A 71,298-nucleotide genomic window follows, 5' to 3' on the forward strand; every position below is an offset into this window, starting at 1 on the left:
GAAAATATCCTGTAGTATCCTGGACAAACCTTAAGAAAATAAGATACATTTTATTGTAGGGTTACCATATGTCCGTATTTTCCTGGACATGTCCGGCTTTTTGATTCTTAAATCACCGTCCAGGAGGAATTTTTAAATATCTAAAAACGTCCAGGATTTTGACATTATTATTTTTCCCCAAAGAAGAGTTGATCGTTCAGGAAAGAGAGTGAATGTTGATCATTCGAGAAAGAAAGTAAATGTTGATTACTTGAGACAGAGCCCGCTTTTTCCCCCTAGCTCCCAGCCCTTGCGCCGCGAAATACCTGTTTCACATGGCTGGGAGGGAGGGGGGAGGAGGGAAAACGTGAGATGCTCAGGGGAGGAGGCGGGGCCAGGGCAGGGATTTGGGGAAGGGGTCCAATGGGGCAGGGAGGGGGCGGAGTTGGGGCGGGAACTTAGGGGAAGGGGTTGGAATGGGGGTGGGGAAAGGGTGGAGTTGAGGTGGGGGCGTGGGGATACGAGCAAATACCCCCCCCCATGGAGTGTCCTCTTTTTTGAATGTTCAACTATGGTAACCCTATTTTATTGATTTACATTAAACTTTATTGAATTAGGATTAATACCTTTTGGGGTATATTGTATTAAAAATACAATTGTATATGTTCTCTAGTAGGGAGGGAGGTGATAATGTACTTCCTCCATTATCAGCCCTTTGAAGCCACATCCCTAGAAAGGTGCACATATACTAGTTCAGACTGGATTCTCCAGGGACCAACAAGCAAAGAAATGGTTTTTGGATACATAGTCTGGTTTTAAACTGTCTCATGGCCTTCTTCCTGATAAATCAAATGGAAATGATTCCTGGTCCCCTGAGGGCCCCAATCCTTACGATAGGGTGGAAGCACTGGGCCTACTGAGGCCTCATAAGACTGTGTGCTTGTTCTGAGCTGAAGCTCTGATGAACTGGTAACTGCAAAGAATCACCTTGGGTTTGGCGTTGAAAGACTACACCTGCCAGAATCCATATTAAGTTGAACTCTGACGAGCTTATTAGCATGCATGTAGGATCTTTAATTGTTTTTAATATGTTTTCTCTGTAATGCTTTTACCTGAAGAATAAAATAGTCATTCAGAGAAAGAACTGTGTGGTGCCTTATACCTGTAGCAATTACACCTGTTAACTGTCTCTGAAGAGAAAGCAAGCAGATGTCCTTGGTAAACCTGCCTGTGTTGGACATGACCCAGTGAAGGCAGGGAACTGTGCAGCTTGGCAATACTCCATTCAGAAGGGAGAGAGACATGGGACTCCTCGCAGAAAAGCAATGGCTGGGAAGCTGGAAGCCTGAAAGTGGTTACCCTTGCTGGAACACTGAAGTAAAATACAGGTGCAGTTGCCCTGAATTGTGACAATATACCCAACTTAAAAGTGGATGTGAAACATTACTATTCTGTTTTGTTAATGCTTTATACCAATTTTGTACTGGTGGGAAGCATACAAGGTGACTATTGTGCTAGTATTTAGCATTGGGGACTGAGAGCAAGGATTCTTGGAGTCTCATCTCAGCTCTGACATTTATATGCTGGGTACTTTTAAGCAAGTCTCTTAGCCTTTTGAGTTAAGTTTTCCCATTTGTAAAATGGTGATAATAATGCCTACCTCAGAAAGTATGGTGAGCCCTGTACAGCACTGTTGAAAAAAGAACTCAAATGCAAAGTATTATTTTTATTCTCATCAGCACAACCACAGAACAGCTGCACATTATGAAAGAGAAGAAGTGGTTTAAAAACAAACATAGCTGCCAAGAAGTGCCTTGCCAGGAAATCACCGGGGCTTTTGGCCTTGTACTGACATCTCATCCAAGGTATGGCAATATCCCAGTATTACACACCCTGTTCTGTCTTATTGCTTAAAGTGCAGTTCTTCTCTTCTAACGGAACAAACAGTACGTTTTTATTCCACACAGCTGCTCCCTTTTTGTATTATGTGTTATAACTGCATACTGTAATTACAAATATAATTGTTCATTGCTGTCTATTCATTTTAGCATTGCAAAGTTAGCACAGCTAGCAGAAAGCGAGCTGAATTCTATTTCATGTTCTGCATCATCAACAAACAAAATGATTTACTAAGGTAATCAGTTACATCTGTGCAAATCCACTGAAGGCAATAGGCTCACTGAAGCACGTTTTGAGCTGCAAAATCTTTATTTTCAGTAACAAGACGAGCAAAGAATCCAGCCTTAGTTTGTAGACAGGTAGAAAATGACATCCTTTTACCATAAATCAGGAACAATATGGAAATAGTTGAGACAACAAACATAGAATCCCACATAATGCTATTTACTTTTTAGAGAAAAAAAATTATTATTATTCTAAAAGTATGTAAACATTCTCTGTTAAGCATGTTAACACCCTGTGCTGCCACATCACTAGCTTGGCTGTCCTGCCTGCTGATGAGCAGTGTCTATATGCCAAGTGCTGCACTGTGTGGAGGGAACGAAAGGAGTACAAAATCCTCCCAAATGCCTCCAAAAGGGAGCAAAGTGCAGCAATGAGTATTGTTCTCCATATCATGATTCTGAGCCAATAAAAGGCCCATTTGAAACAACATCAGTACTGCCAACCCCCAGCATTCAAAAATGAGTTCATGCTTCAAAGAATTATGAGATTGGATTAAAATCATGAAATTGTTTTCTAATCTTTAGGACAGGATCTTTAAGATAGGAGTATTTTTGGATATTCTTCTATTTTTCAAGGTGCACTCAGGTTTTCCAGCTTTTCTCGGCAAACATGAAAGCTAGAAACTTGGAGAAAGCAAGCAAGTGGTGGGGTCACTGGTGGGTGGGATCGAACCTAGGACTGGTGGACCTAAATGCATGAACTTCTACTGCATGAGCTAAAAGCCACATGGCCCTTAGCTAAGGCTGTAGAGCAAAGTCATTAATCTCTCTCTAAGTGGTCTCAGTGCGACTAGATGCACCCAGGAGGTGTGGGGGTTACATACTTCTCCTAGATCATAGAATCATAAAATCATAGAATATCAGGGTTGGAAGGGACCCCAGAAGGTCATCTAGTCCAACCCCCTGCTCGAAGCAGGACCAATTCCCAGTTAAATCATCCCAGCCAGGGTTTTGTCAAGCCTGACCTTAAAAACCTCTAAGGAAGGAGATTCTACCACCTCCCTCGGTAACGCATTCCAGTGTTTCACCACCCTCCTAGTGAAAAAGTTTTTCCTAATATCCAATCTAAACCTCCCCCACTGCAACTTGAACCTCCCCCACTGCAACTTGATGAGGAAGCATATGCCAAGCATCAGAGACTTCTCTGTTGAAATCCCCGACAAGCCCCCATTTTTAACACCAACAGACCCTGGTTGTTGGCAGGTGGGATCGAAGTTGGGATCTCTGGAGGTTAGTGCATGAACATCTACTGCATGAGATAAAAGCCACATGACCCTTCTTAGCTAAGGCTGTAGAGCAGACACATTAATCTCTCTCTAAGTGGTCTCGGTGCTACTAGATGGGACAGAGCACCACACCAAAGAAGTGTGTGGGTTACACAAGCAGACAGTCTTACCAGATACAAGTCATGGAGCTGGGACTTTAAGAAGAACTCTAAAATTGTGAGAGCTTACAAAACTGTTAACATGATTTACCCATAAAGGTGTCCCAGTATTACCAGCTCTCACAAAATGTTATCACTAGACTGATTATGTTTGGTGCTTTTGTAAAGCCCCAGCTCCAAGAGTCTCCTGATTACATAAGATACTCGGTTTTTTAAAAGAAGTAGTTTTCTTGGAAAACATGATCCCTTAAATGCTCAAAAACTAGACAGCAAATAAAAAGAACCCCAAATGTGTATCTTTTTTAAAAAAAAACTCATTTCTTGGCTGTTTAAGGGTTTTGAAGAGGTTAGCAACATCCTCCCCGCAGGCTTCTCCTTTTGCGTGAAGGGGGGGAGGGATAGCTCAGTGGTTTGAGCATTGGCCTACTAAACCCAGGGTTGTGAGTTCAATCCTTGAGGGAGCCATTTAGGGATCTGGGGCAAACACTGGGGACTGGTCCTGCTTTGAGCAGGGGTTGGACTAGATAACCTCCTGAGGTCTCTTCCAACTCTGATATTCTATGAAGGTTGTGCTGTATGGGAAAAGCCTTGCTAATGCGCCGCTACCCTTCCTACAGCCCGTTAGTTGCCTGCTTTAAGCCCCATTTCTCAAGGGCTGAGAACATAGTCATTTGGAACAGCCCTTGTGGGGGAGGGAGGGTATGGTGTACAAGCTGCCAGAGCAATAGCGACAGCTTAGTTTTCGTGTTTCCTGATTCTTTTGTTCTGGGGGAGGTTTAGATTGGATATTAGGAAAAACTTTTTCACTAAGAGGGTGGTGAAACACTGGAATGCGTTGCCTAGGGAGGTGGTGGAATCTCCTTCCTTGGAAGTTTTTAAGGTCAGGCTTGACAAAGCCCTGGCTGGGATGATTTAACTGGGAATTGGTCCTGCTTCGAACAGGGGGTTGGACTAGATGACCTTCAGGGGTCCCTTCCAACCCTGATATTCTATGATTCTACAATTCTCACCCAAGCCCCTTCCGCTTCCAGTCCCGCCCTCTACTCAGGCCCCACCCTGCCTCCCAGCCCCTCCCCCGCCCTGCCCCAGGCCCCGCCCCCGTCTCACTTGCCGAGGGTGCCCAGGCTCCTCCTCCTCCCCTCGCGTCGTCCCTGGTTTCCGTTGCGAAGGAAGCGGCGTCTCCGGTTGCCAAGATGGCTGCGGGGCGGCCGAGCCTCGGGGCCGTGGGCGCCCCCGCCCCGCACTGACCTGCGTGTGAGGGACCGAGCGGGCCGGAGGCAGGAACTGGCATGGGGGCGGCCCGGTGGGGCTGAATGGAGCCCGGCGTGCGGGCCGCGGGGGGCGTCAGCCCCGCACAGCGGGAGCCGGGCTCTGCTGCCCCGGGCGGCCCCGACTGGAAAAGCCTCTTCCGCCCAGAGCCGGACAGCGCCCGCCAGAGTCACGCCGGCACCTTCGCGGGCAGCGCGTGCGCGTGCGCGTATCCTTCGCAGGTCCGGGCCGTGGCCACGGCGGGCTCTGCAGGGGGGAGGGCTGACGGGCCCCGCGGGAGGGCTCCCCCTCCCCCCCCCCGCCCCGGGGGACGTTGGAGGAGGGGGAGACGGGCCCCAGCGACAGGCTTTCTGGGGAAGAAGGGAAGAGGTGCATGGAATGGGCCTCTTGAGGAGGGAGGCTGGGGATGGGAGGACAGGCCCCATGGGGTGACTCACTGGGGATATGCGGGAGAGGCTTGATTCAGCGGTCCCAAGAGGTGGCTGCTTTAGGAATAGGTGGGACAGCCACCCCAGGGATGGGTGGGACTCAGGATTGCTCAACTGCCCTTCTGTTTAGATGTGGGTGGGGTTTGTCGAATGGATGGGCGTATCCTCCCCAGTGGTTTTACAGGAGGGGCCTGCTTACACTATTGTCAGGATACCCAAGGTACCCAGTCCCTGTGGTGCCCCCCAGAGTGGTGGCAATATGTGGTTATTCTTGGATTCTAAAGCTAGAAGGAACCATTTTGATCATCTTGGAGCAATATATTGTGATGTTACAGCAAGATACATGGGCATAAAAAAACAGTTTCTTTTTACATCAAGGAGAATAAAACAGTACCTAAAACCATTTGGTTTTAGTTGGTTTGAACTTTCTGTCTTTCTCTAGTCTTGCATACGGTAGATATCTTGGGGATATCTCACTGCTGCACAATTTGATTCATCTTTACCTGCGATAGAAATGATGGGAGTCCTTGTGTAGACAGGGCACTCATGCTCAGCAGTATTTTTACTACTGGTTTCAGAGTAGCAGCCGTGTTAGTCTGTATTCGCAAAAAGAAAAGGAGTACTTGTGGCACCTTAGAGACTAACAAATTTATTTGAGCGTAAGCTTTTGTGAGCTACAGCTCATCCGATGAAGTGAGCTGTAGCTCACGAAAGCTTATGCTCAAATAAATTTGTTAGTCTCTAAGGTGCCACAAGTACTCCTTTTTATTTTTACTGCTGTGTTAGTGAGACTTGCTCTGATTAGACAACATAGCAATAACAGAGCCTGTGGTCTGTGTGCACTTTTGCTCCCACTATTGCTACCCTTGGTGCTACTGTACCAGTGGTAGTACAGTGGTTGGCAACTACCAGAAATGTCTAGCCTATGTGTTTGTTTCCCTGCTGTCTATATGACCTGTGTGCTAATCACTGTATTTCTACTGCACCCATTGCTGTAATGTCTAAGCATAAGGGCAGTATCTGATTAGATACTATTATTATTTATTTGTTAAGTAGTGACGTGCTTGGTTTTGAATAAGACAAAGAAGAACACTCCGTCTCTGATCCAAACATTTCATGTTCCAAAATACAAAGATTATATTTAAAACTGACAGCTAGGACTTTCAAAGAGGCCTAATGTGGTCAGGCACTCAACTCCCATTGAATTTTAATGGAGGTTGAGTGCTTCAATCCCTTGGGCTGCTTTGAAAATCCCAGGCCTAGGTATTATAACAACAGGCACTTTACAGATTCCTTGAACAGATTATATTAAACATTCATGTGTGTGTATTGGTGCCCCAGGAAAGTAATGGACACAATACTAAGGCAAATATTGGATCCAGAGTGACATTTACTGTATAGATAAGTATTTTAAGCAAGAATATCATATAATTTTCAGTTGGGATTACTCATTAAATTACATCTTAAACAATGACCATTTAGGGATTTTTTTAATGTTATTTTAAGAAATACTTCCCTTTGATAACCTTGCTGTCTGGTAGCTAGTTCAGATAATAAGGATTGATGTATCCTCAACTCTGCATAATAAAGTCGTAATTCCATATGGTAACATCATAAAGCCAGAGTGCAAAGCCTGAGTGGTTTGATATGGTCATAGAAACTAAGTGATGGAGTTACATTCTTAGTGTATATACATTAAGGCAGTACCTTTATTTAAAATTATATATTTGTGATAAGGAGCCATTGTGTAATTAGTTTGAAGAATCATCATCTTTTAGTTAAAAAGAAAAGGAGTACTTGTGGCACCTTAGAGACTAACCAATTTATTTGAGCATAAGGTCACGAAAGCTTATGCTCAAATAAATTGGTTAGTCTCTAAGGTGCCACAAGTACTCCTTTTCTTTTTGCGAATACAGACTAACACGGCTGTTACTCTGAAACCTGTCATCTTTTAGTTGCTCATGGATAAAGTTTACACTTTCTCAAAAAACTACAGGTTTCAGAGTAACAGGAGGGTGAGAAAACCTGGATTTGTGCTGGAAATGGCCCAACTTGATGATCACTTTAGATAAGCTATTACCAGCAGGACAGTGGGGTGGGAGGAGGTATTGTTTCATATTCTCTGTGTGTATATAAAGTCTGCTGCAGTTTCCACGGTATGCATCCAATGAAGTGAGCTGTAGCTCACGAAAGCTCATGCTCAAATAAATTGGTTAGTCTCTAAGGTGCCACAAGTACTCCTTTTCTTTTTTCAAAAAACTACATAAAGCTCCAATCACGCGAAAGAATGCAACAGGCTACTATGCAAACAGGCTACTATGCCCATGAAAAGTCCAATTGTAAATATGTGCCTAACACTACAAACTCTTTTATAATCATTCTAAAACTTAATAAGAATACTGCATAGGAATTTCAAGGATTTCAGATACATTTTCTGTTCTCCTTAACATAATGCCATGGTCAGAACTTTGAAATTTCTTCTTGAAAGAGATTTAGAAGAAGAGCGTGAAGCATTATTAGAGGATCAAAAAATATGTAGGAGTCGGGCACGAAAACATTGTATAGAGACAAACAGAAGAAGAAAGTAAGTAATTATGGGATTTGGTTGTGGGGGGGTTGTTTGTATTTTGTTTTGTGAGGACTTAGTTAAGTTGTTAGATATTTGTTTTATTGATTTGTTTAAAAAAATCTATGGATCTAAATAGTAGCACAGCTCCATTCCAGAGGAATCGAGGATTAGTTTGTTGTTATAAGACACCCAAACTATGAAAAGTGTGAGTCTTCTTCAGAGTTTCTCATTATTATGGAAACTTTTTTCTTTAATTAGCTTTGTTGATCAGAATTACCTTCCTTTAGCAATATTTCTTCATCTGTTGGGCCCCATCTGTATTCCTTGTGTTCTCAAAACTCTGATTGGCTTTGTGGGAGCTGTGAATTTGCAACAAATACAGGATTGAACCCTTTTTATTTTATTTGTAACAGTCATCTTGTGGGTATTTTAAATGGCAACTCTGAATTGTCTACCTCTCTTAATACATGTTGTATGCAAAAACATGACAGTTGGCTAAAAATCATCAAACACAATGTTTTGACTGATGAGCTTTGAAAAGAATAATAAACTAAATCACAATGGCAAGATAAGGTATTTTGCTTAGTTTTGTTACATTACTGTTGTTACTGCTATGCATTTGAGATGTATACTGTACATTAGTTTATTAATCCTGAAATATTATACTCTTAATGTAACAACAGACTCTAGAAGTCTGTATTTATAGTGGACTACTGTCATTAAATGGGTATTCATGTAGATGTTATATGCACTTCCATAAGAGTTCCATTATAATAGTAGCCTTAAGAAATATGCTGTGTTTCTAGATTATGATCGAGGTAAAATTATTAGTTAAATAATGTAGGTATGATGTATATAGAATAAATAATTGTTTATTTGTATGGCACCTGAGATATAATTTATCAGTGGTTGAACTGTAAGTGTGTTGTGAGAGATCTTCTCCTAACAAGTGGAAGATGAAAGGGAAACTACCTGTTTTGTTCTGCTCAGCAGTCTGAAAGTTGTAAAGTTCTCAGCATGAATACATTGTGAAATATACAAAATATAGAAAACTTGAAAATCAAGAGCTACTGTTCCCCTTTGTGGGGAAAATAATGTAGGGACTAGGAAGCTCCTTGAGTTTTAACTTTTCTTTCTTCCTGGCTGTTCCATTGAGAGGGATGTGGTTTACCTCCTCATGAGTGGGTCATTGGGTTAGGCCTGTAAAATTTGGGGAGGTTATGAAATCCATTGGGATTTCAGAACACCTGCAAAGGGCATGAGTAATCATATGAATGTGGCAATCTCTGTGTTGCTATCTGGGCTCCCCCGCTCCCTGGTAGCATACTGGACCGACACTGCCAAGTGGCTGCACCAGAATTCCTCCCTGAGGGGTTTGCATGCATGTAACAGAAATTACTCTTGGTACCACTAGCTATAACTTTACATTTATTTCTGATTTTAAAAAAATAGATCCATGTGGACCTGACAGGAGCATACTGCAGAGCACCCAGCTCTACCTCCTTCCTGCTCCTAATAGCAGTAAGATCCCTGTGCTGTTTGGGCCTACAGAATGTAGCAGAGATGTTGTTCTACCTTCTCTGCCTTTTTGTGTTGTTACGTTCTCTGCAGCAAGGCGAAGTGGAGGGGAACATGTGGCCTAACATTTTACTATCATGTTTTAGCAACACAGTAACTATTACCAGCATACACTTGAAATGCAAATTATATGACATTTTTTGAGCCCCAGTCTGATAGCCCAGTGTACGGAGAACTGTTTTTGAAGGCAGTGAGAATTCCGTATATAGAGGGCTTGCAGGTTTGAGCCTTTTATTTTCAAACTTTTCCACTTTTATTGATTCTGCATAGTATTTCTTAATTTCTGAAAATTCACAGTGAGTTAGAATTTTCTCTTTAAAGTCATATATACAAATAAGCTATCATATAATGTGCTATGTGTGTTCAGTCAAATGATGAAACACAAAAGTATTGAAACACATGCCTGATGTACAGTGTTCAAATTAGGGGTTGGAGTTGGGCTATTGCCTCTAATCTTCTTATGTAGCTGTCTTTATTATTCATAGAAGGGGCCACATTTAGTAAAATTTACAATCAAGTGTCTTACGGCCAATATCTGAACTACTTTGAAATCTAGGTAGGAAATCTGCCTATTGCAATCTGAGTAGTATATGCCCTCTCCAATTCTGTATTCACTTTTTAAACCTATTATTCCATTGAAATTTTTTCAAAGGTAATGTATTGCAGAATACAAACAAGGTCTGTGCCCCCTCTGCTGGCTCTGTAGCATTGTCTGTCTAATAAATGCTGTCCCCCAAGCTGTCAATGTCATTGTTGTTGATACAACATGAAAGACAGTTCAGTTCCAGGGATGTAGGGTTTACAGAGTATAATGCTTTCACATTTTTTAGACATTTTTAAAACTACAAAAAAATTGGGGCTGATTTTTCATTGCTCTGCACCTTATAATAGTCATCTCCAGTAGTGCAAAATGGGTGTAAAATACTAACTTTCTCATCTGTCAGTGTTTTTACATTCACTTTGTAATCACTTTGCATTAGTTTAAATAACTACACAAAGTGCATGGCACTGGAAAATTGGGCCTCAGATGTCTATCTCCAAGAGTATGTCTACACTAGAAATGCTAGAGCACTGCTGCAGCTGTGCAACTGTAGCACTGTTGTGTAGACACTTGCTACAGTGATCGAAAGGGTTCTTCCATTGTTATGGTAAATCCACCTCTCTGAGAGGCGGTAGGTAGAATTCTTCATTGACCTAGTGCTGCCTACACCAGAGCTTACATGAGCTTTACTGTGTTGCACAGGCCATGACATTTTTCACAGCCCTGAGCAATGTACTTAGGTCAACCTAACTTTGTAGCGTAGACCATGCCTAAGATAGTTTGCAAATATCACCCCCTTAAACAAGTTGTTTTCATGCATGTTGCATAAGCAGAGGTAATTGATATAAGTCTTTTTTTACACTTCATACTCAGTCCAAGTAGTAACAAATGTTTAGTCTACATAGGAGGAGTATACCATCCATCATCTGCTTGTATAATTTCATAAAATTAACCAGGAAATATTTCCACCATCTACTCAATCTACTGTTTTTAATATCAATGATACATTTCCATGTAATGTCTGGGCAGTGCATTGTAGGTTAAACCTCTTAAAGCATTGCCTACAGACAGCCCCACAACCTGAAGCAAATACTCACCAACAACCACATACCACACAACAGAACCACTAACCCAGGAACTTATCCTTGCAACAAAGCCCGTTGCCAATTGTGCCCACATATCTATTCAGGGGACACCATCACAGGGCCTAATAACATCAGCCACACTATCAGAGGCTCGTTCACCTGCACATCCACCAATGTGATTTATGCCATCATGTGCCAGCAATGCCCCTCTGCCATGTACATTGGTCAAACTGGACAGTCTCTACGTAAAAGAATAAATGGACACAAATCAGATGTCAAGAATTATAACATTCATAAACCAGTCGGAGAACACTTCAATCTCTCTGGTCATGCAATCACAGACATGAAGGTCGCTATCTTAAAACAAAAAAACTTCAAATCCAGACTCCAGCGAGAAACTGCTGAATTGGAATTCATTTGCAAATTGGATACTATTAATTTAGGCTTAAATAGAGACTGGGAGTGGCTAAGTCATTATGCAAGGTAGCCTATTTCCTCTTGTTTTTTCCACACACCCCCCCCCAGATGTTCTGGTTTAACTTGGATTTAAACTTGGAGAGTGGTCAGTTTGGATGAGCTATTACCAGCAGGAGAGTGAGTTTGTGTGTGTATGGGGGTGGGTTTTTGGAGGGGGGTGAGGGAGTGAGAGAACCTGGATTTGTGCAGGAAATGGCCTAACTTGATTATCATGCACATTGTGTAAAGAGTTGTCACTTTGGATGGGCTATCACCAGCAGGAGAGTGAATTTGTGTGGGGGGGTGGAGGGTGAGAAAACCTGGATTTGTGCTGGAAATGGCCTAACCTGATGATTACTTTAGATAAGCTATTACCAGCAGGACAGTGGGGTGGGAGGAGGTATTGTTTCATATTCCCTGTGTATATATAAAATCTGCTGCAGTTTCCACGGTATGCATCTGATGAAGTGAGCTGTAGCTCACGAAAGCTCATGCTCAAATAAATTGGTTAGTCTCTAAGGTGCCACAAGTACTCCTTTTCTTTTTGCAAATACAGACTAACACGGCTGTTACTCTGAAACCTGTCCTTAAAGCATTAGATTTCAAATTTGCTATAAACACTTTGGCAGCTATTGCGGAAATTGCTTCTTCACTGGGTTGTTTATAGAAGACAGAAAAACTTATGTTAAAACAATAAAAGTATGGAAATTCTTCTGTTTACTCCCACTTTTTCATAAAATCATAGAATTGGAAGGGACCTTGAGAGATCAGCTATTCCAATCCCCTTCATTCATGGCACGACTAAGTATTATGGAGACCATCCGTGACTGGTGTTTGTCTAACCTGCTCTTTAAAATATAGGATGATGGAGATTCCACAACCTCCCTAGGACAGTGGTTCCCAAACTTGTTCCGCCACTTGTGCAGGGAAAGCCCCTGGGGGGCTGGGCCGGTTTGTTTACCTGCTGCGTCTGCAGGTTCAGCCGATCGCGGCTCCCAGTGGCCGTGGTTCGCTGCTCCAGGCCAATGGGAGCTGCTGGAAGTGGCAGCCAGTATGTCCCTCGGCCCGCACCACTTCCAGCAGCTCCCATTGGCCTGGAGCAGTGAACCGCGCCCACTGGGAGGCGTCATCAGCCGAACCTGCAGACGTAGCAAGTAAACAAACCGGCCCAGCTCGCCAGGGGCTTTCCCTGCACAAGCGGCGGAACAAGTTTGGGAACCACTGCCCTAGGCAATTCATTCCAGTGCTTAACTACCCTGATAGGAAGTTTTTTGTAACGTCCAACCTAACCCACCCTTGCTTCAATGTAAGCCCATTTCTTCTTGTCCTATCCTCAGAGGTTAAGAAGAACATTTTACTCCCTCCTCCTTGTAACAACATTTTATGTACTTTAGAACTGTTATCATGTCCCCTCTCGGACTTCTTTCTCCAGACTAAACAAACCCAATTATTTCAGTCTTCGCTCATACATCCAGTTTTTGGACAGGACAGTCCCTGTTTTAAGCCCTGTCGTGGCTGTCCTGACGTTTTTGGCAAAAGTGGGAATTTGTCCTGTTTGCTCTTACCAACTGATGATCATCTTGGCTGTATTTCCCTAGTTTGTTTATGCGAGACAGTATCAAAAGCCTCACTAAAGTCAAGATATTCCACATCTACTACTTCTCCCCATCCACAAGGCTTGTTACCCTGTCAAAGAAAGCTGTTAGGTTGATTTGACATGATTTGTTCTTGACAAATCCATGCTGACTGTTACTTATCACCTTATTATCTTCTAGATGTTTGCAAATTGATTGCTTAATTATTTGCTCCATTATCTTTCCAGGTATTGAAGTTAAGCTGACTGGTCTGTAATTCCCCGGGTTGTCCTTATTTCCCTTTTTATAGGTTGGTACTGTATTTGCCCTTTTCCAGTCCTCTGGAATCTCTCCCATCTTCCATGACTTTTCAAAGATAATTGCTAATGGCTCAGATATCTCTTCCATCAGCTCCTTGAGCTAGGATGTATTGCCTCAGGCCCTGGTGACTTGAAGACATCTAACTTGTCTAAGAAATTTTTAAATTGTTCTTTCCCTATTTTAGCCTCTGATCCTACCTCACTTTTACTGGCATTCTCTATATTAGCTATCCAATCGTTACTAGCCTTTTTGGTAAAAACTGAAACAAAAAAGTCATTTAGCATTTCTGCCATTTCTACATTTTCTGTTATTGTCTTTCTCCTCTCACTGAGAAAGGGACCTACCCAGTCCTTGCTCTTCCTCTGCTTCTAATATATTTGTACAATGTTTTCGTGTTACCCTTTGTGTCTCTAGCTAGTTTAATCTCATTTTATGCCTTAGGCTTTGGCCTTTCTAATTTTGTCCCTACATACTTGTGTTACTTATTTATATTTAGAGACCTACCAAATTCTTGGCTCTAAAGGCAGCAACCGTGGAGCTTCCTGCGGCGCAGGAGGTTCCCGGCGGTGGAGGTGGGTCCGATCTCATGCTTCTGGGAGTGCTCCAGCTGGGGGCTCCCAGCTGCCAGTCCCAGCCGGGCTGGAGAGGACAGGACTTGGTCTTCCCCTGCACGGCTGCTCTCGGAGGTGGGGCTGAACTATTTTTGTATAAATTGCCATTCTAAAATTCATAAATTCTCCAGCAGTAGCAGGCAGGAGCCCCTCCCAACTCCTTCCCGGTGCTCAGGAGTATGGAAGAGATATGTTACACCATACTCCATAGCAGTTTTTAAACATAAACAGTCCCAAGGCTAGGTAGAACTTGCCTTCTCCCTCTTTGAGCCACATACTCCAGCTGTAGGGTTGTAGGATTTCCCATTATCTATACAAAAGACAGATCCAGCATATGAATTTGTAGATCAAGCAAACTCTCCTTTGCCTGAGTTGCTGCATGGAGGGTTGTTTTTAAAAAACATTTTTGAGGCTGAGTAGGTCTATCGGTTTTTTATCCAGTATTCACTACCTGAATGGGTTGGGTGCCTAGAAAGCTATAATGCCCCTCCCCTCCCCCATTAACTGTATCATTTGGAATGGTCTTAGACATGCCATAGCTTCTATTGACACCATCTTCATACAATGTTTCTTGTTTATTTTGGAGGTATAAAGTACAAATGACTTCAGGTGTGTGTATGAAAATAACCTTTATTGCTTAGTAAAAACGTCAGTGGTATAATAAAACATACCTCGTAATGCCCTTGTTTTATAAATAGTAAAACAAACAGCAAATATAATAATACCTTGCACTTCCATTTGAGAATCTGACAGCATTAATTAAGCCTCAAACCATCTCTGTCAGGTATGTAAATAGTCCAGTATTATAGAAAAGTTAATTGAGAACAGAAATGTTCTCCCTCTAGGCCCCCCATGCCACCAAGTGTCCACAATTTTTATTACCATTGAGATCTCAGTTTGATACACCAAGGGCCTAATTTTCAGAGATGCTGAGTTCCTGCAGCTCTCATTGACTTCCATTGTATTTTGGGATGTTCAGGATCTCTGAATATCAGATCTTAAGTGTCTCAATTTCAACATTCAAAACAAAAGCAACATCAACATTTGGCTAAGTTGCTTGCTCACAGTCACATAGCAAGCCATTGACAGAATTGGGAATGGAAACCAGAAGTCCTGATTCCCAATACCTTCCTTTAACCACAGGAGAATGTTGCTACCCTTCAATGAGACAAATGGACTGATTGCATACTCCTTATGTAGTCATAATTGCCAATAAGGTCAACAGAATTTAGCTTGAGGAAGGAGTGTAGGAAAGACCTTTTATGATAGGACTTTTATGTTGTAACTGGTTTTTAGGTGGCCTAAATTCAAATCTAAATTTACTATAGTTTTCTTGTACATGTCTTCCTTTTCCAGTAGGTTATATTCAGATCTGGGCACATTTCAGCTTGAATCACTCAATTATTTACTGTCTCAAGCAAGTAGAAGGCAGTTATCATATCCATCTAGTACTGGATCCAGCATTAATTTGACATATTTGGATTACAAATTATTTTTCAGCATAGACACACCTACTGTTAGTTATTCGGGGCCATTTCATGACATCGTTTTTAAGCAGAAGTCCTCATCAATGTCAATGGGAATTTAGACTAAACATGCTGGGGATTTTAACTGGAAGATGAGCTTCTAGTCATTGTCATCCCTTAGCCACAGAGTTCAAAAATGTAGTCAGTGTGGTCACTGTTGCAGGAATATTTGTGTAACCTTTCTGCCTGTTGGAGTTGGGAGCAACAAGGGCTGGGTTCAATATCTAGGGGTTTCTTTTCAACAATACAACACAAAACAGGCTCAAACCCCACCCAGTAGACTGGGACAATTACATATCACCCCCTGGGCGCCTGCAAGAGGCAATACTTCCACTCTCACAAGCCAGAGTCTGAGTGTAGAAAAGAAACCCCTTTTAACAAAAGGAGGGAAGTAACCCAGCATTAATTTGGGAAAACGCCATAAACAAGGTTCATAAACATAAACGATGAGCAAAAGACGCCCTTTTCCCTCAGGTTCTTAAGTCCAGCCACCAAAAAAGTGCACAGTGGACAGTCTCTTGCATCAGAGACACTGTCCCAAAGCAGGTCTAATGCTTAGACCTAGATTATCAGTGACTTCAGATCTGTGGTGTGTAACAAGACTCCCATTTGAGTCTTAATCACTCTTACACAGTGGAGAGAGGAAGGGTCAAATAGTGTCTAGGGCCCGAGGTTTGTATTTTCTCTGTGTCTGTGGTTCATAAACTAGACCCCTCAGAAAGGGCATTGTTCCCAATGTAAAGCTTCATTAAACTTATTGATGACATGGGAAACTGAGGCAGGGAGCACCCGCAATGCCACACTTGGCCAGCAAAGGGTATTATAGGGAGGATATGCCTTGTTACATAACTCTTCCTTGTGAAGCATCTAGTACTGGCCACTGTCAGAGACCAGATACTGGTCTAATCTACTTGGCAATTCTTATATTCCTTTCATAAGGGAGGGTCAGATCTTCTTACCAAAGTAGCAAATAAAAAGATTGTGATATGACCCCTCTTCTTGGCACTTGTAGGACATTGTCCAATTTTAAAAATGTTCTCAACTGAACCCTCATATTCCAGTTAGTCTGAAGTTTGTGTGGCACTGCAATCTGTCAAGAAGTAAACTTTTAAACTAAACAGGATATTATAATATTATGCAAATAGTTTTATGAAGGCATTTCTCTGAGTGTAATTATAATTCCTGTGTGATGGGTTATGTTCATCAGAAAAACAAGATATCCTGTTGTTTTTGCTTTTTAAATAGAGCACTTGAGGAAAAACAGAAGGCAGAAGAAGAAAAAGAACTAAGATTTAGAGAACAGATCCTGAAACAAAGGAAACTGAAACTTCAAGAAGCAACTGAAAAGTTCCAGCGTGCTCATCTCCCTTTTTCCCAGCGCAGGAGAATAGGTTTGGAAATTCATCGCTCAATGTAGTGAATCCTCATATTGTATGTATTTGTCAGTAGAATGCTTCCTCAAAGTGCCCAGGACTGTGAGTCAACTTGTTACCCTTCTGCCTCCAGTGATAGGAAGATTCGCTTATACTAAACTTAGAGTCAGTCCCTGACACCATCAGTCTGTCAGCGACCCAAACAATCTCCTCAGGGCAGTGCTAGCCCTCACTTTGCTTTGCAGGTTAACAATAGATGTACCCCAATCCCTAAGCCACCTGAAAGTGTTCCCTTGCAGTGTCCAGTGTTCCCTTAACCACTGGATACTCACAGAAATTACTAGATAAATTATCTTCTAAAGGAACAGTGCACACACCAGCCTGTTTGATTTAGCTGAGGATCAGCCCCAATGTAACCTCACAGCACTGAGATATATTTATAGTGAAAACAAACATGTTTCTTGTCTAAAGGCTAAGATTTAGGAGATAGTGAAAAGGGATAATGATAGAAACAGATACAGTTACATATAAAACAAAGTATAACAAAGCATAAACTGTAATCAACTCAGTTTATAAATCCAGCTCAAACTGGATTAAGGATAGGCAAATGTCAGACAATATTTGGAGAGTACTTGAAATCATCCATAGTACAAGACCAAAAAAGATCCATTTCTCTTGTTATTACTAGATGCAGAGAAAGCCTTTGATAAAGTAGAGTGGAACTTTCTTTTTCAAGTCCTGTCCCATAAGCAATGTTCCCTCTAATTTTTTACATCCATGTGCGGAATGAATTTTGTTATGTGTACCAATATGGAGGTGATGTGTGGCGGGGGAGAGGCGCCTCTCCTCGCTGCGCACCTGCGCAGCCCTTGATATCCTTCTGCACAGCTGCACAGTTTAGAGGGAACTTAGCCATAACTTTGGCCCCCAGTTCCTTAAAGGGATAAGTTGTCTTTACACTGGCCCAAAACAGCTGTAGAAGTTAATGGAGTTAAATCTCCCCTTTTTGAATTACACAGAGGAACTAGGCAGGGATGTTCATTGTCTCCTTTACTTTTTGTGCGCTGGTTATCGAGCCTTTTGCACAGAGAATAAGGAACAATGGATCTATCATGGGATTAAAACATTCAGAAACACATTAGAAAATAGCATTACATGTACATGGTATTATATTATTTTTATCTAAACCAAGTATTTCTCTAAAATGAGTGTATAAAGAAATCCAGGACTTTGGATTTAAAGTAAACTATGCCAGATCTCAAATGTTAGCTTTCAGTTTGCCAGACTCTGAAAAGTCACTCCTCCAGAAAACATTTGGGTACAAATTCTATAAGATACCTGGCAATTCAAATCTCAAACAACCTAGAAGAACTCTGTGAGTTAAATGTCAAACCACTACTTCAGCAAATGAAAAAAGTATGCAGTTTCTTGATTGGGAAGAATAGCCACAGTCAAAATGAATATTCAGACAAGGATATCTTTCTTATTTTAAAATCTTTCTGTGTTTATCCTAGATAAAACTGTAGCAGGAATACTGAGGATGCTGTTAGAATTTATATGGAATAAGAAAAAACCAAGAGTGAGAGTAGATACTTTGTACAGATTCCTTAAACAGGGCGGACTAGCTGTTCCAAATATTCTATGGTATTATCAAGCCAGCCAGCTCAAAGCAGTAGTGGGTTGGGGGCACCCTAACCCAGCCTAAGACTGGGTCTGTATTGAACAAAAAAATTGTGTAGTATAGCCATAGCCTCAAAAGTGGTATGTCACTTAAATAATAACAGGGTTTTGTCAGATTTGTTGTCACGAATGCAGCAGCATCAACTGTGAGTTAATGTATCTGACTTTAAGATCAAATATCAAAGTAAAAAAAAAAAAAGGATGGTACTACTTTAGGACTTAATCATGGCTTTGCCATGAGCCCAGAGTGAGAATCAGGCTGCAAACTGGACACCATCAAAAAGGCCTGAATAAAGACTGGGCGTGAATGGGTCACTACAAAAAGTAATTTTCCCCTCTGCGGATACTCACACCTTCTTGTCAACTGTTGGAAATGGCAACGTCCACCTTGATTGCATTGGTCTTATTAACATTACAAAAGTATTTTTTCTTCTTTGATATTCACCCCTTTTTGTCAACTGTTGAGAATAGGCCACTTCCACCTTAACTGAATTAGCCTCATTAGCACTGACCCCCCCCCCCATTTGGTAAGGCAACTCCCATCTTTTCACGTGCTGTAATATTTATACTGCTTTCTGTATTTTTCACTCCATGCATCTGATGAAGTGGGTTTTAGCCCACAAAAGCTTATGCCCAAATAAATTTGTTAGTCTCTACGGTGCCACAAGGACTTATAGTTGTTTTTGCAAACACTCTTGTGTTTTCCCTGCTGCTTCAAGGCAGGAATAAATGGCGCCAGTGGTCAATAGCTACACCACCTAGTGTGTTAAGGAGGTGGAGAAAGTCCCCAGTTCTGCCCACCTGCACAAAAGGAGATGTAACAGTTCTGTGGACCATCTTTCCCCTCCTTTACTACTACTTGTGGTGTGGAAAGTAGACCATAATTCATCCTGGGAAAATACTGGACAGAATTATTCAGTCATTTATCAGGTTGTATAATATGGTTTGGCTAAAACAACAACAACAAAAAGAGTGGTATATTGCATATTTCTTTCAGCAATGTAGACTAAAGACAAATGCCAAAATTGTCAAATTCAGATCAGGCTCCTGAATAATCCATTTTTAGGCATCTAAATAGAACTGGCCTGGTTTTTGTCTTCAGCGGTACTGAGCAACCCCAGCTCCCCGTGATGATCAAACCATTTCTGTTTATTGTTAGTCTGACTTTAGGTATCCAAATTTGAAAATTTTGGCCAAAATGTTTTATGATAAAGTTTTATAGAATGTTTCCTGATGATGTGTCTTTCCCTTTAACTCATATAGTCCAGAGAAAACCAGCTCCTCGATTAGAAGAGGCACTTGAACAAATTCAAGGATCAGTTTTAACATCAAGGTTATATTTATCATCATCTAATAGGCACAAAAGTACCTGCAGGTAAACATTTCTATTCATTCTATTGTGTTTAAAAACTAAATTATTTAGTTAATGCATTGTATTATACAGCAAATAATTAACACTACTCTTTTGGAAATTTTGGCAAACTATCAAGTAGCAAAAAATGCTGCTATGAGTACTATTAAAATGAAAATGTTGTGTCATATCCTTAAATTGTTTGATGTCTACATGGCACAAAAGCAGAGGAAAGGAGGCAAACGTTTACACTCCCCTAATCCTGGGGGCTAGTTCAATGCCCAGCATCAGTTAGAGCAGCCTCGGGACTGTTCTAGCCTGAACCAGTTGCAGTGGCTGCCAAAGGCCATTCTCCCATCCAAGGATTAGAACGGGATGAATAAGGAATTTTCTTTGTTTCTGGGCAGTTCCAAAAAAAATTTTTAAAAAGGTTTCATTTGGGGTTGAATTGAAATGTTGAAAAAATTTCAAGTCTCATCAAAATGAAACATTTTGTTCCAGCCTAACTTGAAATTTTTTGTTTCAATTTTGGGCATTTTAACAAAAGCAAAGGAGGAATAGCTTTACAAACAGCAGGAATGAGGAGGAGAAGGAGGTGGAACCCTCATTATGAGCATTAGCCCAGTGCTTAGGAAACTCACCTGAGATGTGGGAGACCCAGGTTTAATTCCCCTGGTTTCCCCCTACCTGGTGTGAAGAAGGAATTTGAACTTTGATCTCCCATGTTGCAAGACAGTGTCTTAGCCCCTGGGCTATGGGATATATGTGGCATTGGTCTTTTGTAATTTTTCCTGTTGAAACTCTTCCACTTGATATAAATAATTAAAAAGTCATTGGAGCACAGATCAAATATCAAAGTAAAAAAGAGTTTTTTTACTTGACCTTGGGTTTCCCAGATACTAAACGAGTGCCCTAACCATCAGAGTATAGAGTCTTTCTCTCTATTTTTTTCTGTCCCAATGCCTATTCATTGTCATTCCCAGTAACATTTTGTGGTCATTTTTCGTTATAACAATTTCAAGTTGGGTTGAAACAAAATATTTTATTTTGACCATTCTGAAACATTGCAATTTCAGTTTAGTCAAAGCTATTCAGCGAACTCAGCACATATTAGTGAATAATACTGGGTCATCCAAAATTGCATTTTTCAGTGAATAAACTATTAGTTGAAAAAAATTCACCCAGCTCTACCCAGGATTGCTGAAGCACAAGAAGATATGATATGAGTAGGTGTTATTCCCATTTCATGTATGGAGAACTGAGGTACAAAGATTAAGGTCGAGACTATCTATTAGTTTTGTATTTGAGGCACTTAGGATCTGATTTTTCAGAGTACTTAGCATTGTACAGTACTTACTGTGGTCAAAGAACAGCTCCCATTGACTTCAGTTGCAGCTGAGAGTGCACAGCATTTCTGCAGATCAGATTCCCAGTGTATCAAGATGGGCACCCAGAAAATGAGAAACACAGAATTATTGACCCCACGTGAAATGTTTTGTTTAAGTGACTTGCCCAGCATCACACAGGAACTCTGTGGCAGAGTCAGTTCTCCAGGAAAGCATTCAACTGCTTTAATTGTGAGACCATCCTTTCTCTTTCTGAAATCTTCTGCCTCATCCACTATATAATTTCCAACTTCTATAAAAATAGCATGTGATCATGTAATTAAAGACAAGCATCCGATGAAGTGAGCTGTAGCTCATGAAAGCTTATGCTCAAATAAATTTGTTAGTTTCTAAGGTGCCACAAGTACTCCTTTTCTTTTTAATTAAAGACTGTATCCCAATATGTACAACACAAGGGGGCTGAATTAAGGTTGCACAGTCAACTTTAATCTGGCATTTCCTAATTTATGAGTGCTTGATTTTGCAATCTTAATGTTCTTTGAATATAGTTATTCTGTGTGATTTTCTAGGTTCTTTTTTAAAAAAGCAATCTGAAAAAATAGAATCTCTATAGTGTGATGCCATATTGACACCTACATGGATCATCAGAAAGGCTGGAATCTTTATATCCACTGCATAGACTTTTCCTACTTGAATTAAGTGGCTAACTGATAACAGTAGTAGGCTGTCATCCTCTCTGTGGACCAGCACTAGTGGGGAATGGAACACTTCATGGGTTTCACTAGGAGGGTGGTGAAGCACTGGAATGGGTTACCTAGGGAGGTGGTGGAATCTCCATTTTTAGAGGTTTTTATGGCCCAGCTTGACAAAGCCCTGGCTGGGATGATTTCGTTGGGATTGGTCCTGCTTTGAGTAGGGGTTGGACTAGATGACCTCCTGAGGTGTCTTCCAGCCATAACCTTCTATGATTTGTCTATGATTTTCTGACAGCAGAGGAAAGTTGAGGGTCAGGAACCTTTGGTTCTATTCCAGGCTGCAGAGGAGTGTGTGTTTTAGTGGGCAGCACAGACTCTTCTGCCCAATCCCCCCAAGCTTGATCTCCTCTTCCCCTCCCGCTTTTACCTGCCCCTGTCCCAGTTCTGTCGTTTCTCCACTCCATAGGCTTCTCATCCCAGTCTCATTGCCCAGTCATTCCCTGTCCCTCCCCCACAGCTTCTTGTTCTCAATGTCCTGCCCAACCAGACCAAGTACCCTCCTGGCTCCTCATCCAATCTCTCTCTCTCCCTTTCAGTCACCCCTGCCCACATTTCCTGTCCTCAGTGACTTCCAGTTTTCCTCCCTGGCTCCAGTTTTCCTCCCTCACCTAGTCTCAGTGTGTCCCTGACCACCATTGTGTTCGTGTCTCAGTCTTTGCCCAGCCAATCCCAGTTCTCATGCACCATGACTTCTCCTCCAAGCTGTCTCTACTACCTGCTCCTTCCCCCTGCACCACCGATTCTCAGTCCCATTCCTCCCCACCCCTGCCAGTCAATTCCTCATTTGACGTCAGTCTTCCACTCCACCCGATTCACTGGCTCCCAGGTATCTCCCACCTGTTTCCTTCCATGGCTTCCAGTCATAGTGTCTTCTCCCAGTCTCCTTGCCAAACCAGTCTCAGTCTTCCTCCATCCCAACTCCCAGTCCCATTTTTCCTCTTCCCCCACTAGCTTCCAATCCCAGCTGTCCCTCCCTGGCTCTTTATCCTAATGTACTCCCCCACTCCCATCCCTAGTCTGGTTTTTGTCTTCTCTGTATTCAAATGAGGCAGCTTCCTCCTCCCAGCTGTTTGGGGCCCAGCAGGGGGTCACTGGGAGCACAGGAGAAACAGGCTTCCTGTTGTCTTTTTCAGTGCTGGGACCCAGCCTGCTGCAGCCCAGAGCTGCAATTGCAGGGAAAATCTTGCTTAACCATGGGCTGGCGCATGTACAATGTACACATTATCTTTGGGGAGTTTAGTTGCAAAGCTCTCGCAAGTCTCTGCTAAGCATTTGTGAACTCCAGTTTTTCAAAGGCTTATGATAACTTGGCCAAATTTGGGTGAATTTTCGTGGGATGGCAAAGCCACATCCCTGACACAAAGCTCTCCTCCACCCTATGTCAAATTCAAATCCCTCTTCCAAGGCATGGGGACACTAGAGCTTCTCAAAGAAAATATCACCAGTATTTTTTAACGTGGGCAAAAAGAAACCCTAGACTCATTCTTGGAAATGGCTGAACCATTTTGGCAGAAGCTTTCCAAAAAAATTCATCCTGAGGCAGTCATTAAGCATGAAAAATTCCAGCCCAAATGGTTAAAGTTTGGCAAAGCTATGAGCAACTGCGCAGCCTTAATAATTGGTGGTGCTATCAGCCCCACGAGGAATTATGTATATATTATGTTGCCTTTATTTGGGAGATATTATATTCTTGCCATGCACTTCAGTATATTTCTTATTTTAAAAGATATGTATTGTAAAGTATATAGTTAGATCAAGAAATACATAGTTTAGTTATTTTTGGCTTAATTTTTATTTTTTCACACCAAGAACTACAGATTCTCCCTCTGATTCATCAGCATCTAAAAATGGCTTCTTACATCGGAAGCAGATCTCCACAAACGGTGGCTATGATAAAATGATCCAAGAAAACAGTGGAACAAACTTGGATAGTGACCAACTTCTGTTCCAGCAAAATCTGGAAGAAATGCAGCGACTCCTTGAAGAACAGCATCTCAGCAGCTTGGCGGTAGGATTCTTTGGAAGTTATTCACTAAATAATGTTTCTTAAGTGTCTTACTAAAAATGAAAAGTCAGATAGGCAATTATCATCCTGACAATCTGATTCTGTTTCAAGTGATTGCACATGTCCACTCAACTTCAGGTGTGTGCCTGCCCAGTATACTAATAGTATCAGATTTTCCCTTCATGGTACCAGTCAGGAAAGCACGTGCACTGTCTGCTCCTTCATGCTGCTGCACAATGATATAAAGGAGAGATCCACCCATGCCCCTCACCCTCCAGTTCATTCTTACTGCTCATGATGGCTGTGGCAGTGTACTACTTTGCTACTGTGAGAGTTTCCCTCTTTCCTACTCTTTCCCTTTGAATATATTTGGTACTTGTTAATAGTCTTAGTGTAGTATTTTACCTAGTAGGTTTCCTATTTTACCATTGTATTCGGTGTACTCTTCAGTTCTCGCTGGTTCTGGGTACTGTTGCCTGATGCCAGGGCATGCCTCAGTCCCTGTTCTTCAAACCTTGTGATGGATGCAAAAAGCTGTTGCAGTTCAGTAACCTGCACTTCAGGTGCCTGAAGTGTCTTGTAGAAGCTGACATCAGGGGAAGGTGCCAAATCTACAGGAAGTTTAAGTCCAGAACTAAAAATACAGGGAGGTCAAACTATAAAGCACTTTCTTATGGAGGCAGTCCTGCCCCCACCCTTGGAACCTTCCTGCTTGGGGAGGCCATAGAACACTTCTGCTTTGGTTAGGAGTACTCCTCCTGACATGGCGGAATCTCAGTGTCAATCTCCTTCTTCAGTACTGAAGAAAAAGCCAGTATACTGCATCAAGGGAACTGTCATCCAGGAGATTGAGGTCTTTGGTACCAATGTCCAACAAACAAGGTTGGAAGCAGACACTCCCTGGTGCAGACAACACTTCAGGTGGTGCTGTTGAGACCAATCTGTAAGGAAGCACCATCTTATTCATCAGTGCAAGAGAATGTATCAGTGCCGTCAACACCTGAGGCATATGCCATGGCATGCGATCTTCTGAGTCTCTTGGTGCCAATTTCTCAATTTCAAGAGATATCTCACTCAGTACTGATATACTCTTTGAAGGAATTGGGGGAAGCACCACCTCAGCCAGCCTTGGGTTCCTGCTCATCTCCTGATGAGTAGGGCCCTACCAAATTCACGGTCCATTTTGGTCAATTTCACGGTCATAGGAATTTAAAAATAATAAATTTCATGATTTCAGCTATTTAAATCTGAAATTTCATGGTGTTGCAATTGTAGGGGTCCTGACTGAAAAAGGCATGGGGGGGGGTTGCAAGGTTATTGTAGGGGGTGTTGCGGTACTGCTAGCCTTACTTCTACGCTGCTGATGGCAGTGCGGATGCCTTCAGAGCTGGGCAGCTGGAGAGCGGCAGCTGCTGGCCAGGAGCCCAGCACTGAAGGCACAGCAGCCGCAAGCTGCAGTGCAGAAGTAAGGATGGCATGGTATAGTATTGCCACCCTTACTGCTGCACTGTTGCCTGCAGAGCTGGGCCTTCAGTAAGCAGCTGCCGCTGTCTGGCTGCCCAGTTCTGAAGGCAGCACAGAAGTAAGGGTGGCAATACCACAACCCCTCTGAAATAACCTTGCGACCTCTCCCAAACTCCTTTTTCAGTCAGGACCTGGAATTGAGAACAGGCATTCGCATGCCACTGTTGTAGTCGATGTCGCAAGATATTTACATGCCAGATGTGCTAAAGATTCATATGTCCCTTCATGCTTCAACCATCATTCCATTCGTCCATGCTGATGATGGGTTCTTCTCAATAACAATGCAAAGCAGTGCGGACCAACGCATGTTCATTTTCATTATTTGAGTCAGATGCCACCAGCAGAAGTTTGATTTTCTTTTTTGGTGGTTAGGGTTCTGTAGTTTCCACATCGGAGTGCTGCTCTTTTAAGACTTCTGAAAGCATGCTCCACACCTCATCCCTCTCAGATTTTGGAAGGCACTTCAGATTCTTAAACCTTGGGTCGAGTACTGCAGCTGTCTTTAGAAATCTCACATTGGTACCTTCTTTCCGTTTTGCGAAATCTGCAGTGAAAGTGTTCTTTAAATGAACATGTGCTGGGTCATCATCCGAGACTGCTATAACATAAAATATATGGCAGAATGCGGGTAAAACAGAGCAGGAGATATACAATTCTCTCCCAAGAAGTTCAGTCACAAATTTAATAAAAACACATTTTTTTTTTTTTTAAACAAGCATGATCATCATGGAAGCATCTCCTCTGGAATGGTGGCCAAAGCATGCAGGGGCATATGAATGTTTTGCATATCTGGCACATAAATACCTTGCAATACCGGCTACAAAAGTGCCATGCAAACGGCTGTTCTCACTTTCTGGTGACATTGTAAATAAGAAGACTGCAGCATTATCTCCTGTAAATGTAAACAAACTTGTTTGACTTAGCAATCGGCTGAACAAGAAGTACGACTGAGTGGACTTGTAGGCTCTAAAGTTTTACATTGTTTTGTCTTTGAGTGCAGTTATGTAACAAACAAAAAACTACATTTGTAAATTGCACTTTCACTACAAAGAGATTGCACTACCGTACTTGTATGAGGTGAATTGAAAAATACTATTTCTTATCATTTTTACAGTGCAAATATTTGTAATAAAAATAATATACACTTTGATTTCAGTTACAACACAGAATACAATATACCGTATATACTCATGCATAAGCCAAATATTTTTGGTAAAAAAATGACGCATCAAAGAGAGGGGGTTGGTTTATAAATGGGTCTACACCAAAATTTGATGATTTTAAACTCTATGAAATCATTGAATTGAATATAAAATACATTGTCGTTTTGTTTACATGGACCATCTGCAGGGATGGAGCCCCTCAGCTCCCTGTGGCTGCAGTTCGCCGTTCCCAGCCAATGGGAGCTGCGAACGGCAACCCAGCAGCTACAGGGAGCTGAGGGGCTCCATGCCTGCAGACGCTCCAGGTAAACAAAACGTCCTGACCCGCCAGCTGCTTACCCTGGCGGGCCAGGAGCCAAAGTTTGCCAACCCCTGAAATATAGGGTCGGCTTATGAAAGGGTCGTACAGTTTTTACTATTTTTTACCTATCCATCTTAGGGGGGTCTGTTTATAAACGAACAGACTAATGAACGAGTATATACGGTATATGAAAATGTAGAAAAACATCCAAAATATATAATAAATTTCAGTTGGTATTCTATTGTTTAACAGTGCGAGTAAAACTGATTAATCGCGATTAATTTTTTGAGTTAATTGGGTGAGTTAACTGCGATTAATCGACAGCCCTACTTTGAACCCATTGCCTCTTGTTCTGCCCTGGGTGGCAAGAAAGAACAACTTTTCTCCCTCTTTTTTGTGGCAGCCTTTCAAGTATTTGAAGACCACAATCATGTCTCCCCTTAATCTCCTCTTTTCCAAACTAAACATATCTAGTTCCTTCAGCCTTTGCTCATATGGTTTGCATTACATCCCTTTGATCATCTTTGTTGCTTGCCTCTGGATCCTTTCCAGTTTCTCAACATCCTTTCTATACATTGCTGAAGCAGTACTCCAGCTGAGGCCCAACCAGCACTCAGTAGAGCAGTACTATCGCCTCCTGTGACTTCCATACTATACCTGTTAATGCAACCTAAAATTGCATTTGCTTTTTTTTGCAACAGTATCAAATTGCTGACTCATGTTGAGGTTGTGATCCACCACAACTCCCAGAACCTTCTCAGTGTGCTGCTACCGCCAAGCCATCATCTTCTGTTATCAGCTCACCTGCATTGACCAGTGGACCCACTCCATCCCTGATCTTTCTTTTTTGTCTTACGTATTTGAAGAACCCCTTCTCTAAATTTCCTTGCCAGCTGTAACTCATTCTTTGCCTTGGCTTTCCTGATTTTGTCCCTACACTCTATTCCCTTGTACACTTCCTTGGTGACATGCCCTTTCTTCCATTTCCTGTTTGTTTTCCCTTTTGGTTTGAGATAGCTAAAAAGCTCCTTGTGCAGCCACATTGGCCTCCTGTGGCTCTTACTATGTTTCTTCTGCATTGGAATAGCTAAATGTTGAGCCTCTAGTATTACATCTTTTAGGAACTCCTAGCTTCCTTTGACTCCTTTTCTTCCTAATTGACCTTTCCATGGGACCTTGCATACTGTTTCTCTGAGTTGGTTGAAATCTGCCTTTCCGAAGTCCAGTGTACTTGTTTTGCTGTTCTTATGTCCTCCTTTCCTTAGGATCTTCAATTATATCAGATCATGATTACTTCCTCCCAAGTTCCCGACCACCTTCACATTCTCAACTAATTCATCCCTGCTGATCAAAACCAGATCCAAAAGTCCCAGACAAACTCCCTCCGTTTGCCTCTCCTCCATTTAATCTCTCCTCCTATCGGGAGCCATAGAGGAAGTTCTTCCTTTATGCAGAGGAAAGGGGTTACTCCTAATTTCAAAAGCTAAAGAAGGTCTCAGACCAATGCTAGACCTGCAAGCTGAACAAATACATAAAGAAAATAAAGTTTCACATGGTCAGTCTGGTTTCTGTTGTCTCCTCCCTGAATCCTGGAGACTGGTATGCTGCCCTCAGCTTAAAGGATGCATATTTCCATGTGGCAATACCTCAAAGCCACAGGAGATTCCTTAGATTTATGGTCAACGAATCCCACTGTCAGTTTGCAGTCTTGCCATTTGGCCTATCCACAGCCTCCGCATTTTTACAAAGTGCATGAGAATGGTGGCTTTGTTCCTAAGTACTAACACCTCCTTATCTCTACTAGAAATACCTTGCCTGATGCATGCCAAGATCACGTTAGCTTTTTTCATGGCCATATCATACTGGCAGCTCATAGTCATCCTGTGATCAACCAATACTCCGAGGTCCTTCTCCTCCTCTGTTACTTCCAAGTGATGTGTCCCCAGTTTATAACAAAAATTCTTGTTATTAATCCCTAAATGCATGACTTTTCACTATTAAATTTCATCCTGTTACTAATACTCCAGTTTACAAGGTCATCCAGATCTTCCTGTATGATATCCCGGTCCTTCTCTGTATTGGCAGTACGTCACAGCTTTGTGTCATCCGCAAACTTTATTAGCATATTCACACTTTTTGTGCCAAGGTCAGTAATAAAAAGATCAAATAAGATTGGTCCCAAAACCGATCACTGAGGAACTCCACTAGTAACCTCCTTCCAGCCTGACAGTTCACCTTTCAGTGTGACCCATTGTAGTCTCCCCTTTAACCAGTTCCTTATCCACCTTTCAATTTTCATATTGATCGCCATCTTTTCCAATTTAGCTAATAATTCCCCATTTGGAACTGTATCAAATGCCTTACTGAAATTGAGGTAAATTAGATCCACTGCATTTCCTTTGTCTAAAAAATCTGTTTTCTTCTCAAAGAAGATCAAGTTCAGATTCCTAAAATTTTCTTTCTTTCTTACAGGGCAATAAAGTTCCTTATAGCCCTAATATTCAGTGTTTGTTTCCTGTTTTTATCCCTAAAGATGAATATTGTTCCAGAAATAAATCTGCATTTTGCAGTGGTCCATCCACCATTACCCAAGTTTATTAACTGTTTGTGCTGAAGTGTTCCAGGCCTGGCTGAACTTTTTGGAAAGTTTCTGTTATAACAGTTCAGCCATTTCTAAGAATGAGATTGGGGGAAAATACATTGTTTTGCCCACATTAAAAAATTCTTACAGCCATTTAGTTAAGATAAACAAGCACCGCCATGCTTTGTAGCAGGGACTTGAAACTTGGAAAGGAGGTTGCCCAGGTATCAGGGATGTATCTTTTGCAGTCCATATAAAATTTGTCCATGTTATAAGCCTCTAAAAATTGTCAGTTCGCACTTGCTTTGAGGAGACGTGTTAAAATTGGGTAGAAACTCATAAATGTTCCTTTCCACAGAAATCTTTAGTTTGGCAGTTGAATTCGCCAATTATTCCATCTGTAATGAGCATGCCCCAGTGCAGAGGCTGAGCAGGCTTTTCCCTCCAACTGCTCTTTTTGGCAGCCAGAGGACGCTTTAATGCTGAGCACAGTAACTGAGAGTAACTTCTCTCCTGTGCTTTCAGTGCTCATGCTGCTGGGGCCCAATCCAGGCAGTGTGCAAGAGGAGGAAGAAACAGTGACTGGACTGCAGAGGATTGAGTAATGCAGGAGGTGAGGGGAACAGGGAGATTGGGAGCAGGGAAAATAAAGCATAAGGGACAGCAGAAGGGAAAGGGGACAGAACTGGAATTATAGGAGGTTGGAAAGGAGATTGGGGGTGTACAGGAGCAGAGGAGGAAAGACAGCCTGGGCAAAGGGGTCTAAAAACAAATAGAGCACACTCACTTAGAGACTATGAATTGAACCCAAGAGTCCTGAGTGTCTACATTACTCTGCTGGTGGCAAATAGCTGTGAAACCCAGTGGCAAAGTGTGGTCCACAGAGAGGATGATAGCCTACTACTTCAAATGGAAGAGGTCTCTGCTGTGTATGTAATGGTGCATTCCCTAATGACGCAGATAAAATAAAAACTAACCAAAATATAGAAATTTTATTTTAATGTAATCTATTATGTTAAAAGAATGGTAGATGGCAATTGAAGCACTCAAAAATTAGAAAATACCAGAATTAAGGATTGTGCATATGCATTATGTATGAGAAAGACTTCAATTACATGAATACAAACTATTTTTTCCACATGATCCCTGCCTCATTCAGGGCACAGGATGTCTGGGGCTTGGAAATCAATCAAATGTGTACTTAGTGAATGGTCTGCAGGACCCTGCCTCATTCGTTGCAGAAATTGGATGGTGTGTAGCGGATTAGGCAGAGGATTGCAGGAAAAATAGGAGTGGCCCCATAGTTCCGGAAATTTATGTCACTCTGATTAATTGGATCCTTTCTTTGTCTCTGCCACAGACTTCAATGGGTAAGTTTCTTAAACCGAAATGTTTACAATTGGCCGCTAATTGTGTTTTCCTCATTTTTTCTGGTGCTCCACATGAGATTTTCTGGTGCTCAGAACACTCACAGCTGCAACTGAACTCCATTGGCTCTGTGTTGGAACACACAAAGTGCTATAAAAATGCTAAGTATTCTGAAAAAACAGGCCCAAGGTGTCTCAATTTGGGCACCCAAAATTAGTGGACACTTTTGGTCTTTAACACTCTGTGTCTCAGGGTTGCGAGCTATAAAATTAAGATAATACCATGCCACTCAGAGGTGTTATGAAGATAAATTTATTAATGTTTGTGAAGTAGATATAATTGTGAGAGCATCATAAAAATACCCTTTAGGAAATCAGTAATTTTGCATTCAACTCAGGTTTGGATGGTGTGCATAAAGGCGTGGTCCACACATTGAATGAGGGGAATAGAAAGAAAAACTGAGTAATTAAATCCCCATTTACTGAAGAAGGCAGAAACCTGTAGAAAAAATAGTACCTGATCTGTTCTACACATATATAAATTTCATTGTATTAAACATATGGGAAATAATGAAAAAATGTGTTTTGTTTTTATTTCATGATGAGTTAATAAATACAACCTTGAGAAGACCAATCCTGCAGACACTTATGCATGTGGGTAACCTTGCTTGCATCTCTTTGAGTTGACTCATGTGACCATTGAACGGATTGTCAAAGTTTCTCCTGTGTATTTGCAGAATTGAACTATACTACTTTAAAACTAAAATGTTAAAGGTAATTAATGGAACTCATTGGGAAAATGGAATTCATTTTTGCAGTACCTTTGCATTATTGTGGATGGAGTTGACCTGCATCATCACTTGCATCTTCAGTGCATGTTCTATCATGCTGCCTTGTTCAGACATCTAGACGTGACTGAGATTAAAAAAAGAAAAAAAAAAGAGCATTCCATTCTATACTGTTTGTCAGAGTGTCAAAAAGTTGTATGTTTGCAGTATTGATGTAGCCTTGTTGGTCCCAAGATAGTAGAGAGACACAGTGGGTGAGGTAATAACTTGTATTGGACTAAATATTAAATATTACATTAATTTTAATTTAATTTATTAATATAACTATTAAAAGATATTTTCTCACCTACCTTGTCTTTCTAAGAAGTTGTATAGTTTCTTGGGCTAATTAGGGAAAACAGGTTCTTAAAAGGACTGTTAAGGAGTACATGGAATTTGGATAGAAATCAAGTTTAATTTGGTGGAGAGTTACATTTACATAAATGGCCATTTTTATAGGTTAAAACTAATAGCTAAAATTGAATGTGTTGGTCATATGACAGAATCAGGTGACCTCCACATTAACTTTCCTCTTAGCAAAGTCAATGACGTCAAGTTTTTGTTGGCTCTCATTCAGTCCTGCAATATAGCAACATAATCCAGATTATTTTTCTATTCCAAATGACACTAAAGTAAACTTTATATTAGCTATAACTCTTATTAATCAAAGTAAATATAGCTGCCCAATTAAATTAAAATATAGCTGCCAGTGTATTTCTCAGAGTATTCTTATGTAAGTGAAATTACAATTGCTTCCAAGCACATGTGTTTTCTTGATCTATAGAATGGAACTACACCTTCACTCAAGATCTGGCAATCTGGGTTTGTGGTTTCAAGGGCACCTTACATAGATACAGGAGTCCACTTTAGCAGATACTTATGCGGGTAAGGTCCACAACATAGCAAACCACAAATGAAAGGAATCTGCTTCACCAATTAATTAATATCTAAAAGCACTTTGTTGTGAAGAAGTTAGGGTTGCTACACATACAACATGCCTGGCACAAACCACAAAAGCAAGGAAATGAGAAGTTAAGACACCTAACAGTACATAACCGTCTACTCTTCCACCCACAAGTACACACCTTACCATTACAACTACCATGAACACAACTTTAACTGTGCACCACCAACCCGTCCCTTTTGCTTTTCTGCACACTCCCATTTACCAGATTATTATTTCCCCAGCACTAATAGTTGTGCTTGCTTGATGAAGTGGTTGTGTTGGGAGAGAGTAATTTTATAAAGAGATGCATTCAGAAGGATAGTTAAAAGTTAGGAAACATCAGAATTAAGGTTGCCCATCTGTTTGGTTCCTTTGTGCATATGCATTATGATATAGTCTTCAGTTACGTGATTGCAAACTTTTTTCCACAGAAGCCCTCCCTCATTCAGTGCACACGATGGATGGAATACTCATCTATTCAATATGTGTTTTCATCCTCATCATTCAGTTTGTGGCTTTATGCATTATTTAAAGCACATCATCCAAACCATGCACTGAATACAGAATTATTAATTTGCTTGTGGACTTTACTATGGTGTTCTCATCATAGTATCTTAGTCCTTTACATACATTAATTATTTTTTCTTCATTACACTCCTGTGAGGTGTAATCAATATTACACATTAGGAACTGAGGCCCAAAGATTAAAATCAGAATTGTCAAAAGTGTTAACTATTTTTGCCCAATTTGAGAAGTCTAGGATGTGATTTTTCTGAGTATTTATTGTTTTTACAGCACTTCTAATGTTCAGGGTAGAGCTTCCATTGAATCTCAGTTGCAGTTGTGTGTACTCCACATTTCTGCAAATCAGACACCAGGTTTCTCACGTTGGGTGCCCAGAAAATGAGGAACACACAGTAGCCATCTCAGAAATTTTTGCTTTATGTGACATAATAATTCTGGCAAAGGCAAGGATGGAATCTAATTGTCCAGGGCAGCATTCAAACACCTTAACTGTAAGACTTTTTGTTCCCTATCTTATTTACCACACATCTTCCAACTTTTGCAACTAATGATGCTGGGGTCCTACAGACAATAACCTCATTCTCTATACACACCTGATTCATTCCCTCCATAGTTCCTCCTGTGCACTGAATGAGGCAGGGATTCTGTTGAAAAAGTAATATGTGATTCTGTTTTTAAATTGTATAGCAGTGGTTCTCAAACTTTTTTTTTTCGTGGACAACTTGAAAATTGTTGAGGGTCTCAGCAGACCACTTAATGATCTTTCCAGATGTTGTTTGTACCATTAGCTAACTATTGCAAAGCACTTTGGATAAAAGTCCTATATTAAAAAAAACGTAATAATGTTTTTTTGTTCTACAAATAAAAGCACACAACTCATATTTTAATATGAGTAGTCTTTACCTTCCCCAAGCTTGGGCTGAGAAGGAGTGGGGGGGGGGGTGTCTCTCGTTCTCTCCCCTGCCACGGCAGTCCCCGAGCTGGGGCTGGGAAGGAGGAGGGTATCTCCCCTGCCACAGCGGCCACAGAGCTGAGGCTGGGAAGGAGGGCCATCTCTCCCTGGCAGTCGCAGCCCTGGAGCTGGGGAAAGTCACCTCTTTCTCTTCTACGTGAATGCAGCTCGCAGACCACTACTGGTTCGCAGACCACAGTTTGAGAACCTCTGCTGTATAGTAATGCATACGCACAAGAGAGCCAAATCACGGTTCCAAAGGAACCTTAATTCTGGCTTTTCCTAACTTTTGAGTGCTTGACTTTGCAACATTAACATTTATTTAATGTGATTTCCTAAAATTTTTCCATAATTGAAATAAATAAATGTCTTCATGTGGACCCATATTGTGACTATGGCTCATTAGCAAGGTTGGCTTCTTTAGATCCACAGCATAACCTTCCACCACTTGAGCTAATAGAGAAACTAGTAGAAGTACAATGCCATTATCATCCATATCAGAGGTTCTCAAACCCCACTAATTAGGTGCCTGGACCCTGAAGAAGACACACATGTAAAGTGAAGTGGTGGCCTTGGGGGAAATAAGAGGTAGATGGGAAGGGGCAATTGGATGAGAAGAGGGGGTGGGGGGAATTTGGGACATGCAGGGCTGAGTGGGCCAGAGAAAGAGGCGACTTTCCCCAGCTCCAGGGCTGCGGCTGCCGGGGAGAGATGGCCCACCTTCCCAGCCCCAGCTTGGGGGCTCCTGCGGCAAGGGAGAGCGGGAGAGACCCCCACTCCTTCTCAGCCCCAGTGGGGAAGACCCCCTCTCCTTCCCAGCCCCAGCTTGGGGGCTGCCATGGCAGGGGAAAGAGGGCACATCCATCACATTAGAAAGGTAAGACTACTGATACTAAAATATGAGTTGGGTGCTTTCATTTGTAGAACAAAAAAATGTCTCTTTGTCGTGCTCTCCTCCCACCCATCCACAGATCCTGTCCTGTCTCCTGCTGCTATCCTTTCCCCTCTTTCTACCCATGTCCTGGCTCGGTCCAACTCGTGCTCCTATCCCAAGCTTTTACTCAGTTACGTTGCCCCCCGCATCTGCTTTTAGCCTATCCACTCCACAACTCCTGCCCCTCTGACTCCCCTCTGGTCTTAAAATATAAAGTTTTATGCAGCCTTAACCGTAGGTGTTACTATATGTGCTACGTGTAATTCCAAAAACCTTTATGAAAGATATTCTCTACCAGATTTTACAGAGTTACAGGATTTTAGAAACATTTCTGTAAGACTTGTATTTATTTCATCTCGTTCTGTAGGACTTTTCCCTAAGGGTTCCTCAAGTAGGGTTCCATCTGAAGTGCATATTTAAGTTACGAAGCTAAATTTAAACATAAATGGATAAATATTAAAATGTTGGATAATATATTGTGCTTCTGGAAATTCACAGCCATTTCCAATAGGAGGTCTTATCCCACAGGGAGAACAAACAGACTACCTTACCTCCTCAGACATCAATAGTTCACATAACTGTGAAAATGGTTATATGTAAATAGCAAATAACATGAGCCACAGAATGACCCCTAAGGACACCAATGGAGTTCAATAGTAACAGCGTCTAAAACTACTGGCAGTAGCCTTTGAAGTGAGATTTAAATTATAGTGGGGCATTGCCTCTGAGACTTGCACTGAATTCCATACACATCACACGCTGTCATGATTAAATATATTCCACAAAGGGTATTAGCAAAGCGAATATAGAAAGCATACTGATAACTGAGATGTAGAAGATGAATTCCTGGGTCTGAGCAAAACCTTTCAAGTCTCTGATCAATTCAGAAGCATCAGGATATCAGTGTTTGTTACTGCTGGGAAAACATCTAGGTTTGGGGTAAAATTTTCAAAAGCACTTAAGTCCCATTAACATTCAATGAGAGTTATGCACCTACCTCACATAGGTGCTTTTTAAAACCCAACCTTTAGTATTTGTTGCCATCCTACTTATATAATCAGTAGTACAAAAATGAGACAAAGTGGCTGGAAAGACACTGGATTCTTTCAATTCCAAACCAGACAGAAAAGAATTTAGGATTTGAGTACTGTTAATGAAATTCTCAGTCCCAGAACATACATGATGGGGATTGAATATTTGGTTTCACCTTAGTAGAAATTATTCACAGGAAAATTGCTGTAGTTGAAATCAAACTTTTCCCCAGTGCGAGATGTCTTTTCCAAATATCAAAATAAATATTAAGTCAGTCTCTTTTTTTTTATATTTGCACATTCTATTTTTGTACTTCTAAGTTGCTTATACGTAGGCTTGGAAGGATTAGATTTTTATTGGTTAATACTGGTAAGCTTTGATTTCATCAGACATACACAAACTGACAAAAAATATATCTACCAATGATAATTGAATTTTGCAGATAGGCAAAGTAAGAAAAATGCTGCTTGAGAACTTGAGTTTGATTTACCAATATTTATTTTGTATATTTTGACATGATATTGACAACTAGTGTTTCAATGGTTATAAAGCTTTAACTTTTTGAGTCTCACTGTCTACTGTCATTAAATAATTATTGTCTAATTCCCCCCCCCATATTTTTCTGCAGCTGTGAAAATTTAACTCAAGGAAAATGCTTCAAACAATTAATACTATCCATCAAAATTATTTTTTTTTAAATCCAATTCTCCCAAGCCTACTTGTATAGAAGAAAGAAAAGATGCATTAAGTTATTTTTGGGCAGAAAAAAAACATGATGGTACAAAAAAGGCTTATTACATCCTGCAGATAACTTAACCACAGCAACAGCAAATTAGGGAAGTGACTCAGTTAATTCCAAACTAAAAACTATTTAACAAACCTAGAAGACTGAAGGAAACCACTAAGTACTAAATTACTGTGCATTAGGTGTGTCCACTGAGGCAACAGAGCAGTATCAAAAGTAGCAACGGGTGAAGGAGAAATCAGTGAACTTTAAAATCAGAGAGAGAGATCCAAAGCAATGATAAAATCCTGACTTGATGTGCATAGTATGTGTCTGGGATGATGAGATAAATAGGATTAGGCAGAACTATGAAGATTCTGGATAATTCAAATGCAACTAAACTGATATAAGTCAAGTTTACTCTGATATAGTAACAGGTTTCAGAGTAGCAGCCGTGTTAGTCTGTATTCGCAAAAAGAAAAGGATTACTTGTGGCACCTTAGAGACTAACAAATTTATTTGAGCATAAGCTTTCGTGAGCTACAGCTCACTTCATTGGATGCATTCAGTGGAAAATACAGTGGGGAGATTTATATACATAGAGAACATGAACCAATGGGTGTTACCATACACACTGTAATGAGAGTGATCACTTAAGGTGAGCTATTATCAGCGGGGGGGGGCACGGACTTTTTGTAGTGATAATCAAGGTGGGCCATTTCCAGCAGTTGACAAGAACGTCTGAGGAACAGTGGGGGATGGAGGGGGGGAATAAACAAGGGGAAATAGTTTTACTTTGTCATTACACAAAGTAAAACTATTTCCCCTTGTTTATTCCCCCCCTCCATCCCCCACTGTTCCTCAGACGTTCTTGTCAACTGCTGGAAATGGCCCACCTTGATTATCACTACAAAAAGTCCGTGCCCCCCCCCCCCCGCTGATAATAGCTCACCTTTAGTGATCACTCTCATTACAGTGTGTATGGTAACACCCATTGGTTCATGTTCTCTATGTATATAAATCTCCGCACTGTATTTTCCACTGAATGCATCCAATGAAGTGAGCTGTAGCTCACGAAAGCTTATGCTCAAATAAATTTGCTAGTCTCTAAGGTGCCACAAGTAATCCTTTTCTGATATAGTAGAGTCCACTCAAAGTTCTGCCTCCGTTTAAATAAGTTTAGAAATACACCTTTACTTATCTTTAGGTGGAGACCGGGTATAAATGAGAATAAGAATGAGGTTCTTGATTTCTTGTACATTTTTACTAGCTGGAAACACTACAGCTAATCCCAAAGTGTGGTCTTATGTAGAAAATTTAGAAAGGAATTTTTTTCCCTTCTTTCTTCAGCTGCAAAGCTCAAATAGAGGTTAAAATATAATTTGGCTAAAAGGAAAAGGTTAATAAGTAACCATATATTCTGTTTTACTAGAAAGACACCAGCTTGCATAGTCTTAGTTTGAAAATGTTCCCTAAAGGGATCTTTGCCTACACTTGGTTCTTTGTTCTTGTATTTGGTTTCTTTATCTCAGATAATAACTATAATATAAGCCTGCATCTGAACATTTAGTGCAAGATAAGATTTAATTCAACCATAAAAAGTCTTTCAAGATACTTTTGTTTCAAAAGGGCTCTCAAAATTTTTATTTTGCGATAGAAAATCATTGAACAACTTTAAAATATGCAATATTGTAGTTTAACAATAACAATATTAAAATAAATAGCATTCCGCTGGGGAAAGATGTACTTATTTATTAACAGATTTTTTTGTGTGTGGTTTCTTTAATAAGCCTTCAGAAATTCAGCTCTTTCAACATAACTGTTAAAGGAGATATAATTTCTTACCATAGTTAGTCCTGTTTCTTCCAATTTGCAAATGTTTCCCTTTAAAGTTACAAGCCAAAAAAAAAAATAGTGCTTGCACTATTATTCTTAATGTATCTCCTACTATTCTTTTCACCAGAATGTAATTAGGGTTGCCAGGTATCCAGTTTTCGACTGAAACACCCGGTCGAAAATGGACCCTGGTGGCTCTGGTCAGCACCTCTGATCAAGCCGTTAAATGTTTGGTTGGCTGTGCTGCTGGAGCAGCAGAGCTGGAAGGCTCCCCGCCCCACCCCCAGAAGTGGCCAGCATATCCCTCTGGCTTCTAGGCAGAGGGACGGCTATGGGGGCTCCGCGTGCTGCCCCCACCCCAAGCGCTGGCTCCGCAGGTCCCATTGGTTGGGAACTGCAGTCAGTGGGAGCTGTGGGGACGGCGCCTGTGGGCGGGGACAGCGCACAGAACCCCCTGGTTGCCCCTCCCCCTAGGAGCTGGAGGGACATATTGCTGCTTCTCGGTAGCCACCTGAGGTAAGAGCCACCCAGAGTCTGCACCCCTCACCCCCTTCCACACCGCAATCCCCCGATCAAACCCAAACTCTCTCCTGGAGCCTGCACCCCCTCCCACACACTGAGCCCCTCATTTCTGGCCCCACCCTGGAGCCCGCACCTCCAGCCCAAAGCCCGTACTCTCTCCCACACCCCAATCTCCTGCCTCAGCCCAGAGCCCTCTTCCACACTCTGAACCACTCAGTCCCACCCCCCAACCTGGAGCCCTCTTCTACACCCCAAACCTCTCATGCCTGGCCCCACCTCAGAGCCCGCACCCCAACCTGGAACCCTCACCCCCTCCCACACCTCAACCCCCTGTCCCAGCCCAGTGAAAATAAGTGAGTGAGTGAGGGTGGGGGAGAGCAAGCGACAGAGAAAGGAGGGATGGAGTGAGTGGGGGGGCGGGGCCTCAGGGAAGGGGCAGGAGGACGGGGAGGAAGAGTGTTCGGTTTTCTGCAATTAGGAAGTTGGCAACCCTAAATTTAATTCATGTTAGATTCTGAAATCAGTTGTCTAGTCTACAGTGTTGAGGCAGGGCATTAAAACTATAACAAAAAGAAGTGGAGAGAAAATAGGAAAATAATTGAAATGCCATTTTTCTTTCATTGTTTGTGTACAGTTTCAGACATACTGCCTTGTGTAATGATACCATTAGATATCATAAATTATGTATGTCCAGGCTGGGGCAGTACTGGAATGAAAGACATCCACCGAACACCTTAGTATTGAAAGAGATGACTTTGATGATTCAGTAGGTGCCACTCCTTCCTCTGAGATAATTACTGTGTTAGTGTCTCACTAAGGTGTTTTGGGGAGGTGAACGGCACTGCACTACTGTACGCTTTTGGATGTGATGTAATTTCCTTTCTCCTGAGAGATAAAAAGAAAGAAATCGAGATGCTATGTATTTCTTTTAAAATGTGTTGTGTTAAGATACTCTTGTGATGAACGTTGTATAAGATCATAGGTGGTTGAGTTGTAACCGCTAGAATTGAGAAAAGATCTCATGACACTTTGCATAAGGATAAGGATATTTATTCCAATATTATGCACAAATTCCAGTCTGAGTTATAGCCATGGCCTCACTCCATCTTCTTTGTGCTGTTCCGGAAGTGTAAAGGGGATGGAAAGGTAGCTTAAGTAACAATTTCCTCATAAATATAGTACAGTATACTAAAAGTTAGAAGCTATGCTTTTTTCTGTTATGGTTCCTGATTCACAACCCAATTATCTACCTCTGCAAAGATTGTAAAATTACAGAGGATTAGAAGTGATGAGGGTTTTACCGTCAGATATTTGGTATTAGCAATAAACTTTTAAGATGAATTTCATTGCAAACTGTGAAAAAAATGATTATTGGATTCTCCTGCCCACTAAATGAAGATAGCAAGTATAGCATTCCCTTCATGTAGGGGAACCCTGTACCAGGTGAAAGTTGTCAGGGGCAGCATAGTGCATGGACATGGTGGAGAATCAGGGCTTGAATATTTAAAATAACATGCATCTGTTTTATTAAGTGGACCAGTTTGAAAGTTCACATGGGAGCTGCAATTCTCACCATTTATTGACTATAAAATATCTTTAAAAATAAAAATGCCTAATTGTTGTCATTTCACTGCTTAGTCCTGATAGTAACCATCTTGCTGGAAAGTAATGTAATTTGTGGGTCAACAAAATGAGAGCAGTTCAGTGCAAGAGACTAAAAATTTTAAAGCCCCACAACCCCACCGATGTAGATGTCCCTGACCACAGCAGAACTATTGTGATTTCACTGCATGGATGGCAACAGGATTTAGGAAATCTAAATTGTGTTGTCCCTTGAATGCCATAAAGCCCAGATCTCCAGGATGCTCCTTGTGTCTTAGCACCCAGGGAAGTTTTGAGGATTAGGCAGTGGCAATAGATCCATGACTACACCAATGTATTTTTTAATTCTGCTCTTGAAGAACTGATATAAGAACACAGAAATAAAATCCTTGAATTATACATCTGTTTCCTTAGAATGTGATCTCAAAAGTTCATTCTTTTCTTTTGTAATAAATATAATAAATGATATCAATTGATGATGCTGTGAACATAAGAGTGAAAATAACTTCCGTTACTCTACCGAAAGTGTAGTAGTATTTATCTGATTTTAACCTAAGCTTTAATTAATATAAAAGAACAAAACAGTACTAATCAATACAATAGCATATTATGAATGTAAGCAGTCCTGATTTACTTCTGTGTTTCAGAATTTTCACCAAGAAGTCAACCAAATAACAAATTATGACAGCCCGTCAAGCCTGGACAGCCTTGAGGCAGGAGAACAAAATGAAAATTATACAACACCTAGTGACACATCTTTGACTACACAGTGGGACGACTCTATACTCTACGATTCACAAAAATCACAGTCTACGAATAAGAGCTTCCTTGATACACCTGAACTAACTTTTTCTAAAAATCAACATGTAAATAATTGGCTGATAAATTTAAATACCCAAAATAGCCAGGCAAACACTCCTTTTCATGACACTTTAGCTAAACAAAATGTTCTAATTCCTGCTGAAAATATACACAATCCAAAACAGAAATCATTTGTTTCTAGTGGAACAGAAAAAAGAACACAGATATGTACTTCCGATAATCAAATAACCTTTGTAAACAGTCCGTATACTTTTATGCAAAATAGGAAAGAGGAAAAAAACAATATGTTGAAAGTTCCATCTTCTGGAATGGTTAGTAGAGAGAGTTCATTAGCCACTGATAGCCTTGTGTTCAAATCCAGCAAACCCTGGGCCACCTCTGATCCTACTCCAAGAGGACGAGTTCCAGATTCTGTACAGGAGCAGAGTTCTGAACTGACCCAACAGAGAAGAACCACCTCATCAGTACAAACCTCAAATCAGCCTATGGCAACACCTGTAATCTTACCTCCAAAACAATGGAATTCAACTGGTTTTCACAACAGTACCATCTCAGCTAATCCTTTACAAAAGGGCAAAAATACAAACACAGTGCCATGTACTGATGATCTAAACAATTTGTCAGAAACAAAAGATGAAAACATTAAAAATTTTAATGGTATTAATCAGGGATCATCTTTATTTCAAGACACATCTAATGCTTCCATTTTGTGCAACGCTGATCAAGAAGAGGACAAAAAAGAAGAAAAGGGAAATGTGGCTGAAGCCATGTCACCTTTGTCTAATGCAAAGTTTAATTGTGACTTGTCTGAACATCACAGATACCTGAGAAATAACATGCATGAGCGAAAGGGAGTGAAATTGCCCAAAAGCATTTTAAAGAAAGAATCTAAATATGAAAATTATTGTTTCAAAGCAGTGGTTATGAACCGAAGGATCTGCTTTGGGAATCAAACTGCATCTTCTATCAGAGACAGTTTAGAATTGGCAAAAATAAAAGAGAAAGATGCAGAAAATCAAAAGACTAATAAGAAACTCAGATGGTTTGATGAAATTGACAAAATAGTAGTAGAAGATGATGAAGAGTGTTCAGAAAAGAATACCACAGGAGTATCTCAGGCACAGTTGCAGCCATCTTATGTTCAAAGTAAACTGAATGCTATTAACAGTAATTTAAGAAGTATTCCCGCTTGCACCACAAATTCTATCTGCAAAGAAAATCACCAGGATTATCCCTCGATATCCACAAAAATTGTTGCTGCTGGAGGCTCAGAAAGAGACTGTATGCCTCTGCGTTCTTTTGTATCTACAGGTTACCACTTTGCTAAACAAGCTTGGATGGCATCAAAGGGTGATGAAAGTAAACCCCCTGCATATAGTGGTGACTCTAAAATTCAGAAAGGTAATCTGCATAAAGGTAAAACAAAGATAATCAGAAGACCAAGATCTGCCAAAACCCAGTCAGGTTTTACATCTAAGAATAGAAAGGGCACTATAATCCGACCACAGTCTGCTAGTGAAGTTCATAAGGTTATAAAAGCTCAGGGTAAAATCATTATACCTCATCCACCACCTAAACCTGTACCAGGCAACAAGACTGATCAAAATGTTGCAGACGCTATGTGTCAACCAGTAAATTCTTCCAAACTTCAATCCAACACTACAAATGGTAACTATGTAAATGCAAGACATCTTTTGCCAGCAGATCAGGTTTTAAATAGAACCACTATAGAAAATAATAAGAGTATTACTTGTAGTTCTGACTTGGTCACCGTGACATTGGCAACCCCACCTTCCTACAATGTATCTCCAAGTGAGCCTTTGGAAAAGACAAATTACACTGTAAATAATATTCAGACAATTGCCCAGCAAGACAGCTTGATAACTGGTACCAAAAGGAAACCTGTATGTGCAGAAAATGGACTACGCCTTGATCGTACACCAACTGATGAAGAAATAAATCTTTTGTGGCAGGGTGTGAATAGTGCCCTAGCTCAAAAGGATTATGCTGCTGGTAAGCACCATTCTTGTTTTTTTCAAAATAGGGAGTTTTAAAATGATAACAGGCTCTTGCATTCAGTTACAAATGCTGTTTTCACCTTTCACACAACAGTTTGAAGAGTTTCTACTTTGGTCATTATCTGTTATCTCCTAGAGGCCCCAGTCAGAGATGGTGGCCCCATTTTCTTGGGTACATTACAAGCATTAAATAAAAAGAAAATCCTTACCCCAAAGACAGGTGGATGAAACAAATACATGTGGGAGGAGGAAGGCAGAGAACAAGTTAACAGTAAAATGAGTGAGTTTTACATGGTAAACTATAGCTTACCACCCGCCAGCCACTATCAGCTGGCAGGACTCTGTCATCTGGGAAAATGTTTTTTGACAGGATCTCATGAAAGAGCCATAAATCTGCCATGTTTTTAAAGTGACTGCTCTGTAAATATTTGGTATTGCGAAGACTCTAAGTGTCACTAACACAGGGAATGTTTCAAAGAAAGTTGCCCATGTTAATAGAATAAAGAAAGTGGAAGAAATTTCTAACAGCCATATGTCACTGTGCTGGCAAATATTTGTGTCAGAGTGAATTTATAGAAGCTTTACGTGCTTTACAAAAACATTTTCTGGGAACATTACTGTAGAAATAACTATGGGCAAGACAGAGCAAAAGATACACAAGAAAATTTAAAAGACTAAATCATATCTTCCTGCTAATTAACTTTGAAAGCATGTTTCAGACTGATTAATTTATATTTACAAATGCTTTCCAAGTAACCCCTTTGTACTCTAGCCAATTTCTATGCCTTGGAGCAGTAATGGAATCCTGTGTCCCCACACTGTACCCAGATGAGCTGCTGTGTGGTTTTCCATCCTTGCAACCTCTTCTAGAGGCAGAGTCCATGACTCCACCAACTCCACTTCATGTACCAGGAGCCACTCTGTGCCTCCTACCATACTGTTGTGACCATCCTAAGGATCACTCAGGCTGGTGCAGAGCCCCCTTCTATTAAAATAAGGAGCTTCCATGTCCCTTATAATTGGGCCTGTCACTTTATTTACAGTACATACTGTGACAGGGTTGGACTGGATGGCTACAGGAGAGTAATAGAAGGCAGATATATTAGCCCCAAGTTAAGTAGGTCCCTTTTCCCTGGGTAAGGTAACCGGGAGGGTTCCAGAGCAATCAGGAACCTTCTGGAGACAATTAAGACAGACAGGCTGATTAGAACATCTGCAGCCAATCAAGAAGCTGCTAGAATCAATTAAGGCAGGCTAATCAGGGCACCTGGGTTTAAAAAGGAGCTCACTTCAGTTTGTGGTGTGGGTGTAAGGAGCTGACAGTAAGAGGTGCTAGGAGCTGACAGTGAGAACACATATTGTTGGAGGACTGAGGAGTACAAGCATTATCAGACACCAGGAGGAAGGTTCTATGGTGAGGATAAAGAAGGTGTTGGGAGGAGGCCATGTGGAAGCAGCCCAGGGAGTTGTAGCTGTCACACAGCTGTTCCAGGAGGCACTCTAGACAGCTGCATTCCACAGGGCCCTGGGCTGGAACCCAGAGTAGAGGGCGGGCCCGGGTTCCCCTGAAACCTCCCAACTCCTGGTCAAACACAGGAGGAGTTGACCTGGACTGTGGGCTCACGAAAACAGCCAAACTGAGGGCTGCCATGAAGCTTCAAGGTGAGCAAATCCGCCAATAAGCGCAAGACCCACCAAGGTAGAGGAGGAACTTTGTCACAGTACACTGTGTGTCTCAAAAACTACTTCTTTGGGGAAGAGCAGAGTGCTTTGAATATATTTTTTGTTAAAGAGGCAGGGAGAGAGAGAGGAGAGTTTATTTCCCTACCCTTCTGTGTCTTCATACAACTGAGCAGTGTAACTTTTAGAGACAGATTTTAAGCATCACATGCAAATATTTTAAACCTCTTCCCCTGCCCCCCTCCCCCAGTCATACCTATATACTGGAGGGATAGATGGAGACATTCCCTTTTCTTTGAAAATCAGTGGTGGTATTCTTTCAGTATCTATTCATTATGTCTATTGTATTCTTTAAGTCAGATTATTTATATTAAATACCCAAATTTTGGTTTTAGTGACTTATTATTTATGTTACAGTAGTGCCCAAAGTGTTCTCAGCACTGTACAAGCATATGAGAAGACACAATCCTTGTCCTAAAGTTCTTTCCAAGAGAGAGCGAATCCTGCACTGTTCTTCTTCAGTGACATATAGTGCTGCAACAATACCCTGAAGTTCAGCAGTTTGTGTGAGCAGCTTAGAAAACAAAAAATATTATTTGCTGCAACATACAACCTACTATATATTAAAGAAAAACAAAATAGGGAGGGCAGTCAGGGAACAAAATGTTAATTTCCGTAAACAAAATGATCAGCTATGAGGGTCTTGTTTTAAATGGAGCTGCAAGCATCAAGTGCTGTATTTACTGACCAAGGCATAGTATTCCCGAAGGGTTTGATCCTGCATAGTGCTAAGCACTCTAGCCCTTATCCAACAAAGCACTAAACATATGATTAACAGTAAGCACTGGAATAGTACCACTGATGTCAGTGGGACTAACTCACATGCTCAGAGTTAAACACTTGCATACGTGCTTTGCTATATCGGGATAGAGTCCTCAATACCTTGAAGGATCAAGTCCTAACATATTCTGTTACTGTGTTGGGTAAGTCTCACTAAAACTTTATTCCGTAGTCACTTCATAGATCTAAATACATCTTGGCTTACTTACCAATGAAACTAATCTTGGTGCAGATCAAGAAGCTCACTTCTAACTGACTGTTTTTCAGAAATGTATTACTTGATTAATAATTCAGCATTTCAAAATTGTTAATGTTCCTCAGTATATAATGAATACAACTTCATTACATTCAGTTTCCTTTCAGGTGGTTTCCGGCATTACGATGTTCATTGCAATAATTCCTGTAGCACTAATTTGCAACCTACTAAAGCTAACATATCCCATGTTACTATTGATGGTGGCAACCTTCTGACCAGTTTTAAATCATCTAGAATGAATGGATTTTTCTCTTCGTCATCAAATGGTAAGAGATCTTATTTGTTAGATATCACTGTAGTAAAAACAACAGAGAAAATGCTGTTAAAAGCACCAAAAGACATTCTTGGGCAAATTTTCAAAACCTTACCAAATTGTACACCCAAAAAATGGTCAAGCACATATATAATTGCACACGCAGAACCCCCATTTTCACATCAAGTAACTGTAAGCACAAAATTAGCATATCATATCTATTTGGGTATACAAGTTCCTGATTTGCACCTGCAAATTCCATGTGTGGATGTATGTTTCCCTCAGGTGTAGGTTAGAGGCTGAGTTTTGAAAATGTATTAAAACACGAAGAAAACTGAATTAAATTTGCAGTATAGTATCTAGTTTAAGCTTATGTATCGGAAGAAAATTGCTGCAGTGTTTTTTGTTTTAAAAACATTAAAATGAATACAAATATTCATAAATTAGCAAGGCGAAAACAAAGATAGCTAGGAGCTCTAATATGTACAGCAGTGGTAGTAAAATCTCATGGGATGAAACTTAGTCAAGTGAATTCAAATTCTGTGAACTAGTGAACATCCCCTACAATGTGCTGAGTTCTCTTAATTAGCATTAATCAAACGGGAGCTGAGACCATGCAGCCCTGAGTAGGAAGCACTGATTACCCTGGATAGTCAGGTCCTAAGGCTGTTTCCTAAATGTTGCCTATCTTATAAAATGGAATTATTGTTTGGCATGTCATTAGACGTTGCTGTATCACAAAGGTAACTCAGAAGTTAGCTAACCAATTTTCATCAACCTTTACATATTTATAAAGGATCAGTCACTATACACTAGAACCTCAGAGTTATGAACAACAGAATTACAAACTGACCAGTTAAGCACACACCTCATTTGGAACCAGAAGTACGCAATCAGGCAGCAGCAGAGACAAAAACAAATACAGTACGGTACTGTGTTAGACTTAAAAAAAAAAAAAAAAAAGGGGGGGGGGGGAGGCACAACATTTTTCTTCTGCATAGTGGTGTCAAAGCTGTATTAAGTCAATGTTCAGTTGTAAACTTTTGAAAGAACAACCATAATGTTTTGTTCAGAGTTACGAACAACCTCCATTCCCGAGGTCTTCATAATTTTGAGGTTCTACTGTAATATCAAAGTGCCAATAATCTTTGCACCTCTGTATTTAGCATGCTTTTACATACTGGCTGCTTTTTTGTGTTTCTCATTTTAGGTGCTGTTCCTGTTATAAGACGAAAACAAATTTCCGACAATAGCGAAAATAAACGTAGAGTTCTTTTAGAACAGAGAAGACAAATTATAACCTCTGCAGGAAGGAGACCCGCTCATCATGCACAGGTAAATATCAGTTTCAGGAACATTGAACTGAAAATGTCAGTCAAAGGTTATCACAGAATCATAGTCTCCTGCTGCTGTATACTTGTCCAACGTTCCTGCAAACATAAAAACAGTTTCTCTGCACATTCTCAATAGTTTTTAATGATTGTCACAATAAAATACTTTATCTACCCTAACAACAAATGTATTATTTTCTTTAGGGGTTTTGTTTCTATAAACCAGTCACCAGAAATACATAGACCAAATGTTACCAAATATCTTTATAGAAGGCATACAGCTGTTATGAGATTCATTAATCAACATTGTTTATTCCAAATATAACTGTTTCCTTTGCATCAAAATGTTTTGTTTTCATCATTTTGTACATATAAAGTATACATAGCAGAATTAAATATTGCTTTAGCTGTAAAAACTTGTCGTGGTAGTGACATCTTACTGGAATGTGATGTAGTTTAAGGTAATCTGATATGGTTGACATCATGGATGCTGTTACTGGCACTAGCCTACTTGTCATTGATTTCAGAGCTAAATACATTACAAATATAGGCATATAAAAATGCTCAAAGTTTTTATTAGAACTTTTAAATAAAATGTCTAATAGTCACTGGGCTCCTTGTTTTTTAATATTTGTAAAATAAATGAATTAGTGTTTAATAAAAACAAAATCAGTCATTAGAGGATTTTACAAAATGCACATTCGGGAAAGATTAATAAATTCTAAGACCAGAAGGGACTGTTGTGATTATCTAGTTTGACCTCCTACAAAACACAGGTCGTAAAGCTTCACTGAAATAATACCTGTATATACTATCAATTAGAAAAAACATCTAATCTTGATTTTAAAATTGCTAATGATGACAATAAAGAGACTATAAAAATACCAAACTATGTTAGTACAGGAATTTCTTATTTGTATATAGCACTAATATAACATCTAAGAAGGTTTGTAAATAACTTTCATATGAACGCTTTTTGTTGAATATCTGGGAACATATTTTGAATCATAGTAATTTTTCACAACCGTATTCATTCAAAATGAAATTCAGCCTTTAATTCCTATTTAACTCCTGTTTTGAGGGAGTATGTGGGATTTAAGGTTTCGTGCTGGTCCTTTGCACAATGGTGAATTTTACCATCATTGCCAGCAACTATTAATGCAATAGCGTAAATCAAAGAGATCCAGTGAAAATGGTTAGAGGTATGGAAAAATTTACATATGAGATACTACAAAGACTGTGCTTATTTAGCCTTAAATAGAGAAGAGTTTGAAGGAATATAAAAGGATATCTGTCAAGGACTTTTGAACCCTCAGTGTTCCTACTGAAATTTCTATTAAATCTACTGTCATAAATATAAAGGGAAGGGTAAACCCCTTTAAAATCCCTCCTGGCCAGAGGAAAACTCCTCTCACCGGTAAAGAGTTAAGAAGCTAAAGGTAACCTCGCTGGCACCTGACCAAAATAACCAGTGAGGAGACAAGATACTTTCAAAAGCTGGGAGGAGGGAGAGAAACAAAGGGTCTCTGTCTGTCTATATGCTCCTTTTGTCGGGGATAGACCAGGAATGGAGTCTTAGAACTTTTAGTAAGTAATCTAGCTAGGTATGTGTTAGATTATGATTTCTTTAAATGGCTGAGAAAAGAATTGTGCTGAATAGAATAACTATTTCTGTCTGTGTATCTTTTTTGTAACTTAAGGTTTTGCCTAGAGGGATTCTCTATGTTTTGAATCTAATTACCCTGTAAGGTATCTACCATCCTGATTTTACAGAGGGGATTTCTTTACTTCTATTTACTCCTATTTCTATTAAAAGTCTTCTTGTAAGAAAACTGAATGCTTTTTCATTGTTCTCAGATCCAAGGGTTTGGGTCTGTGGTCACCTATGCAAATTGGTGAGGCTTTTTATCCAACATTTCCCAGGAAAGGGTGGGGGGGGTGCAAGTGTTGGGAGGATTGTTCATTGTTCTTAAGATCCAAGGGTCTGGGTCTGTAGTCATCTAGGCAAATTGGCGAGGCTTTTTACCAAACCTTGTCCAGGAAGTGGGGTACAAGGTTTTGGGAAGTATTTTGGGGGGGAAAGACGTTTCCAAACAGCTCTTCCCCAGTAACCAGTATTTGTTTGGTGGTGGTAGCGGCCAATCCAAAGACAAAGGGGTGGAATATTTTGTACCTTGGGGAAGTTTTGACCTAAGCTGGTAAAGATAAGCTTAGGAAGTTTTCATGCAGGTCCCCACATCTGTACCCTAGCGTTCAGAGTGGGGGAGGAACCTTGACATCTACTAAAAGTGTAAAACAAAAGTCAACCAGAATGCCTCTAAGGTCTCTTGCTACTGTGGATCCTCTCTACCTTTCTCCAGTGCAGGCTGTTGCTTAGCAATCACAATATAGACAAAGATGTACATAGACATTTTTGTGTGCTTTAAAAAAGCTTTATTAATTGCTCATATTTTTCAAAATACAGTAGCTTTTGAACTTGAAAACACACAGCCTGTAAACTTCAGTAACATAAACTATCTTATTTAACTAAAACATTAAAAAGCTCCAGAAATGTTAAGATTTTAAATAATATTAAAAATTATTCTGATAAAGTGATCAATTTTTACAGAATACAATACATACTGTCCAGCTAAGTCCATTTCAATGTGCATTTGAGCCAGTGCAAACTGTGAGTGGCATCCCTAATTCTGATGAAGGTATAGTAGTTCATTTCAGTTCCATTCTTTGTTATAGATAAAATAGTTGCACTATACATCAGCTGTTGCCTTGTAGCATCAATGATTCTGAATCAGAAAATATGGTCTGTTGGCTGGAAGTAAAGATTTTTCCACTAAAAGTTAATACAGCACAGCACAATATCACTGAAATCTGAGTGGTGGTTTAGAAGAGCATCATGAAAAAAAAAAAGTCTCTATTCCTCTAGTGTTGTGTTTTATTTAAGTGTATGACAGCTACATGTACGGGCACAGTATGTCACCATTAGCTGGATGTAAAGCTGGCAGGACTGGCTCCTCCACCAGCTCTCTTCCTCTGCCCCATATTAAGAGCACAGGCAACCTTAATTCTGGCATTTCTTAACATTTGAATGCATGACTTTGTGACATTAATATTGTTTTAATGTGGATTTTTGTGTGCAGTATATCCATGAAAATGAGCAATAGGTCTAGATGTTATAAAATATTCTAATTTGAAAAAGTTCAGACTGTGACCAGCTCTGTAAAATCTTTAGTTTCAGAAAGCACTGCCCAGTTTTTGTTGGCAGAAAATCTAGCAGGTACCTCAGTTACAGAAGGTGAAATCCTGGCTGCTATGGAAACAGTGCAACCACCTGGACAAACCATGGTGCTTACCAAGGCCCAGCAACGAGGCATGAGTGCACTGTCACTAGAAGAACAGAAGATTCTTCAGTCACTTGATCGTCTCAATCAAAGGTTGCAGAGTAAGTACAAAGTATAGTATTAACATAGTAATAAATTTTAAAGAATCGTTTGAGTGACATATATAAACATAGACATATAAGTGGCAATAAAGACCTATAGGTGCATCTGCCCCGTCCTGTTGCATTTTGCTGTTTAGTAAACTTACCAAACAGTAAGTACAAAACCCTTACTCAGGCAAAACTAATTTAAAACAATGGGAGTTTTGCCTGAGTGAAAACGAAGTAAGATTTTTGGATTTGTCCCTGTATTTTTTTTTAATCCGTTAAACTTGTGTATGCTCACTGGTCCCACATGAGATGTTAGCCTGAATGACATCTCAATACAACTTCTGAAAAGGAGTTCAGATTTCCCCTTTCCCATAGGAGTGGCAGAAGCAGAGAAGAGGAACCTTGCACCCACTGGGAATCTGCTTAGCTGTAACACAGAGTCACTGATCCCAGAAAAACAGCAGTTCCGATTTCTCTATTTTAAGAGGTAGTTTTGGTATGATGTCCTCTGGATTAGGCAGAAGGAGATATTAAATGAGAAACACTGAAAAATGGAAAAGAAGGTACTCTATGAACTGTAGAGGAAAAAGAGAGAGAGACACACGCACATAGAGGCAGATCGGAAAGGGACAGGAGATAGTGAAACTAAAGAAGATAGCAAAGCAACAGACAGAAGATAATTAAAATGGAGAAAAAGTTAAGAAAACTAGAAAGTAAAAAGAAAAGTCCAACAGGGAATATTAAGGGAACAATGAAAGAAATGTAAAAGTAATGACTGCAAACCATACAATTACAAAAACTAAAGTAAAACATTGCTAGTGTGCAATTAACTACTGCACATTGTATTCCAAATTTATCAGACACTATGGGCTCGATTCCCCTTTTATCCAAGCTCCACTAGGTGCAACAAGGGAGGTGGCCATCAGATCTGGCTCCCTAATTCTGAGTCTGCCCACACTGGTGGTAGGTAAAGTAGCAGACAGGTCCCGGCACCATCCACAGTATGTCCTTTTCCTCCCCTGATGGACCCCTACAATAGAGGCAGGGGAGGGTGGCTGGTGCAGAAGTCGACTCTGCCAGCTTTATCTCAGTAAGAAGTTCATCTCCACAAGAGGAATTATCCCAAGAAAATTTACAGCCAGAATCCAGCCACTTTGCAGTATGGGTACGAGCATCCATCACCAGCTGACATTTCCAAGTGGTCTTAGCTCCAAGTGATGTAATGCTATATAGAATGTGTTGCAAAGTAATCCAGTGTGGAGGTGTCAAAGACATGGATCACTATGTCAAAGTCCATATCTGAAAGAAAAGGTGACAACTTTGTGGCCAGGTATAGCTGGTGTCAGAGTTCCCTCCCCACTCTGAACTTTGGGGTACAGGTGTGGGGACCTGCATGAAAGACCTCCTAAGCTTATATTTTACCAGCTTAGATTAAAAAATTCCCCAAGGCACAAATTCCTTTCCTTGTCCTTGGACAGTATTGCTGCCACAACCAAGTGATTCACACAAAAATTCAGGAAAGGGTCACTTGGAGTCCCTATTCCCCCAAAATATCCCCCCAAGTCCCTTCATCCCCTTCCCTGGGGAGGCTTGAGAATAATATACTAACTAATTGGTTACAATATGAGCACAGACCAAACCCTTTGGTTTTTAGGACCCTGAAAATTAATCAGGTTCTTAAAAGAAGAATTTTATTTATAAAAAAAAAAGTAAGAGAATCACACCTGCTATATCAGGATGGAGGGTAACTTTACAGGGTAAATAAAAAGATTTAAAACACAGAGGATTCCCCTCTGACTCTGCTTCCCAGTTACAAAACAGGAATGAAACCACCTCTTAGCATAGGGAAAATTCACAAGCTAAAACAAAAGATAATCTAACGCATTTCCTTGCCTTACTTACAATTTTTGTAATCTTAGATTAATCATTTCAGGTAGGTTTTCAGGAGATGTTTTACCTGCCTGGTCTCTCTCTCTGTCTGGAGAGGGAACAAATAAAGAGAGCACAAATAAAACCTCCCGCCCCAGATTTGAAAGTATCTTCTTTCCTTATTGGTCCTTCTGGTCAGGTGCCAACCAGGTTATTTGAACTTCTTAACCCCCTTACAAGTAAAGTGATTCAGTACACCTGGCCACGAGGGATTTTATGTTACCGCATGCATAAAGATTGTTATCCTTCCCTTTATATTTGAGAGCCGGCAAAAAAGCATTCTTGACAGAGATGCCAGGGTTTTATTAAACCTTCACCATCTCAGCTCCTTTATTGTTTTGTTTTACAGAAAACATAAATCTGGCACTGTACTACAAGACAGTGTGCCTTCAACATGGCCATGTAAATGGCTAACCCATTCTGAGTGGGTTATTTTTTGTTTGGTTGGTTTGGTTTGTTTTTTGTTATCCTATCTCTGAGGAACTGGCCTTCTCTTTCAGATTTGGATTTCTTTTTAGGTGCTACATGTTTAATTTACAATTCCAAATTTTATAAATACAAATAAAGTAGATGTTTCAACCTTCCTCAGGCCAAAGAAAAATAGTTAACTTGTTAAATTGCAGTTAAATTGTTGTATTTTCCACAGTCTTTAGGAAGGTTGGTACTGACTTGTTGACTATTGTTCATGTTTTTGTTCTAGCAGGTGTTTTATATAATTGTTGCATCATAGCTTTGTACTGTTTTTAGATGTCCAAGAAACCATTGCCAAAAACCTATCCACATCAAGTGTTTTACAGATAATCTCTCCTTTGGTAAGCATTCAGATTTACTGTTTTCTGACTTAGACAGTATTGACTTTGGTTTGTTTTAGGATTAACTGAGTTGCTAGAATTTCAGAGTGCCATTTGTGTGGGATAGTGTTCAGAACAGGGCTGTCTGACCTAGTGGTCAGAGCCAGAGGTGGAGTTGGCATTGCTCTCAGGAGTCACACCAAAGATCAAAGCCAGAGTCAGAAGCCATGACAAGGGTCAGAGCCACACCAAGGATTAAGCTGGAATCAGAGTCAGAAGTCACACCCAGGATCAAAGATGGAGTCAGCAGTTGGCATCAGTGCAAGGAAGCAGGAAGAAGGAGTAGGGCCTGGTAGTGGGCGCGTGGACAAGCCATGGTGATAGGAAAAGGGATTAGGAGCCGAACAAAGAAGCAGAGACTTGGTCTCAGGGGTCTAGGCAGCAACAGGCCTTGCAACTAGTTGCTCAGACAAGAGGTAGAACAGGTACAGGAAATGTTATACCCAGTCATAGACTCTGTGGGTGCTCAGGGGCTCAAGCACCCACAGAGAAAAAATAGGGGGTGCTCAGCACCCACAGGGCTGGCCAGAGCTGCTGCTGTGGTGGCTCTGGGCTTGGACACCAGTCAGTTGTTCAGTGGCTGAACCTGTGCTCCCAGCAGCTCTTCAGCGGGGCTGTCCCACCCTTCAGCTGTTGAGTGGGGCTGCCCCTCCCCTTAGCTTTTGAGCAAGGCCGTCCCGCCCATCAGCTGTTGAGCAGGGCTGCCCTGCCACTGGCTCCTCTCTGCCCACCTCCCTCCCTCCATCCCTCCCTCACTGCCCTTAAGGCAGGAGGAGGCAAAAAGGAGCAAGCAGTGGGTGGGAGGCGCTCAGGGGAGGGTGTCTTGGGGGGAGGGGCGGGGCGGGAAGAGGTGGAGTGGGGGTGGGGCCCTGGGGGCAGAGCTAGTGTGGGGCATCCACTGGAAAAAAGAAAAATCAGCACCTATGTATCTAGTGGTGTCCAGTATTCTGCTGCTAGTCACATGACTCTGTGAATTAGCAGGCAGGGCATTAGCTGGGCATTAGGTGCAGTTCGTTCATCTGATCCTTCTGTGCAGTGTCATAGAGGTGGCTTTTGCTCAGCAACCTCGCAGGCCTGGATTTGAGACCCTCAGCACCTAACAGAATAAATTAATGAGCCGTGTGCCCTAAATTTTAAGTGTATTGTTGGGATTTTATATCAGGCTTTGAAGTCAATGGAGCTACATTAAGTATCCATTTACACTAGCTGAGTATCTGGCCTGTCAGCCTTGGCTTTAGGTGAGAATATAACGTATCATTCCTCTTCTGGAATCTGGAGCAGTTGCCACAAAGCCTACAAAGTTTCCTAAGAACAGTGGCTTTGCAGGCTCATTTGAGCTAAATAAGGCCCTTAATTAGTTATTTTTCCCTAATAATGTGAAGGAAAAAAAGATGTACTGTATTGTGACCTGAAGGGTAATTGAGTCTATAATTAAATATTTTCATGACCTGCAGAGATCACTTCATGTTCTACAACTAATCTGCATTATATTTCTTTTTTCAGTATTTTTATTTCCTGTTTTATAGTTTTTGTTTCTTTAATATAATATAACCAATACAATACCAGTTTCAGGTATATATAGGATTGTATAGGCTAGTGAGTACCTTAAGCACAGACTTTACACTTCAAATTATCACTGTTGTTCAAAAAATATTGTGTGTGATTCAGTATTCTCTGTTATTTTACTCTACATGTATATTGAGAAAAAATATGGACAGGCGACTGTATATTTCACACAGTTCTGTTACCCCCAAAATGTGTAATGAGTGTAAAGAAAAATTTGGTCTGAAAGAAGTTACTCATTCTTCAAGAGGCCTCTATACATTCTCACTAGCTGGAGTTGCACCAGCTGTACAGCATAACAGTGGAAATCTCTGAAAGCAGTGCCTGTGGAAGCACTTATACCCCTACTGATTCAATGATACCAGAAGCAAGACTGTAAAAGAAGGCAGGACACTTCAACTGCCTCCATTCCTTCTAGCCATGATAGTATGTGTGGAATTTGAAAAGTCAGATTCCCCTCTCCTGCACCAGAGGGATTATTACCAGGGATACTAGTGATTTTGTGTACAAACTATATAATAAGACATATTCCCTGTTTCAAAGAGTTTACACTCTGACTCCTGCTCTATCGAAGTCTGTGGGTGAGTTTTATCTTCTTCAATTCCCATGGATTTCAGTGAGAGAAGGGGCCATTCATTACCTCAGAGGAAAGGCTCAGCACCTTTTATGTAACTGAAAATAGAAGATCACATGATATTGTCAATTGATGTTTCTTTGGTTTTATGTTAAACACCATAAAATATAAATTATCATATTGTGACCTTAGGCACCCCTGTATTCACACCTTACACACTACTGCATTAATATTTGTACAAAATATTCCTTGTGAGGTATCACAGGAATGCTAGCAACACACTGGTCATTAATATTATTTATAAGATGCATGTTAATCTTGTATGTGAAATTATGAATCCCCTCTGTATGATGTTACTAGAACCTGTTTAAGACCAGAGAGCCTAGCCTAGGTGAAGGTGATAAACAGGTCTGTCCTAGACAAAGGCATGTGGGTTTCCCTCAATTTGCATATTAGCAGTAAACAAAACTATCAAGCTAAACCAGTGTGTTATCCTGATCTTGAACTCGATAGACAGAGAATTAACATAGTTCCTGCAACCCAGAGAGACAGAAGACTGAATCCCCAGGAGGCCTCCCTATCTTTTAAGACAAAAACAACCTCTTTGGGGATATAAGGACCAGAAAGAGACTTCATCTTGAACCTTCACCTTAAGGAGACAAAGAAACTAAGTGATTTAATCTCTGTGATGGGTCCTGACCAGGTCAGCCAGTATAAGGCTGGAAAGGAGACTGGGGGTCAGAGAAACCATCTTGAACAAAGACTGTACCTTGCTAGATTAAGTTTTAGACTTTTAGATGTGTGTTTTCTCTTTTATTTGCTTGTAACTATCTCTACCTTTATCTCTTTTATTTGGTATCACTTAATCCATGCTCTTTTGTCAGTACACTTGTTTTACGTTTATTATAAGCCAATTCAGTGCTATGTTTGAAGGGTTATATTTACCTCAGTTAAATTAATAAGATGTGATTGACTCTGTAACAGACCAGCAAACTTAATATCTTCTGTGAATGCACAGTGTAAGGAGTGCACATTGCAGAGAAACATCTCTGAGGAGCTCGGAGGCTGAAGTTCACTGATTGCTACCTGCTAGGCGAGGTTTGGGTTGGGAGAGCATTGAGGAGTTTGCTGAGAAGAAAACAGACTGGTGTAGCAGGCAGCTGACACACAGTCTAATAGCAAGCAAAACTCACTCTTGCAGAGGCAGAGGGATAACACAGTAACTCACAGCTCTGGGTATCCCCCACAGTATGCTACACATAAAAAAGCATTATTCTTCAATTTGTTATAGAACATTCAGCAATCTGCATCCTCCCCTTCTGTGGATCCTCCATTAGCCATGCAAAGGTATCTGAGTATGTCAGCTGATACTCTATCACGACTGCAGAGAAGATATTAACATGGACTAACAAAGGATGCTTCACTGGATTTTATTTTAATACAGCCTCATGTTCTTTATATAATGTATACTTGTATTCAAAACACTACACACTATAAAATCAACCACAGTGTAAAGATGTAAACAGTAACACAAGTAATGAATGTCAGTTGATTAGTTTACATTTAAGACATTTTATTATGCACTTTATTGTAAAATATTGCATTTTTAAAAGAATGGAAATACCTCACATTTTAATGAGTCTATTGCTGGTTGTAAATTTATTGTATATTTAATTAAAATGACATGGAAAAGAGATTATATTGCTACTCAGGTTAAGATTATGTATAAATTAATCTCCTATCTGCATGATTTTCCAGATTTGCTAATAAATTCTGTTACATTTGTAAAAGGTATGTTGTAGAAAATCATCTGATTATCAATAATCCGGGTAAATGTTGCATCTCTTATCCTTCATCCAATGGCCCCACTCCAGTCTACTACAGACTTGTCTATGCCTCTTGGTCAACAATTCTGTTTGATGGCCCTAAAACTGACCATGCTGTCAGCTTCATGCTTCTCTTGGTTTCTCTTCCAGCTGCTCTTACCGAAAATGCTGGAACCTTCCTAGCTTCTGAATTTCCTTGACTGTATTACACTTACCTTTGTTGTGTGCAGTGCTGATGCAGCTATTTGGGACCCAGGATATTAGAGAGACAAGGTGGGTGAGGGATATCTTTTATTGGACCAACTTCTGTTGGTGAAGGACACAAGCTTTTGAGTTTACACAGAGCTTACACAGGTGGTTCACAATTACATGGATATAGGATGTGCCACAAACTAAAGAGGAAAAATAGCAGTTTCACATAATAAAGACAGTTTTCTACTATGGCTCCCAGGGTTCTACAGTTTATGTGTATGTCTAGGGAAAATTATTCCAGGCCTATCTCATTCTAAGAACAGCAGCTTTAAATTGATCAAAACATTATAGGTAGCAAACTAACTATAGCTTGAGGTTTATCCATTGAAGATTTGAAAGTGAAAACTATAATTTTAACTGGTTATAATTGAGTCATGGTTTCTGTTAGTACAGTTCCAAAAGCCCCTCTACAATCTGAAGAGCATGTATGTAGCGTTTGTCCAGCTTACATCATTGCAACCTTTCCTTATTTACCATAGTGCACTATAACTGATTCAATACGTCCCAATTAGAGCTGGTTAGAACTCAGAATTTCCCTTACGTGGGAAATTTCAACATTCCTACATTTTTCATTCTGTGAAAACAAATATGATTTGAATTTCCCGCAAAAGTGACAATTCAAAAAAAATTGATTTAAAATTTTTGAAATTGTTTCAAAGTACAATATTCATTTTGATTTTTTTTCATTTTTATATTTATTATTTTTACATTATTGCATGACATGGTAATAGTAGTAGTGCATAACATGACACATCATCGTTGTCAGGTCATGTCAGAATATGACAAGATGTCATTGACATAATAATTGAGAATATTCTATTTTATTTTGAATTCATTAAGGGCACCTGCTATTAAATTTAAATCAAAACTTTGTCTTTTATTTTCTAGTATGTGTTCTGTTTGTGTTCTAATGAAACCGTTTGATCCTTTGAAGAAGAAAGGAAGATAAGCGCTCATTACAACACAAACAGGATCTAGAAAATAGGATGTAAGATATGATTTGTACTAAGTAGCTGCTACTGTTAATGATTTTAAAAGTAAAATAATATAAAATAATTTTTTTTAAATGTCAACTATTTTTTCATATGTCATGACTACGGTAGTTATTAGAACAAAATGACTTGTTCTCGTTATGACCTAACATATGTCAGCTTGTGTACTACTACTACTACTAAGGCATGAAATAATGTAAAAATAAAAATATAAAAATGAATTAAAGTTTTGAAATGAAATTTCAAAATGTTTCTGAACATTTTTTGTTTTGATTATTTTCTTTTGTGAAAAATTCTGTTCAATTTTTTGTTTTGTCAAAGTAACATTTTGCAGTGGAAAACTTTTTCAACTGAAACGTCTGACCAGTTTTGTCTACTTAGCAGGTTGCTCTCTTGTTCTCCCTCCTGTAATGTTTTTAAAGCATGGGAAGATTATCTGATATGATCTGTTCCCTTTGTTGTTTTTGTTTCCAAACACTATGAACTATAGTATGATAAATATAAGTTTCACAGAAGTTTCCATTTATAAGGAAAAACAGAAGCAAGAACATCCATCACAATCATCCCCTTGCAGGATGAGAGTATGGAAGGTGCCCACAGCCCTTCAGGGGGCATTGTGGCACCTGCCATCTAATGGCAGCCCTCCCTTGTTAAGAAGTCTGCCTTCGATCAATCCCAGTGCCTCCAACAAGCGCTGGGATTATCTTACTGGAGGAAAAGGAGGACAAGGTGAAAGCAGGCCTTCTCCTTTACCTCCTGCTCCATTGCAAACTGGACACCTTAGAATGGATTGAGAGCTGGTTGCTTGTGGGGCTCATCAGCTAAGATTAATGCTAGCTGCTTCTGTGGCAGATGGTCCTATCAGCAGAAATGATATTTCTCACAGCAGAAGTAAAATTAGGATTCTCCCAAACCCACACTGTCTGCGAAATAAGGTAATACTTCCCTTTGCCTCTAGTTAGGCCTTGAAATGGCTGTGGGCCTTGGAATAATACAGATCTGATAGGACCTCTTAGGTTTACATGGGCTGGATTAAATTTGGGACATGTTAGCATACTCTAGATTTGGGCATCAAAGGGGAAAAAAGTTTGCAATGCCTAGGGATGGCTGTGTTTTTCCTCCCTGTCATTGCTGCCAAGAAAGGAAGCCCAAAGTTGCAGCCACTTGGCAAAAGATTCTGATGTTTCCATTCTTATTAGGCTGTTGCTGTTCACAGTAGATGTCTAAAATCTCCAACAAAACACTGTACATGTACTCAGGGCAAGTGAATATAGGCAGCAGCACTCGAAAGTCAGAATTTGTTTGCACTAACTACGCTGAGCCCATACCCTTCTGTTTGCATGCAGGATACTGTAACATTCCAGAATGGTGAGGTTTCCCTCAGTAGATTTAATATTTAAACTCTGGGGAAAAGTTTCCCCTCAGTGATTGAGAGGGAAAGCAAATAATTCAACTACTGGAGGCTGAGGTTCAAAAACAATCCTGGGAGTCAGAGAGCTAGAATATCATCTTATGCAATATTTTCCCTACTGGTTTAGGAAGCAAGCAAAGCTCTTGAGTCAATCCACTCTCTCCTTAACTAGAAATAAAGGCTGAGATTTGCAAAAGTGGATGCCTAAAGTAAGGTTTCTGAAGTGGAATTCTCAGAAGAGCCCAGCTGATTTAGGAGCACAAGTCCCATTGAAAATCAGTAGGATTTGCCCTCCTAAATCACTGTTGAAAATCCTACTTGAAAGTTCTTATTTAGGTGCCGGAATAAGTGGCCTGATTTTCAGACATATTGAGCACCCGCAAATACAAACAAAGTCAGTGGGCGCTCAGCACTTTTGAAAAGCAGGCCACTTACTTAAGAGCTAATTTTTAAAATCTTGGCCAGAGTTGAGACTGACAGTTCTAGATATTCCTTCTCACTTCAAGGAAATCAAAGGCTGAAAAACTTTATTTAATTTTCTTATAGGGTGGACAAAGTATAGATTACATTAAAACCAAACATTTGCCAAACAGGTTTGCTTCAGAAATGAAGATCTTCATGTTTGGGCAGGCTGGATTTCTGTCAAAAACTCTTTATCCTGCGCAGTTCTTTGCTGCTCCCAAATATAAACCTCACCCACTTCTTTGCTGACAAAAAGTTAAGTTGACAAGAAAATATAAGAAAAGCAAGTTAGCGTGGCTCAAGTGTAAGCCTCAATACAAAGAACACGTCTGTTTGTTGTAAAGCATTTTCTTCCTTAAGCCTACACATCGTGAGCCTGATTTTCAAAGATTCTGATCTGGATGCTTTAGAACAACCACAGAGGTGGCTCCAGATATGTCCAACTGTATACCAGTGTTTTCACTGTATTTAATAAAGAATGACTTTCACATGTTCTAAATAAAGCATATGTCCTGGCCCCATGTAATGAAAGTACTTCTATACTTGAATACACTTATTTTATTGAATGCAAGACTGATGGGTCACAGGCAATCCAACTATGGGAGCTAGAGCACAAAATAAAGCTGACATTTGAGCAGAATAAGCCATAGAATCATAGAATATCAGGGTTGGAAGAGACCTCAGGAGGTCATCTAGTCCAACTCCCTGCTCAAAGCAGGACCGATCCCCAACTAAATCATCCCAGTTAGGGCTTTGTCAAGCCTGACCTTAAAAACCTCTCAGGATGGAGATTCCATCACCTCCCTATGTAACCCATTCCAGTGCTTCACCATCCTCCAGTGAAATAGTGTTTCCTAATATCCAACATAAACCTCCCCCACTGCAACTTGCAAATCTGTAGATTTCCTTTTCAAAGTAATTTTTCTTCTCTTGAAGTTGAAATTAGCTTCTCAGAGTTGGAAATACCCAATGGCTCTAGCCTTTTTCTTCAGTCTCAGTACTCTGGCAGGTACTACGACAAACAGCAATAAACTGACAATTTATAAAGAACATCTGTCTATGTCATAACATTTTAGTTGCATTAATACTGAATTATTATTTGCATTACTATGGTGCACAGAGGGGCCCTATTGCACTAGGCACTGTACAAATACAGAGGCTTTGTCGAGACCAGGAGAAAAGATATTTGAAATCATGTTAGCTAACCCCAATTTAAGAAGCACTTAAGCCCTAATGTAGATGCAATTTAATACTAAACCCAGATTTGTTGGTCAGGGTAAACCCTAAAGTCATGTAAAAGTGTCCGGCTCTGGTGAGCTTACAGTGTACATAGACATGAAAACAAAGGAAGTTTTTAGATATGAGGAATGGAGATTAAATAATTTGTCCAAGGTTAATCAGGAAATTTGTAATGGAATTAGTCCCAGAGTTCCTGAGTCCTAGTCCAATGTCTTAACCACAAGACCACACTTCTTCTGTAAAGGATGGAGTTACCAGAGGCACTAGCAACAATAGCAGTTCAAAGGAATTAGTGACCAAGTGGTGTTAGAGCCTGATACTCCCGCTCACAGTCCCAGAAAATATTAAACTATTATACACCTTGTGGGAAGCTGCTACAGTATAGGAGTATAATCCAAGGGTCAAATTCTGTCCTCTGATTCTTCACTGGAAGCTCCCTGAGCATATCTGGAAACAGAATGTAGCTGTAAGTATTTTTTCAGCTGAAGTGTCTTTGGGAGCAAAGGTGAAGCAAGCAATGAATGCAGTAGTATTTTTACCTGTACAGACCTGGATTCAAAGTCTCTTTTATTACCGAAAGAGCAAATGATGTATTTGGTAGACTCACGGCAGTCAAATATTTGCCAGCCTGATAAAGACACTACACTATTTGTCACAATGTGATGGAATTGTGGGACTGGAATACCAGTGGGGCCACGGATCAGATGAGAACTGCATTCACAAAACTGTGTGAGTAACTTGCACAGCATTTATTTGCACTATTCCTGATTTATAGGAATTCCCACACCAGATCAGACCAGTGGTCTGCCTAGTCTAGTATCCCATCTCTGACAGTTGCTTGGATTAGCTGCTTCAAAGGAAGGTATTAAAAAAAAACATTTTGGGTAATTATGGAATAACCTGTCCATAGGGGAAATGTATTCCTAATCCCTTCAAGTAGAGGGTGGATGAAGGATGAGGGTTTACATCCCTTCCAAATTTAGGGGATTTTGTTTAAACTCAGTTCTCATTACTGAGTTTCATAAGCACCAACTCCAGACAAACACACTTTTATTTATTTCTTTATAAAGAAGAATACTTCTCAATGATGGAGACGAGCCAATTTGTTCCTACTGAAATAAAAAGTTCTGTGGCTGCTGGATTGAGAGAATGGGACAAATTTAGCCATTTGCAAGGGATAAGGGCCTCAGCAGAATCACTATAGACTTCTGCATTCTCAGAAGTATGCTGTATGTTTTGAAGACACAGAGCATATGAATAAACTTCAATTTTATGAGATTGCTGGGACAGGGCATCCACATTGTTTGTGAAATTGCACTGTTAAATGCCGGGCTCCCTATATAATCACATGCTATTGGGGGTACATCAAGGCATTTCAGAGAAAAGAGACTTGTAAGCTCCATGTTTGCCTGTATTAGATCCAATAGTTAACACTGCTGTATAATGTGCATATTGGGTCAAATTCATCCCTGAATGGTCTAGCTCCACTGATTTCAACTGAGTTACATCAGGGATGAATTTGCCCCAATATGACTAGGGATGTAGGGATGAAATGAAACCACATTTTTTTGGATCATTCTTTATCCCAAAGTGTGCTTCTCAGTAATTGTTGAATACTGAGCACAAATCCTAATATGGATAGCTACAACTGTGGCAGAGGTCCAGATGACAAAGGAGTGGCTGTTTGCATATATCACAACTCTGATCACTGCCCATATTTGTTATGTTTTTTAATGTTTGTTTAATCATGTAATAGCAATGTTTCCCCATGGTTCTTGTTTCTCTAGGTTTGTTACAACAACAACAACAGTCAGTTCTTCCCTGAGCTTCTCTATTTTCCAGCAATATCAAATCATATTCCATCTTCCCTCCTACTGACAGAAGATGCTGAATCTCTATAAGGTGCTGAACTATAATAAGCACAAATGCCAATAGAATGGAACATTGTCACAAAATAATGGCGTTCTGCTGTAACTTACATGTTGTTGAAGATTGAAAAATTAAGCCATTAACCAAACTGAAATAAGCCAAGACATTTATTTCTAAAGAAGGAAATGTTCCTGTGATACACTTCTATTGCAAGGTTTTATTTTTAACACAAAGTACTGAATTATTATTTTGTTCAATTATTATATTTATATGGTTCTAGGGAAGAAAGATAATCTGGTGGTTTGCACTGAACTCAGCTGTGTGCAAAAGGGTCTATCACCTAACTGGAGCGAAAAAGGGTGGTTAAGTCAGAAAGCCATGGAATTCCAGACTAGGGAGGCCAGGGTTATCTGACAGAGCCCAGAGGCAGATGGGCCTGTTATCCTCCCAAGAAAACCAGCCTGGAATATTTTAAAAGAACAATAAGTTCACTGCTGGGGGACAGTTTGACAGCTGAATAATTGGAAACTAGGTATTCTCATTGTTTAAAAACTTTTTTGGATGTTGTCAATATCTCCTGAAGAAAAGGGTAGGACTTGAGATTTTTGTTGGTTTCCACCCTGTGAAGGGGGCCTATTTTAGATTTATGATATTTCTTGCTTGAAGAAATTAAATACTGGAGATCTCTGATTGCTTAAACCTGAGACGCAGGACTTGTGATTGTGCTGTCCATGGGATTGGTGAATACACACTATGAAGAATGACACAGTGAAGAATACACACATCTTTATTGAATTTCCCCTTCTTGGTTTGCTGGAGTTCCTCTGTCACTTACGCCTTGTGTGGCCTTGGTCAATTTAATCTTTCCACCTCTCGTTTCCCTTTGTAAAACAGGGATTATACCTCCCTCTCCCAAACAGCTGCTATAAGATTATATATACACATGTTGCCACCTCTCATAATTTTGTCATGAGTCTCATGACAATTATTGTTTTCCTCCAGGTCCTGGTGTCAAGTAGATATATGGTGATTTCAGCCTTCATTCTTAAAGAAAAAGTACGTTTCCAGCCCTTGTGGCTATGGAAAAGCTTCAAAATGTGACCCCCTGTGCACCCTAACGACTCAAAAAGCAGAAGGCTAATTCAAAGAACACCAAATCTATTATGTTTACATAATCTCATGATTTTAAAGTCAATCTTATGATTTTTGATGAGCTGACTCATGATTTTTGAACATTTGGAGTTGACAATACTTCAAACATTGTTTCTGAGGCGCTCAGATTCTATGGTTTGTCAGGCCCATATATGTATCAAGAGATTGGATTGCAATAAGGAAGACAAGGGTGTGTACCATGCTGATATATGATACCTATTTCTCAAATGATAACATACATGGCCCTGCAGAGGCAGAAGGATCTCCCAGCATGACACGCACCCTGGGGGATCCATTGCTTCATTCACACACCTAGTAATTAGAGGAGAAAAATTAAGTGCTACTTTATAGTCTTTCCTTGTTTGTAAGATCTCTGGTACCTACTCATGACAATTCAGTGAGTGTGTGTATGTGATGACTGAGTGGGTATAATTACAAAGGGCCTCTCAGTGTGCTGCTTTCATCAGCACACTGTGTGGGGGGCAAAAAGCCCAGTGTCACAGGTGAACTGTGTGAACAGGATATTGCCTCATCTCTTTCTCTGCTACAGATGTTTCTGCCATCTGAAATCCAGCAAAAATGTAACAATGACTTGTCTACTTTACCCTTAACTGATTCAGTTAAGGGTAAAGTAGTACCCTTAACTGATTCAGTTAAGGGTAAAGTAGCCTAGGATAGTGGGTGGTGTGGCTGGAGATTCTGTGAATCTGAATGGAATAAGCTATAAATCCTTTCGGCAGCTCCCCTGCCAGTAAACAATACAATAGGTCTATCTATTGCAACTGTGACACTATGCCCCATATTCATGTCTTCTCAGGTGTTGTTGGAAAAGTTATAATTTGCTGAGTATGGTTATCCTATTTGTGTGCATTTATCATTTTTGTATCTGAAGTTATAAATATTGACTAGGTATCCGTATGTCAAATGTGGTTACACCTGGGTAACACCCACTAGGCAAAATGCTTCCAGCCTAGACAGCTGGTTGTGAAGGGCCTATTCAGGGTAATGGGCCATTAGGAAAAACAATAGGCCTTAGGAGAAGCTTATATATACATGTTGCCAATTCTCATGAGTTACCACCTGGTAAGCCTTCCTGAGAACGCTCCAGAGAACCTGTAAGTAATGGTTGCTATGACTCTGCAAGGGCATATGACCAGACCACATGACTCGGAACTCCATTTTGGGTACCTGTATTTTTCCACAAACTGATATAGGAACCAAGTTTGAAACAAAGGGTTCCTGCCACATGGAAAATCTCTGTAAGACAGGGAGTGACATCATATGTGGTTCTTCACTCCCCCACAACTCAACACCTAAGAGAAGCTCTGAAAGAAAACAACTTGGAACGGGGGGTGGGGAACCCAACTTGCAAAGCAAGTGCAGCTTGTGCCTTGAGAATCTGCAAGCCTGCTTGTATCATCAGTCATGGTGAGGAACGGTTAATTCATATCCAGTCTTTCTAATATTTTAGGCTTAGTTTGTGGTTTTGTTTATTTACTGGGTAATCTGCTTTGCTCTGTTTGCTATCACTTATAACTAAGGCTAAGATTTTGTCCCTGACATTTTTAGTAAAATTCACGGACAGGTCATAGCTTCTGTGAATTTTTCTTTTTTGCCTGTGATCGGTCCATCACTTTTACTAAAAATACCAAGGACAAAATTGGGATCTGCAGGTCCCGATGCCACCTGAAGCGGGGCAGCTGTGCAGGGGCTAGGAGCTGCCTGCAGCAGCTGGGGGCTTTGGGGTACCCCTGCAGTTCTGGGGGTTTCCTGACACCCATGGGGCTGGGAGCTCTGGGGTGCCTCACCGCCCACAGGGCCAGGAGCTGCAGGGTACCCCTGCTGCCCACAGCTCAGGGCTGCAGAGGCCAGGAGCTGCGGGGTACCCCTACCCTCCACAGCTCCAGGGGCCCACCATGGCTAGGAGTTCAGGGGTTTCCCTGCTGCAGCTGGGAGCTCGGGGGTTACCCGCCACTCCTGGGTGGCCAAGATCCAGGAGGTTCCCTGCTGCCTGTGGCAGCTGAGAGCTGCAGGGGGCTGCCAGAAGTGCTGGGGATACCCCACAGCTACTGGCCCCTATGGGTGGCAGGGGACCCTGCAACTCCACACCGCTGAAGTCTCAGAAGTCGCTGGAAGTCACCAATTCCATGACTTCCATGACCTCCATGACTTATTCATAGCCTTACTTATAATCACTTACAGTCTATCTTTTTGTAGTTAATAAACTTATTTTTGCTTTATCTAAACCAGTGTACCTTTGAGTGAAGTGTCTGGGGGAAAATCTCAGCTTGGTTAACACAAGTTTGTTGCATATTCCTCTCCACACTGAGGGAGAGGCAAACTGAGTAATACATTCATACTAGTTGGGGTTTTGACCAGAGCAGGATGGTACAACTCTGGGGTCTTAGGCTGGGGAGCTGGGGCTATTTTGGCTGCAGCCCATAGGCACTGTCCCCCGCCTCCCCGTCTCTTCCCACCCCTGCACTGCCCTTGCCCCACCCTCATTTCACCCCTTCCCCAAAGTCCCCGCCTTTTCCCACCCCGGTCTCTCCCCCTTCCCGCCCCCATTCCACCCTCTTCCCCCAAGTCCCTGCCCCTGCCCTGCCTCTTCTCCACCTCCTCCCCTGAGCACACCACATCCCCACTCCTCCCCTTCCCACCCTGAAAGTCCTAAGCACCACCAAACAGCTGTTAGGCAGCAGGAAGGCAGGAAGCACTGGGAGAAAGGGGGAGGAGCAGGGACACAGCACGCTCCAGGGGGAGCTTGGCTGCTGGTGGGTGCAGAGCACCTGCTAATTTTTCCTCATGGGTGCTCCAGCCCTGGAGCACCCAAGGTGTCAGCACCTATGCTGCAGCCTCTCTATTGTTGGTTCATGGAGGGGCTAGCCAATACCTGCATGCAACTGCGTGTGTCCCTGCCTGTGTGAATGCTGGTGGAAGTGTAGGACTGGGAGCAGTCTACACCTTGTCACAACAGCACAGTGTGAGAGGGAGCCCTGGCTGATGAGTCAAAGGGCTCAGTGGTACCCCAGTTGCAGGTGGCATCCTGGAGGGAACCCATCACAGCCACCTTCTGTGGGCTGGATTCTGACTGACTCTGAGAGTGCTGGGGGTTGGGAATGTAAAAGTGACTCTCTCAGAATCCCTATCACCTCTATGGAGCAGGAGTATGCTGTGCCCTTTGAAAGGGTGTAGCAATAGGTCCTCTCCACCTGCCAGCCAGGGACTACAGAAGGAATCAGAGCTCTCTTGACATGGTGTGGCTTTGCACATGTACCCCCCCAAGACAGAAATATGCCTTAAAGGCACAATTGAGCTTTCTCATTCAATGAGCTTACACTGTGTGCATGTATGTTTTAGAGGGATACGCAGTAGATAGATTATTCCTATATGACTAAGTATTTAATCCTCACTAATTAGCACTGGTGACATTAGTGATGGCTGTTACAGTTGTCCCCTGTGCCTTAATTTGCAATCCATGATACTGCATCCTCTTGTGTTCTTGCTATAAAAAATAACCTGAGGTGGTGATGTTTTTAATTCTAATGGATCAAATGTGGACCTAGCCTCCTTAATGGTTGTATTTTTAGAAAATGAGGACAATCCTCTTCTGACTCTAGGAAACATTCCAGAACCAGGCTATGGAGTTGCCTACACAATAATACAGTGTCTCGCCCCGATTTATAATTTGAGAAGTAGATTGTGTTCAGACAGAATGATTTGAACAATGACATTTCTAATCCTGATCTTATTAACAGAGATTTGATCCAAGATCCTATTATATAAACCATACCAACAAACATTGATAAAGTTAATTTTCAAAAGGCTTTTCTGTCACACACTTAGGACACACAGTTCTCAGAAAAATATCTAGTCAAATACAAAGATGCCCCAATATAGACTTACTCATGGCCTTTATAAGACTCCCTATAAGGGTTGTATCAACTACATGAAATTCAAGGTTATTCCATTAAAAGACTTGTGGATGGTTGAACTATGGCACTTTTCCTCTTATTTGTGCTGGTTCAAAATGTGTCACTTTATGATACCATATCATTTGACAATAGTGAAGAAGCACTGAGTCACTTCTTTCTAATACTGAACAAGGACCTAGTTTCCTGCTATAGATTTGAAGACACTGTATCATATCCTCACACTAAACTTTTGGCCTCAATGATATCTTGTGGCAATGAGCTCCACAGATTAATAATGCGTTGTGCAAGAAATTATGTCCTTTTATTAGTTTTGAATTTGTTGCCTTTCAGTTTCATATCATGTCCTTTTGCTCTTATATTGTGAGACAGGACAAATAAGAATTTCCTGTTCACCTTCTCTACACCAGTCATTATTTTGAAGACTCTTATTTTGTAGATTTGTGTAGTCTTATCTTATTCATTTCCTCTCTAAACTTGAGTCCCAGTGTTAAGTCTCTTCTCCAAAAGAAGTCTTTTCATGCTACTAATTGCTCTTCACCTGTGTCTGAGCTCCTTTTGGTAACGAATAGCTAGGCCAGTAACAGATGCTACACTTTCTAGCTAATGTGTGGCCATTCAGTCACATAGGCTGTGTTGACTTTGGGAGTCACCTGGCTTAATCCCTATCAACTGCTTTGACTGACTATTTAGATGAATGTGATTGCAAAATGTGTATTTGTCCTCTTTTTTTCCTTGATGTTATGGACCGTTCTGTAACCCCTCCAATAGCCAGGCATCCTATTAAACCTGGTTTCCATTAACAGACCTCTTACTTAAAATGCCCTTCATCTCATCTAGTACTATGGTGTGACCCCTGTCTCATGCAGCACTAAGCACCCCTTTATAGTGCTGAAAAACATTCCAGAAAGGCTAACCTACCCTTAAGCTAAAGTTCTACCAAAGCATAGCAATCTATTACCCAACAAGGTTACAAAACTTAAAACCAAGCCCTACTTAAAAGTAATCTATCTTTTGCTAACTAAACTATGCTAACAGACTTCATCTTAAAACATTACCGCTATCTGTCATTTATACTGTATTCAGCCTCATGTCTTGGATGATCTGATACTGTAAAGTATTGTTGGGTGAATTTTAAATGGAAGGTGCTGCACAAATAAAACTGTCCTATTTCACATAGCAAGTACCTAACCAATGAAACAAAACCAAGGCAAATATTTATTTTATCTAAACAACTCGGGAAGAGTTACTTTGCAACAGTTTCAGTAAATGAATTCTTTCCTTCCACCTCCAACAGAAGAATAGGCCCAGGGCCCAGTTCTTTGTTCCTCTGCTCCTGCCCTTAGGGCAGGGACAGAGCAGGGAGAGAGGAAAAGTGGACTTAAGCCACATTTGTGCTCTCTGTATTTTTGAGGCTGTTCAGGTGCCTTTTATTTATTGTCACAAGGCTCCCAGTGTGAGTTCAAGCAGTTCCAGGGTGGCTGACACTTGTGCTCTACTCCCAATGGGTCCTGGGAAGATGAGGAGAGCTGTAGAGCAGTGTATTCTGGCCCACCCATTCTCTCTTTTCCTCTCTCTCTTCCACCTACCCCCATTATATTCCCTACACCAAGTGCTAAGAGCAAGGTTGGCATAGAGCCCTTATGCTAACTGGGTAGGCTCCTTGTGCAAGATGTTATTCTCAGCAGGCCATTTTCACCTGCTGCCAGAGCAGCATAAAGGGGCTTTAATGTAATTGTTGTTTAGCCCATTTTGCATAGAATCATAAT

The 71,298-nt window shown here is 40.7% G+C and overlaps 1 protein-coding gene across 1 annotated transcript; it reads left to right on the forward strand.

Moving 5' to 3' along the window:
* Window positions 1–4,859: 4,859 nt before the first annotated feature.
* CEP126 (centrosomal protein 126) lies at window positions 4,860–58,062 on the forward strand. Its single transcript, XM_077805655.1, has 12 exons — window positions 4,860–5,017; window positions 7,708–7,827; window positions 16,750–16,895; window positions 19,821–19,932; window positions 23,819–24,017; window positions 41,498–43,685; window positions 46,574–46,732; window positions 47,930–48,054; window positions 50,659–50,746; window positions 51,280–51,489; window positions 54,154–54,218; window positions 57,686–58,062. The coding sequence occupies exons 1-12, from the start codon at window positions 4,860–4,862 to the stop codon at window positions 57,791–57,793; spliced, it is 3,678 nt and encodes a 1,225-aa protein (XP_077661781.1). The 3' UTR covers window positions 57,794–58,062.
* Window positions 58,063–71,298: the final 13,236 nt, after the last annotated feature.

The sequence above is a fragment of the Eretmochelys imbricata genome, chromosome 1, assembly GCF_965152235.1.
Source record: "Eretmochelys imbricata isolate rEreImb1 chromosome 1, rEreImb1.hap1, whole genome shotgun sequence".
In the NCBI taxonomy this organism is placed as follows: domain Eukaryota; kingdom Metazoa; phylum Chordata; order Testudines; family Cheloniidae; genus Eretmochelys; species Eretmochelys imbricata.

Excerpts from the sequence above, each read along its gene's own strand:
- CEP126 (XM_077805655.1), top strand. The coding sequence starts at position 4,860 with ATGGAGCCCGGCGTGCGGGCCGCGGGGGGCGTCAGCCCCGCACAGCGG. Across the intron at positions 16,896-19,820 it reads TTCCCAGCGCAGGAGAATAG|TCCAGAGAAAACCAGCTCCT; the intron begins GTTTGGAAATTC and ends TAACTCATATAG. Across the intron at positions 54,219-57,685 it reads TACAGATAATCTCTCCTTTG|AACATTCAGCAATCTGCATC; the intron begins GTAAGCATTCAG and ends AATTTGTTATAG.